The 63,753-nt window shown below is 39.9% G+C and overlaps 1 long non-coding RNA gene across 1 annotated transcript; it reads left to right on the top strand.

The window, feature by feature from the left end:
* The first annotated feature begins 30,049 nt into the window (after positions 1 to 30,049).
* Positions 30,050 to 59,561, top strand: LOC144293677 (uncharacterized). Its single transcript, XR_013360910.1, has 4 exons — positions 30,050 to 30,074; positions 53,761 to 53,872; positions 56,333 to 56,397; positions 56,557 to 59,561. It is a non-coding gene; the product is annotated as an uncharacterized LOC144293677 (long non-coding RNA).
* Positions 59,562 to 63,753: the final 4,192 nt, after the last annotated feature.

Genomic DNA, 63,753 nt, shown 5'->3' with positions numbered 1-63,753 from the left:
CCCTGAATCCCGTTTTAGGATCAGATCCGTTTTGGGGTTAGAGTTCTTTAGAAGTCTAGAGGCTTCGCTCTTCCCGATTGGTTAACCTTTTCTGCTGGAGGCGGTCCTAAAATGCTTCATTTCTTTGGCCTGTTCTGGTAGTTTCATAAATGATTTCACCAGCATGTAATTGCATCTCTCGAGCCAAAGTCCAGTATTTCTCACAGGTAGGGTGGGAAAGTGAAAGAACCCTGCCCGCGGCAGCTGGCCTTGAGAAATAGATGCAAAATGTCACAAAAAGTACATATTTACTTTCCACGATAGCTGGAATGAGCTGCCTTCTTACAAAGGAGACAAAGATTTAATTTAGAGATCACCACTGTTAGTTAAAATGCTATCAAACACTTGTCACACTGTCCGCTTAATTGGGAAAAGCTTGCTATATGAAATGCTGTCCTTGTGAAAATGTAGCAAATTCCTAACAATGTGGTGTTTCTTATTGTGATCTTTTACTCAGACTACTAGGAATCATTAAGTGCATTTGATTGAACATGGTGCTAGTTCCAGAAGGCATATTTGACTTCGTAACAATGGATTTTGACGGTTTGAGAAGAAGCCTTTAGGAGTATCCTAGCCAGAGGTTTTTAAACTTGACTACCTGTCAGAATCACCTGGAGGTTAAAACAGGTATTGCTGGGCCCTTCTTCTAGTTTCTTATTTAGTGTGTCTCGGCAGGCATAAGCTCCTGTTTTCATTTCCAGCCAGGTTTCCAGATGAGGTTGATCCTGCTGATGCAGGGATCATCACACTTTGAAAGCCAATAAACTAGTCCAAACTCCAATCGAGTGAGTACTAACTGTATCAGGAGCCACCTAGATAGGGAGGGAGGGACTCAGGCCCACGGCACACATTGCAGAGTGCTGCCTACCCCAAAGTCATAAAAGAATCTTGATTGAAATTTATAGCTCAAGAGGGCAGAGACCATTGACAATCAGGCTGTTCAAAACTGGCACGTGGCCCACTACAGACACACGGCAGGCAGGTAGAGTGTTGGAGCATTTTCAGTTAATTTATGTGAACAGTTCGCCTGTGGTTTTCGGTGTTAACTTCAGAAGTTGACTAAAATGAGAAGAACAGGGGCACAGCCTAAGTAATCAGGAGTAACTTTTCTTCCCCTCAAAAATTGTAAAAAAGAACGTCTTGATACTTGTCTTCTCTTTGCTTCAAGGTTAAGAAGCAAGGATCTTAACATATCCCAGCAAGGATTCTAAAAAAGAAAAAAAAAAAAAAGGAAAAAAAAAAAAACTATAGAGAATTTAAGTCTGCAGGTCGTGGTAAGCACATGTATGTGTCACATGTATGTATGTAAATACATATGCTCAAGGCTCTTAGCTGGACTTCCCAGGAATCCGTTCACGTTCGGTGTCCTGTGGGCACATTGTTGTTCATTCTGAGACCATGCGCACGATAAACCTGCCACCACGCACCTTGTTCCCTTATGCACCCTGATCTTTCGGAAGGAGTGTTCATCTGCTTTGTAAATTGGAGGGCACAGTAATTTCGTAGCCTTCCTTTGGTTTTAAACAGAAAACTCTGAGGAAATGTTTTCTTAGAAGAGGAAATTATGTGCTTTTTTGATCCACCTGACTAAAACAACATTTTTTTTTTTTAATGAATTGTCTGACAAAATTATGCGTGGCTAAGTTTATCAGAGATTGGAATATGTTTGGTTGGTTTACCTGTGGTAACTCTGCAAGTGTAACAAACACACTTTTTTTTTTTTTTTTTTTTTTTTAATAGAGAAGAGAAGGATTACTGATGCCTTCAGCATACAGGTGGCCCAAAATGGCCCTAGATGATTTCTTGGTCAAGAAGATGTTTGCAGTGGAAGTTCGTAAACGTAGCTGCAACTGATTTATCCCTTATTCAGTAAGCATTTGTTGAGCACCTACTATTGGCTGTGGTGTAAGGACTAAAGCTCAAGTAGGAGGAAGCCAGGCAAAGGAGCAACAGTATTGTCCTTTAATCGCTGTAAACTGTGAAAATAGTAAATATTAAACAAAAGGAATATATGGAAATAGTCAGCTACATGTGCCATCAATTTTAACATAATACTGCAGGTCTGTCTGGCAGGCAGATAGAGAAGGTAAACTTGCTGAGAATTGGAACTTCACTTTGAACGGTATGTGGATATTGCAAATAAAAATGGATCCCATGAGGTTTGAGTAACTAATAGTTGTTCTGTTTCATGTGAAACTCTGCAATTTTGTGCATCGTTTCCAACTTCCTTTTGGAGGTTAGCTAAAATGGAACATTTAGAAATAGGAGACCAGGTTGCTTCCATACTTTCATGTCAAGGGGAAGAGGGGAAAATGGAGGGAAAGACAGGAGATCTGTAGCCACTGTTTAAAAAAACAACAACAAAGAACTTTAAATGAAGAAACGAAAAAGGAAAATACAATTTAGATACTTTACAAAAAGAAGCAGTTGTTGGCAAACAATCTTTTTTGGGGGGGTTCTTCACGTGAAGAAGATTCAGGGTAAGATGTCTCTCTTGTAGGAGATAATCTTCTAAAAAATGAGTGTGCCAAAGAATTAAGCTGACACTTTAAGTTTGTGAAGCTTACAGCAATTTCTACAAAAGCTCTGGTTCTCACGCCTTTCGTACTTATTGGAGGAAGGCTCTGAGAAGGAGGTGTTGGGCAACAAGCTGTACGAGGTAACAATAACAGCGGTTATTGTAAAACCATGGAAACTGAAGGGAGATGTAACTATTAACCTCCTGCAGTTTGCAAGATGATTTCCAGTGACTGTTCTATGTAGACTATCTCCCGAATTACCAACACACTTTTTGAACGTGGAGAGTATGAGAACTACAGAGATAGCTGAATAGTTCATCTGAAGGTACTTCGCCACCTATTTTTTTAATCTGACGATAGAACCATTTATGAGATGCAAATTTATTACTTATAGTTTTATAGCTAAAGCAAAGGTCTTAATATTTTACATCTATCTGACCGTTTATAAAAAGCATTCAAAATTTGGTTTTAGCCATGAATTCAGAATATTTTCATGTTATTTAATGTTATGCATATTGATATTAATATAATAGTTTTAACATTCTCTTTAAAGACTAACATTATATCTCATTCAAGGAAAGAGCCTCTGTGGAGATCTGTACTAGCCCAATTCTATATGAACGTGTATGCCAACAAAATATATTTTAAAATATATTTTAGATAGTTTTGCATTCTGCATTGCAAGTGGGTAAGAGGATTGCGAAAGCATATTCTTGAGTTTGATCTCAACGTCATTTATCGTCTAGTAGAGAAAAGGCTTGGGTTTGGAGTTCTTTACTCTGAGTTTGGTTAATTAGCTTTATTTCGTCATAGTACTTGTTAGTTTTCTTTTTGTGTATCATTTCATTCATCCACATATGGTTTACGCAAATGGTTTTCTCTGTTACAAATGTAATTTGTATTAATTGATGAAAAAAAATCTAAGAACTGATTACCTAATGACTATATAAAAGTGTTTTCTGTGTAATAGAAACAGATCCAACTAGTTAGAGAGAGCTGCCCACTAAACAGGCATTGTCTTCAGGTTCGCGCATAGTCTCTGTGCTTTATTTTAAAAACTAATGAAGGATGTTTTAAAAAAAAATGAGTTCGATCACAGGAATATTCATTTTAAGGTACTTAGGGCTGCCTAAAAATATCTCCAGGCCCTCCCTTCTTCCTCACTACTCTTCAGCAGAGGTCCAAAAATGAGAAATAGCCCACGTGCATTCTCTTTTCTGAAGCGAATCATCTACCTTGAAAGGCAGGGACAACAAACAGGAACCTACTGCAAAGAACAAAACTGTTTTTTTCCTGAATTTTTGTACAAACCAGGACTATTTTGTTATCAAGGAGGCACAAAGAGTGGGAAGGGCAATAAAATATCTTCCTGAGTCATCCAGGTAGCGTTCGGCGGGCTGTTGGGGACCCCGGTTGCTCAGGCAGGAGAGGGCGATGGAGCTGGAGGGGCCCGGAGGGCAGGGCGCCAGGTGGATGGGTCCCTCAGCCCACACCCCTACTCCTGCCTTCCTCCAGCCCGCAGCATTTCCTTGCGTGCAGATTCGTGATTCACTGTGACTCAGGATTAATTGAGGCTTATTTCTGCCACCAGCCAAGGGTGAGGAAGCCTATGGGATGGCGGGATCGTGCTACTGTCACAGAGTTGACTCTAACTCGGGGTTCCTCAGCCTCAGGACTATTACCATTCTGGGCTCGATGATAGCTCTTTGTGGGGGGCTGCTGTCCTGTGCATCGGAGAAGGTTTAGCGGCATCCCTGGCCTCTACCCACTAGATAGATGCCAGTCGAAGAAGCCCCTCAACCCAGACAATCAAAAAGATCTGCAGACGTTGCCAGATCATTCCCTGGGCCAGGGGCCCAACAGCCCCGGGTTGGGAACCATCGCTCTGCACTGGACCACGAAGAGATGGAGGAGGCAGGCTTAAACCCAGAGGAGAGATAGGCTGAACCTGTAGTAAACCTGAGACTTTCCTTACTCCAAGAGACTCCTGTAAGGTCCAAGATTTAAACAAACAGATTTCCTTATTCCAGAGCATTACAGCGAATGCTCTTCTATTGCAATAGCAGTGTTCTCTGCCGTGCTTGGGATGAAGCACTCTGATCAGCTCATCAAATCCACACGTAAGAGAAAAGCGCAATATTCAGGGATTGAGAGCTATTGGGGATTTCGGTGACCTTGGAAGGAGGACTATGATTTCAAAGGAAGGTGTGCTCTGGTCGGGGTGAGGAACTTGGCGAGTCATTCGGGCACGGCCACGCTGGTGACTAAGTAGAGGGACCTAGATGTGTGGGAGGGATCCTGAAAGGGAAGTGAAGGGCAACGGTGCTTTAGTTCTGTTTGGGGTCCCTCGAGCCTCCACTGGGAGACATCTGGGAGGTTTTCAGCCTTACTCAGCTTCCTCCACTTCACCTCACAATCTCTTCCCTGTTTATCCAGGCCCCTGTTCGACATCTGGACTCCTCACTTTGGGGGAGAAAGGATGTGTTTTATGCATCCTGTCCCTCTTTATTTTTTGCCTTTTTACAATTCCTCCCTCCCTCCCTCCCTCCCTCCCTTTCCTTCCTTCCTTTTTCTTAGCTACCTTCAGAACAAATGGACTGAATTTGTCCAAGGGGGACTCCTGCTGGTTAACTGCACACACCTGCCTGTGCCCAGACCCCTTAGCCGGGCTGGCAAGAAGGGGACTGCAGAGGCGGCGGTGAGGGCTTTGTAATGAAGTGCCTCTGGAATCTGGTGTCTCAAGCCAGCACAGATGCTGGCTGCCAACCCCTGAAACACAGCATTAAGTATCTTGTCAGCAAGTTCATTAATGTGGAATTAACTCAGTGACCATGGATATTTGATTTTTTTTTTTTCTGAACCAGACATGGTTGTTTTCGTTCTTAAGTTTTAGATGGAATAGATATTTTAAAACCTGTGCAATACAGTCCCTAAAAACTTTAAGCAACTAGACAATTAGACACCCGAGGGGTGGGACCATGGTGATTCTACATTTCATAGCCAGGCACATTTGGAAATCTAACATTCCTAGTGAAGTAGGAGATATAGCAGTTTTGTAACTGAGCGAGAACAATCTCCAAGCCCATCAAAAGGCTCTAATCAGCCAGAAGAGGCTCTCTAAGAAAGGTAGGCGGTAAATGAAATAATTCTGCACAATAAAAAGTACTGTTTGGTGAGAGTGGATGAGTGATTTGGGTGCTTCTTGAACTGGCTTCTCAAATTTGAGAATAATCTTGTGTTAACAGTGAATGGTGTTAATAGAAATATTTCATTCTCTGTAGTATCTTTGTATTAAATCGAAAATGGTAACATCCCATTTAATTGGCGACGTGGTCATAATTAAGATAGAGAAAACAGATTTGGTTTATCTAAATTTCCTGTTTTCCTTATATTCGTTTTCCTCTTTTATGATCTGTGCTGTTCTGCAACATTTTTTTTTCTTATCTCTAGTGTTGACTGGCTTTGGGGAGCATTATGTTTTCTTTCTAATTAAAAAGTTTAGAATGAGAGAAATATTCAGTTATGAATCACTGTAGCCATTAGCCAAGAAAATATATGTGTTCATAAATTTAAACACATAAATTAATTGTGTAGGATGTTTTTGCAATGTCATTATTTGTGTTTACTTTTCATAGCTGAGAATGATTTTCCAATGCAACGTTTTCCATGGAAATGAAATTCTCCCTTTTCTTTGATTAATTACCATTTGACTAATATTTGAAAAAAGAAACAGGTGGTAATTATTTTCTTAAAGTGCTATCTATCATGAAGGCTCTCTATTTTACATTTTGTAGCAGATTACTAACAATTGTTCTTTTTAACCTTTTCCTCAGAGGAATAGCGTTTATGAATAGAAAAAAAGCATGTATGTGAGTTACCCAAAAGTCATACGGTAGTTGTTTGGATTTATCATGGTGGTGGTGATTTGGGCAAAATATCTGCCCTCTTAATTACAAGTACTAAAATTGATTTGTACTAGCCTATAGGGAAGCATCAAAAACGCATGCACAGTGGGGCTATAGTGCCATTTTGCTGTTAACCATTTTGGATACTGTATAGAGTAATAACACACTAGAAATAAATAAACAAAATGTTGGCCTCCTAGAAAGTTATTTCTGTTTAGTCATTTTAGCATGCAATTTAGAAAAAAAAAAAACTATGATGAAAATGTATCAGCGTGGTAACACAGTGCCATACAGTGAGAATCGCCAATCGTCACGTTACAAAAATTTTCTGACCATCTAAATTCTTTTTTTTTTTTTGTCCCCTTACTTCCCAAGTCGGGCCCATTTCGACTATTAAAAAAACGCAGTCTTTCATTTGCCAGGGAATACGAAGAGACTTGGCTGTCTGCAATTAATTCCAAATATATTTTAAACTATCACAGATCAGAACCTCAGGAGACGACAGGAAACTGATTTTTACGTGTCTACTATGAGAATACAAACTTTGCGTAGAGTCTGGTGTCACTAAGCAGTAGGAGACCAGGAATACGGTAGAGAAAGTGAGGAATTTCATGACTGTTGTCAATATCAGTGCCACCGAAATTTCATTTCCTTATTCAATTTGTGAAACAAGTATTTTCTTGGCTATTCTTTATGTGCATTTTAGAGCAAAAATAAAATCTCTGTAAGTTTGTTATTTTTAAAAATTGAGCTTTCAGAGTAGTTTCCTCTTGGTATTATTCTTTAAAATATAGTTGACCTGAATAGAGTTAAAGCTTTTGCCCAAAATACTAAATTATGGTTCCTATAGCAACCATAATTTACTCTCTTATATAACTCCCTGCTTCATGCCATGGTTAATATATGCAATATAACTCTAATTAACTTTCATCTTTCTTTAGATTAAGTGTGTGGTTTCCAGGAATAGAAAGTGGAGGAAGGTGGAGATTGATGCTGTGTTTGTAGAATCTGCAGATTGGGAACAGGAGGATTGCTAAGTAATAGAAGAAGGATTTACTTAGGATTTCAATCATAATATTTTATATTTTGAATCAGGAAAAAAATAATTATATCAAAATGCACATTTAAATTCATAATGTAGGGATCCCTGGGTGGCGCAGTGGTTTGGCGCCTGCCTTTGGCCCAGGGCGCGATCCTGGAGACCCAGGATCGAATCCCACGTCGGGCTCCCAGTGCATGGAGCCTGCTTCTCCCTCTGCCTATGTCTCTGCCTCTCTCTCTCTCTCTCTCTCTCTGTGTGACTATCATAAATAACTAAAAATTAAAAATAAATAAATAAATAAATTAATTAATTAATTCATACTGTATAAAACGCACAGATGAAGTTTCTTAAACTGGTATTACAGATCTTGAATTTGGAGTCTCAAAAAATAATTATCAGACAATGTAGTTGGAAGACTGCATTATAGAAGATGGTGAGGTCAAATATATATTTTAAGTTGTTATCCTTATTTTATTTTAGCTATCTGTAAACCATGAAGAATGCGTTCATCATTAACTATTGAGCACCAAGTAAGCATTGTACCAAGAATAAGAATCCAGCTGTGCCTTTAATGTATGTAATAGGTTTATACATTGAATTTTATTACTAGTTCTCTCTATGAGAAGTTAAGTCTATAAGGGCAAGACTCATCCTTTATCCCCACCACCTGGAAGAGAGGCTGGCATGAATCAACACTCCGTTGAATGAATGAACGAATGAATGAATGAACGAACAGCTAGCACAAGGGGAAAGGAAGCAAGTTTGATGAGAACCCTAAAAATAGGTTACAATTACCAGAAGGGTTAGAATATTCCAAAGTTCTGCATCAACTGTAGGCAAACATTATAGAATGAAACCTGTGGCCTGTTCTTTTAATCATTTAATCATAAAAATTTATAGTTTGGAATAGCAATGCTATTATAGTGTTAATGGGACTTAAATTTTCTGAAAAGTTGTCAGGAACAAAATCAAAAGACTTCCAGGCAGAACTTTTGGGAAATTGGCATTTTTTTTTTTTTTTTTATAAACTTGTCCCTGCTTTTCATTGGTTTTCCAAATACGGGTTATGCTTTGGTTTAGGCAATGGATATGATTATGAAAAAAATTACATAAAATGTACTCATGTTTTTTTGAGATTTATTTATTTATCTGAGAGACAGGGAGGGAGAGGGACAAGCAGACTCTGCGCTGAGCACAGAGCCCTACAGGCAGTTTAATCTTACATCCTTGGGACCATGACCTGAGCTGGAACAGAGTCAGATGCTGGGCAGACCCAACCAGGTGCCGCAGATTTAATTACATTTAAAGTAAAATTAAGAAACTCACTTTTTAATGACCCTGTCTCTAACCAGTAGCTAACAATTAGAATTTCTGTTATCACACACTGGATTTTTCTCACCTTAGACATTTGTTTCTTTTAATTTTTTTTTTTAAATTTTTATTTATTTATGATAGTCACAGAGAGAGAGAGAGAGGCGCACAGACACAGGCAGAGGGAGAAGCAGGCTCCATGCACCGGGAGCCCGATGTGGGATTCGATCCCGGGTCTCCAGGATCGCGCCCTGGGCCAAAGGCAGGCGCCAAGCCGCTGCGCCACCCAGGGATCCCCTAGACATTTGTTTCTTAAATTACTGTATGTTTTTTTAATTTGAGCACCCGGAATTCTGTTTTTCAGAATGGCAGACTCTTATTAAACTTAATAGTATTGGGGCACCTGGGTGGCACAGGTGGCTAAGTGCCAGACTCTTGATTCCGGCTCAGGTCATGATCTCTGAGACCAGGCCCCACATTGGGCTCCATGCTCAGCAGGGAGTTTGCTTGAGATTCTCTCTCTCTCTCTCTCTCTCTCTCTTTCTCTCTCTCTCTCCACCCCCCCTTTCTCTCAAATAAATACATCTTTTTTTTTTTTTTTTTTTAAAGCAACACTTAGTACCCCAGTCACATTTGCCTGGATTGTTCCTAATCTATGACTCGACTTCTCATATCTCTGTCTTCCTAAGCCTATGTGTTGAATGAAACTCAGATCTCTTTGGATTTAGAGTATTTTTCAATAACCGGTACTAAATAGAACTGCTCTCTAAACCATTGTTTCAAAACTTTTTAAGAAACCTGTAAAGTGATTCACTTGAGAGAGAGAGCCTAGAAATATGTAAACTAGCAGAAAACAAATTGAATTTTCATATTACAACGTGTTAAAAAAAATCTCATTTATTACACTTCAGATTTTCACCATGTTTCTTTGTTTTTGGGTGTCTGTGAAGCTGGGGAGATCTCAGCCCGGTGGAGAACTTCAAATCTCATTGTTCTCCCAGCCCTTTGATCCTCCTCTGAAGCCCCTTAAAACAGTTTACCCCAGCAAAAAATAGTTTCTTTATGGAGAGAAATATGCCGCTTAGAAAAAGAATAATAAAAAAGGATACACTATGTTGTGTCTATCAAAGATGTGGTCGTAAATGCTCCTATTTTAAAAAATAGCTCACGTGTAACTATTATACGTATTATAAACATGTAGGTCTATCAACTCTGTACTTGTCTTAGGCCTCTTGTGAAATTTTTAAAAAGGTTCAAACTTAACAGATTTAATTCCTTGCTTTCAGCAAACACTGTAAGCTTTCTGTTGGCCCCACAAGAGTTCATCCACGTGCCCAATGAGGTTCGCTCTGAGACAGTGTTTCTCAAAGTGAGATCCCTAGACCAGCAGCATCAGCATTACCTTCTTAAAAAATGCAGGTCCCACCTCAGACCTGCTCTATCTGAAACTCTAAGGTTGGGTCTCTCTAATCTGTGTTTTCATGCACCTCCATATGCTTTTATTCATGGTATTCATGGTAAACCACTGCTAAAGTTCGAGAACCACTGCTCTGTGGGAGGGAAAACCTGCTATGCATGGTGCCTGCTTTATAGAAAAGGTAAGACCTACACACAAGTGAAAGTAGTAATAGGGCAGCAATAATAAAAGGATAACTTTCACCATAAAATAGTCATAGGTAAAGTGTAATTGGGATTTTGGGGGAGAGAAGACTACTTTACTATGGAGATAATATCCCCATTCATTCATTCATTCATTCATTCATTCATTCATTTATGGAGGCATTCTAGGTTCCAGGGCTAAGAAAGACCCAATCTTTGACCTGACTCATGGAGTCTTTGATGTAAGCTCATTAATAGGTCATTCTACTCACTAATTACCTCACAGCTAGAAAAATTTTTGAAATCACATGATCTAACAGTCTTCAGATTTGAGTATATCAGAGTCCTTTGGCTGTCTTGTTAAAACACATATTGCTGAAGCCCACACCCAGACTTGCTATGTAGTCAGGATAGAAGACCTGGGAAGTAGCGTTTCTAACAAATTCCCAGGCGATTCTGATACTGTTTGTCCAGGTTTTCAACTTGAGAATCACTGTTATAACCAATCACTTTAAGTTAAAGGTGGTGATACTCATGCCCAGAAATGCGATGTGACCAACAAAGTTAGCTAATGGCTAACACGAAAATAAAACCCGGTTGTCACCTGCCAATAATTCGACATAACCTCCACTGCAGACTGCTTCCAGGACAGCCTGAAAAGAGGATGCCTGGGTGACCTTGCAGTGATTCTTTTTTTTTTTTTTTTTTTTTTATGATAGTCACAGAGAGAGAGAGAGAGAGAGGCAGAGACATAGGCAGAGGGAGAAGCAGGCTCCATGCACCAGGAGCCTGACGTGGGATTCGATCCCGGGTCTCCAGGATCGCGCCCTGGGCCAAAGGCAGGCGCCAAACCTCTGCACCACCCAGGGATCCCACCTTGCAGTGATTCTAAGACAAACTTCAGGAGTGAAGAAGGATGGGTAACTTGGAGCTATTTCATCCAGCTCTTGTTTATATTGTATTTTAATTTTTTTTTAACAATAAATTTATTTTTTATTGGTGTTCAGTTTGCCAACATACAGAATAACACCCAGTGCTCATCCCATCAAGCGTCCCCCTCAGTGCCCGCCACCCAGTCACCCGCACCCCGCGCCCTCCTCCCCTTCCACCACCCCTAGTTCGTTTCCCAGAGTTAGGAGTCTTCATGTTCTGTCTCCCTTTCTGATATTTCCTACCCATTTCTTCTCCCTTCCCTTCTATTCCCTTCCACTATTATTTATATTCCCCAAATGAATGAGACCATATAATGTTTGTCCTTCTCCGACTGACTTACTTCACTCAGCATAATACCCCCCAGTTCCATCCATGTCAAAGCAAATGTGGGTATTTGTCATTTCTAATGGCTGAGTTTAATTTCTTATCCCAAATCCAGCATTATATTTACACTTGCGGTCCCAATTTTGACCCACCAACCATTCTGTTTTGTGTATAAAGATCTGATCTGCATACAGGAGCAACATTTCAGTCACAGTGTCATTTTTAAAAAAAAGCAATTCTAAATAAATAAATAAATAAATAAATAAACAAACAAACAAATAAAGCAATTCTAAAATGTGCTAATTTTATCTTCCTAATGATAGGTTCTCAGCAAAGATCTTCTATTACAAAAGCACTTTTTTATCGAGTCCTGTATTGGGCTCCCTGCATGGAGCTTGCTTCTCCCTCTGCCTGTGTCTCTGCCTCTCTCTCTTTGTGTGTCTATCATGAATAAATAAATAAAATCTTTAAACGCACACACACACACACACACTTTCCCTGTTAGTACCTCTTTGACAGATGACCAGTTGTGGCGCTGACAAAACTTACCACGTTGGCTGAGAGTGAAGAATTAAAATCTGTACTGGGAGACAATTCATGGAGATCACAGGCTGCGAGTTCTTGGACTGCTGATAATTCACTTCTGTTTCAGAAGTGTGAGTGCTTTATCCATAAATCCGTGATTAAGTTCTCTAATTCTGTAAATTAGAGAAAATATATTAATCTCCTTTTGAATGGTGATAAGGATAGATTTCCCCCAAATTTAATTAATCTACTTTGCATTCTTGAATGATTACATGAAAAACTCAGACCCCTCAGCACAAATCATGTAATTGCATTGTAAGTGATAATGTGGAAAAAGTGAATGTGGATGAAGAGACCATATTTTGAATTGTAATATAACTTCCTCCGAAAATTTCCAAAATCTATTTTTAATTGCTTGCATTTTAAATGAAGTGTTGGGGCAAAACTGTTTTGATTACCTGGAGGTGAGCACTGAGGAAGGGCTAGAAATGAGGAAGAGGAATAGCAGCCAGATGGTATTTTAGACTCAGTGGATGAATCCTTCGTGGCTATTAGAGGGATGATGTGCTTAATCCCATTGTGATTAATGGCCTATCAACAGATGACAGCATATTTTAGACACTCGTTTCACACAGACATAAACATGCACACACACTAATTTCCTACCACTGAATCGATATTATCACATAAAGGACACAGGAAATATCTCTGGCTCCATGTCTCTTCTTCCCCGTAGTTAATCTCTCCTATTTTGTCAAATAGGGTATAAAAAATGTTCAGACTCCAACGCAGTTAAATCTTAGACACTTTCACTTGTCACAGTCATCATCCAGTCTCCCAAATTAAAGAACAGCTGTTCAGATTCTCTTGGGTAGGACATGATGAGCCTTATTTCCTACTTCCTGTGGAGCTCAGTTTGAACTATTTCTGATTCTCTAGAACTTCAAGTAATCATCCACTCTTTAAAAGAAGACAAAAATTCAGTATTACTTTTCGTGAGTAATTTGGATGACCATTTATTGCTTTCATGCTGAGAAGAACAACTGGTTTATTTTGTCCCTAAATATAGCATTCTTAGAATCACATGAAAAAGTTTCTTTAGTGTACCTATAGTGTGTGGTTAGAAATAGCGCAAAGTTGTTTCTCCCTCTGTGAAATAAAGCCAAATTATTGTGTGATCTCTTTCTTAAAATAGAGTTTTAATGCCTTCAATAAACCTGCTCCATAGAAAGCTAGCTGTTTTCTAGTGCAATTGACTCGGTTTCCTGAAATTGGTTTCTTGGGCTCCAGAAGAAAAGGAAAGGAAAAGAAAGGAACAGAATGGGACGGTAGATTTGAGAGAGAAGAGGTAGTTTAAACTAAGGATGTAACAGGTCTCTAATTTTTGTTTTGTTTTATTTTTCTCCTACCTGTTTCTCCTAAGGGTGGAGGTTTAGGGGAAATTACAGTTTTAAAGTACCTTTCAGCTCCGATTTCCTAGCACTTAACTATATAAACACTAGATCACTAGATCAACGTAATCTCATTATTGATAAGCCTAAGAATCAGATGTTTCTAATATCAGTGGACCAAACTGTTTTAACCATTGTGGCTCAAAGTTTCATACGCATGCAGATCACTCTTCCCACCATCGGATTTTATGAACAAGCAGAATCTAATTGAGTAGGTCTGAGATTCTGTGATTCTGACAAATTCCGTGATGATGCTTATGCTCCTGGCATGAACCTCACTGAGCATCTGGAGTGTGTACAGTGCGGTGTACAAGAGAGTTTTATAACTAGGTATCTTATTTCCCATCTCTTTTGATTCACATACAAACAATTTCTCAAGATAAAATAATGTCTCTGGAGGTCAAGGGTTTTTCTGTAGTGAAACAGATTATGAGAAAAAGCATTAAAGAGAATTGTTTTTCACAGTAAAGAATTTGGACTTAGAGGGACATATATACCTTTTCTCAATAATGGGAACAAGATACTGAAATTGAAAACCTGGCATCTCTTTTAAATTAAGAAGTTTGAAAATGTGTCTAATTCCTAATGATTCATTTTGACTATCCTGAATTCTTCAGTTCTCATTTAGAAATGAATGTCAGTACTTAGAAATTTAGTGTCACTCAAAATCAGGTTCCATTTTATGAATATTAGCAAGTGATTTTCAGGCTAAATTTAATTTTAGAATGTTATGTTTTAAGTGTCTGGATATCAACTAAATACACCATGATTCAATGCCAGTTGAATTGTTACAATACTCTTGTTTTCCCTTAATAAAATATACATTTGAAGAAATATTAGCAGCTCAGGAAATTTGGCACACCAGTGAAGGAATGGTATATTCTCTATCCGGTTTAATAATTAAATTCTTGAAAAAAAAAATAAAAAATAAAAAAATAAAAAATAAAAAAATAATTAAATTCTTGGCCCAAAAACTTATAGATGAGATTAAGTCATTTAGGTTATGCTCTTCATATATTATGGTGATTTACACAAAGATAATAAGCACCAATGAAATGTTATAGTTCTTTTAAAATTGCAGATAGAATTTTGATCATTACTAATATAATTTAAGCCAGTAGAGCTATGGTGGTTTTCATTAATAATTTACATAAACTTCAAATTTAGAGTCTAAGTTTGAAATGCTATGTAATTAAGGAAGTTATATTAAGAAATAACTATTTTCCATAACAGTTTAATCTTGCATAGTAATATGTAAGTAACACACTGCTCATTATATTCCCATGGAAAGAGGTTTCCTTTTTGGTACAATACTAAAAAAAAAAAAAAAAAAAAAAAAATCTCATTAGTGTATAACATAGGTTTTGCATTCAAATGGAAGATACATATTAAAAGCTTTTGATTGTTTCATTATTTAGAGTCTAATTACTTGAATGTTTATGGTTGAATTAAACCTCTCCTAACATAGGTATATGTATATTTAAATGTTGTGTAAATCTATTTCATTTCTCCTGATATACATAATTCTCAGCTTTTTATTGAATGGAAAGTTATTTTGCAGGCTATTTACATTTTGAGCAGCCCCTGTGCTGCCTTTCCTAACATCTAGGTCATGGATTTCTGGCTGATTTACAGACATGTTTATTTCTCAACTGCAATGATCAGCTGCAGTGGTTTATTTAGCAACCACTATGTGCCAGGCATTTTACATATATAATCTTCTGTAAGCCTCAGAATAATCCTACTTGTGGATAACATTCTTCTTTTTCAAACCCAGAGAAGTTAAGTAACTTATGAGGCTGTCCGGGTAAAAAGACACTGAGCTGGTTTTCTAAGTATCTGTTCTCTGTCTTCAAAGATTATGTTCTTAATCTCTTGTGCCTCCCATACTGCTGCCCCTGAAACGCCAACTCATTTTAAATATTTACCTACAAAGAATACAAATGTGATTCATATTATTACTTCTGCAGGAAAAAAAAATAGGTTCTATTACATTCTAATATCAGATTGTTGGTATGTTAGGATTATTGTACTTTTGAATTTACCATTTATTGTTTTATTCTGTTAATTAAGGATATTTCCTTTCCCCTCCCCCTATTATAAGATCATCATAATAATTGTTTTAAAACTTCTATTCCCCTCCCCAGAAAATTCTAATCCCGTGTTGGTAGTTCATTTGAGGCAACATGAGTACTGCCTCTGAGTTTCTGCCCTGGATATAATTACTAACATTTCTTCATGATTTTTGTTATAAGAGTAATGAATGTTCAGTGTAAAAATAATTCATTCCAACTGTAATTTATAAGTAAATAGATTCACTGGAAGTCTAATTTCTCCAAGGAAACTATTAGGTTACAACTAACTTTTCTTTTCTTTTCTTTTCTTTTCTTTTCTTTTCTTTTCTTTTCTTTTCTTTTCTTTTCTTTCTTCTTTTCTTTTCTTTCTTTTTTTTTTTTTTTACAACTAACCTTTTCATATTTGTTCCCATAGCTTCCTCTTCAATACCTTCTAAGGAGAAGTGCATTGTCTTGTTCATTTATATAAAACCAAGTGTGGGCACAGAGTGGCAAGGAAAAATGATATGGATTATATCTGATTTTACATAATATTTTCCTGTTGATTCTTCCATTCTGTTCATCTCCATTTAAAATCTAACTCTAACTTGTCACACAATACCCCAATGAACAAAGCCTTTTGTAAAACCCTGCCATCATGTTTGGGTAATAGTTGAAAAATGGTGAATCAATTAATTTACTTATAAATGAATCTACAAATAAATTAGTTTTAAGTAAATTTCTAAATAAATTAGTTTTAACTCTAACATATATTTTGAAGCAAACAAATCACTTGTCCAGGAAGGCATTTCTCTAATTTTTTTTTTCCCCCAAGAAACTTTTCCCCACACTCCAGAAACTCTTATTCAAGTAATTGTGGCTAATAGTGAGGCTAGAATATTTCCCTGGAAGTTCTGTCTGCTTTGCAGAAATAAAACAACCACTTATCCTCGTGTGGCTGTGAAGGAGAAAAAGGGGAATGCAATCTAGTAAACCGTGTTCAGCCAATTACATTTGTTTACTCACTATCAAACACGTTACTCTGATACGCTTTTGTTCTTTATTCCCCTATTAGTTTCTTAAACAATTGGTGTCATCTTCCTCATTGAAGGAAAATAATATTTGTCCTATGTTCACTTAGGCAAGATGCCGAAATTCTGGCTCTTTGTTTAAGGTTGCTTCACTCTTTAGGGATTTCTTTTGCATTTATTAGAAGGATTTTTAGTTTTAAGAACTTTTTGACCCGTAGGATCAATGGAGTCACTGTTAGTTTGCAACAATTATTTCAGGGTGACAGAAGTATCCAATTGTAAAGGCTTCAAGCACAAACTTTTTCCAAGAATGAGATTTTGGGTGCCTATCTGTCGTTAACAAGAGTACTTCTTTGGCCAGAGTCAAAAGGTAAAAGTCCAATTTTTTTTTTTTTTTATTTAAATATCCTGGGTGGGTGTTTGTAAATGTGATTGGGACTCTAAATTTTATTAAAGGAAGCTTTTCGCTTATTCTTCTGTTGAATCAAACTGTAATGTGTGTATTTTAATTAGTGCATAGCATCAGTTTATGCTTTAGGTTTAAAAGAGTAACAGGAAGTGGCTTATAAAATATTGATACTAAGAACTCAATCCACTCAAGCATTTCAGATTTTTAAATAATAGCTGCCAAAGTCAGATAATTTTTAAAGATTGCTGTGCAAATGGTAGACAGAATCTGAAACAGGACGATGAGATGAGATGTATGTTGCAATCCCAAATACTGGGAAGCACAACTGAATGTATTTTCTTAGTTTGCATGAAAACATTGTTTTTAACAGCTTTCAACTACAAGTCTGAAGTGCAGGTGTATTTAACACCAATAGTGGGGTCTAGCGTTTAGAACTGAATAATCACAGGAAAATCTTATTTTACAAAATCTAAACTACGATTCTCCACTGAAGTGTTCTAATACATGAATGTATCCTACGTAATTATTTACCATTAGTAATTGCATTATGAAAGTTTGAGGAATGGTTAACCTTGTTTTCCTTACAAAGCTGGTAATAGTCAAAGCTCGCCTTTCTTATTCTCATTCACTTGCTATTCTGATGGACTCTCTTGGGAGGAATGGAGTTAGAAGGAGCATTCCAGAAACTGAGCTTGGGGGAGTGTGTCAGCTGGGGGAGCCTCATTACTCCGCAGAGTTTCTGCAGAAAAAGGGCAGAGGACTAAGACCACAGTAAAAGTTGCTTTTTAATTCAAAATATCCTATTGTGCAGAAAACAATGGGAAGTGGGATAAATCTTACACAGCGAAAAGAAATGCTTACCTTTCCTTTTAATTTCATTACCAAAAATAGACTTGAGCCATCCATATGTGGCTCAGATGAATAAAGGATTGACCTTGAGTAAAAAGAAAAGCCTCAATTTTTTATATATTTTAGGCAAAAATCAACAAAATTTCAGAAGGATGAAGGTGATTTTTAGATGTGCTTGAAGCGTGCTGCTAAAGATAACAAGAAATAGTATCCTTAAGTTCTGAATTCCTTCCTTTCAAATATAGAATTTGAAAATTTGGGGGGAATTGCATTACAGAAATAGAAAAAAAAATGGTCTGGAGCAAAAGACAAAGAAATGGGGCTTTTTATTGTGTGCTTGTGAGGATACGTGTCCATGAACCCACAAGTACAGCAACTGAATTAGATTTCTGGAAAAATGGAATGTATGGTAAGGTGTTAAAATAGTATAGTGACATGACCTGTTGCTTTCTTTTGTGAGAAATGAAATGTAATTCCAGGCTAATTGAGGGGGTTTAGAGCATTATCTTGAACTGTTTTACTGCTGGAGTCTTTATTAGCTTCTCCTCCTTTTGTTTCTCAAATACTCAGATTCATCAAGTGCCAAAGGGCACAGCACCTCACTTTGACTCCACAGGGAGCGCCCCAGCAGATAGATGTCAAATGGGGAAAACACAAACCGATCCTAACAACTGGTAGTAGGGTTTTCAGAAAAGAAGCACGCGTTATTTAATTACAGAAGATGATTTATTCATAAGCATTAGGAATATGAAATAAATTCAATTTATGAAGATTGGTTTCCTTCTCTGTGCTGTTATGTGCAATAAGATATAAGGTTAAGTGGCTTATCCTCAGTGACTTGACCTTTCTCTTTATTTTCATTATCTTAACGATTTGATTTCATTAAAGAAACATTAAACAAGGCATTTTATGGTGAATAACTCAGGCCTGGCACTTCAGAATTCATCTCTGTGGCTATTAGTTGCAAATATATTAAGCTGTACGTCAATAACTCCTACAGCATTTAAAATTTTCGTTCAAAAATTCTTAAAGGATTGCTTCCTAGCAGAGTCATTTGTGCTTTACAAATTACGGAATTTTATCAATACATTTTATTTTTGTAGTGCCAGAGGGTAAAGGGTTTAGGAAATCTGATTTATTATCTATATCTTGTATTAATCTCTAAGAGCAAGAAAACTCATAACAGATGATCTTTGTCTTCTAATGCTATGAAACAAAAGATGTATTAGGAGAGCAGGTGGTATTACAGTCTGTTTTTGTTTTAAAATGATTTCCTACCTAATAATTTATTTGAGCCTCGCTCCTAAGGAAATTTATTTAACCTGGATATACGCTAAAGTTTATAATACCCACTTTGATTCATTTTTTTTTCTCTGAATATTTCCTTTTAAAAAATTTACATATTAAAAGAATAAAATCTGGCTAGAATCTAGGACTGAAATATATAACCGTTAACATTTTATTAATTACTTACGTTGTATTACTTCCCAGGTTTGCATAGATTCAGGGACCAATCCATCTGCAAATTGGCAGATGATAGTAACAAGAAGAAAAGGTTGATTTGGAACTTACAAAGCTGTGATGTTAATTAAAAAAAAAAAACTAAAATATTAATGAAACTAATCTAATTTTAAAAATTGAATCAGTGTCTGTAGTACCATCAAGTTTATGTATTGCATTTTCAAGTTTCATTAATTTTTAAGCCCCTGCTATTTAAATTAGCCTTGAAAAAATAATTTGACTGCATAATTTTTGTTTATTTACTTGTTTGGCCTTGGCCATATCTGCACTGACAGTTTGCAAATGACCTCTCTTTTTAAAATACGTAATTTTACCAACATGGAATAAGGAAACAATTACAGAGGATTCACTTATCTATACTATTTAAATGTTCTACTATAACATTTCAGCTGTGACTTGATGATGTTCTGTTGTATTTAATTTGAAGAGGAACTTTTACCACATGGATTTAAGATTTAATAGTTGTGTTTTTCCAAAATTTTTCATTCATTGGACTATGACTCATGATCATGAAAGAGTTCATATATTTAAGTATCAATACTTTATGTCAGCTCTGCAGAAAAGAAATTAGGGATTGGGTTTGTTCTGAGCTGAACTGTATCCCCTAAAATTCATATGTTGAAGCTCTAATTCCCAGTACCTCCAAATATGACTGTATTTGGAGATAAAGCCTCGAGAAGGGTAATTTAGTTAAAATGAGGTCATTAGGATGGGCCTTAACATAACTTGACTGGTGTCCTTAGGAAAAGAGGAAATGAGGACCCAGGGACTCATAGAGGGAAGAGCCTGTGAAGACAGAGATGACTAACTACATGCCAAGGAGAGAGGTCTCCAAGAAACCAATGCTGCTGACACCTTGATCTGGGACTTCTAGCCTCCAGAAATGGGAGAAAATAAATCTCTGTTATTTAAGCCCCACACCCCCCCACCCAGTCCATGGTATTTTGTTGTGGCAGCCCAAAGAAACTCATGCAGAATTTTAAGACCATCTTTAAGAACCCGCCTTCCCCCCCGCCCCGCAAAAAAAAATATGAGTCGCAATTGGAGCTGGAGTTACCAAGTTTAAACCATATAATTTCCATGTGTGGCTTTCACCTACACAACCATCCAATATGAAAGTACAAGAATTTGAAACTCAGATTTAGGTAAGAAGCATCGAGGAGGAATGTGAACTTACTGAAAATGTATCTAGTGCAACCGAGTCACAACACATATATAAATTGAAAGCTGAGACTGGTGTGATAATAATAAAATAATCACCAATGCATATAGCCTTTGCCGGATGCCAGGTACTCCTCTGAACAGTTCACCTTTATCAAGTCTTGAACCATCACAAGTCTATGAGACTTGATATGATAATGATCCTCGTTTTACGGATGAAGGAGCCGAAGCCAAACAAAGAATTTAAATGACTTGCCAAGGCCATTTAAATAGTAAAGAGCAAACAGGATTTATCCCAAATATGCTAGTTCTAGGGCCTGTGTCTTAGGTTTCTGTTAGCTGCTCTTATAATGACCTCTGGGAGCTGCAATGAGGTGCCGTGACCCAGACCAAGTGACTTGCAAAGAGGGACACGTGCACCGTAGCTGTGTGTGCACTTGTGTCAGAGAAGTTCTCAGCAGGCCTGTGTCTCCAAGGAAAAGCGTGAGCAATGGGTGCGGCAAGTGACAAGTGTCCGGTGCTACGGGGCACTTGGGAAAGATTTCATTTATGAGTGATACAGCCCCATTTACTTCTTAGTGTGGAGGGGGAGTTCGAGTGGGTCACGCTAGAGGTAGGGAGATGAATTACAAGTCGCTGAAGGTGGCCTGAACTGGTGATCAAGTCACCAAAAATAGAAGCAATGATGCTGAGGATTGCTGAGGATGGCTCTCAAGCTGGCCAGAGAAAAAGCATTGACTGAATCCTTCCCAGTCCCACTACGACATGTGCAAAACCAAGAGTGATCCCTAATGTAAATTAGGGACTTTGGATGCTAATGATGGGTCCACGTACATTCATAGGTTGCAGCAAATGTACCACTTTGGGCCCAGATGTTCACAGCGGGGGAGGCGGCCTATGTAGCCACTGGCAGGGGATACATATGGGAACCCCCTGCACCTGCTGCTCAGTTTTGCTATAAACCTAAAACCTCCCTAAACATTTTTTATATATGACCAAATCATTGTTTTCTTATTGATTCACTGATTCAATGGTTCCACAGATATTTAATGACTGCCTACTAGGTGCCAGGTACTGTTCTAAAGCTGGAAGATAAAGCAGGAAATAAAACCCATCCAGTCCCCATCTGCAGGGAGATTATAAGGAAAGCAGACACCAGCAGATGCATATGTGGCGTCGACAGCACTAAGTACCAAGAAGAAAAATTAAGCATCTTTAAGGGATGGAAAGTGATGTGGGTGGTGAGGAATGTTTTAGAGGATTTTCAGGTATCTTGTCCTTTAGATATCTTTAATAAAACAGGTTTCCAGGGAAGGCCTCTCTGAGGAGGTGAACTTTGACAGACATTGGGGAGAAAAGTATGAGAGGCCGAGCCACGCAGAGATCTGAGGACAGAGAGATTTAGGCAGGAGAGCAAAGGCCCTGAGGCGAGGACAGGCTTGCTGCCCGTGAAGAACAGCAGGGAGGCTCATGAGCCTGCAGCTCTGTGAGTCACCGGAGAGCATGGCCATGAGAGGAAGTCCAGATCACATGGACCCTGGTCAGAGGGATGAAGATATTGATTTTATTTTGATTGTGATAGGAAACCACTGGATTATGAGTGGTTATGAGCTCAGAAGAAAAAAAAAAATATGTGACCTCATTTAGACAACAGGGGACAAGAATAAAAGCAGGCTGGCTCTTGGATCCTGATGAAGCATCCAAAGTCCCTAATTTACATTAGGGATCACTCTTGGTTTTGCACATGTCGTAGTGGGACTGGGAAGGATTCAGTCAATGCTTTTTCTCTGGCCAGCTTGAGAATAAATTGAATAAATTGGAATAAATTGAAGGTGATGGGAAGTGAGTTGAGCCCAAGATGTACCTTTAAGGTAGAGCCAAAGGGATTTGCTGATGAAATGGACGAGGGACAATAAAGTCTGGGTGCAAAACTTTAGAGTTTGGTTCTAACTCTAAGGTCAAGATGCTTATTTAGACATTCAAATGGAGATGGAGATGTTGAGGAGGAAGTTGGCTATCTGGAGTTCAGGGAAAAAGAGGTCAGGCCTGGACACAGAGAGTTGAGAGTCACATTTGCATCGATCACCCAGGCTGGGTATGTGTGTGAAGACCTGAGGCCTGAACTCTGGGTGTCTCCAACATTTAGGGGAGGACACGTCCAACAAAAGAGGCTCAGATGGAGGCAAGAGGAGGTAAGAGGAAACCCACGTTATGTACACAAATCATATAGCAGGTCGCCTACTGAAAAAAAAAAAACACATTAAAATTATTAAAACAAGAGACTGGGATATGCCAGGTTTTGGTGCGTCAGGGAATTACTTTATACCTGAAAGTATGCTCCCAAACCTTCCTTCTCTCCCTTATTCTATTCTAGGGTTTATTTAAATTGCCGGTTTTTGTTTTTTGTTTTTTTTCTTCTGCTACCAGAGAAATTATCAAAACCTGAACTGTTTGGGGGCACCTGGGTGGCCTCTGTTGGTTAAGCATCTGCCTTCGGCTCAGGTCATGATCTCAGGGTCCTGGGATAAAGCCCTGCATGGGGTCCCCTGCTCAAAAGGGAGCCTGATTCTCTCTCTTCCCCACTCCTCCTTCTCCCCCTTCTCCTCCCTGCTCGTGCTCTCTCTCACTATCTCTCTGTCTCCCAAATAAATACAATCTTAAATAAAATATAAAATAAAATAAAATAAAATAAAATAAAATAAAATAAAATAAAATAAAATAATAAAATAATAAAATAATAAAATGAAATGAAATGAAATGAAATGAAATGAAATGAAATGAAATGAAATAAAATAAACCACCTTAAAAAAAAAGACAAAAACAAAAAGCTGAACTGTGTGGAAGTTTAACCACGGGTGAGAAATGCCAACCCAAAGAATTTATGCCTATGTGAATATGCCAAGTTGTGAATAAGTAATTGTATAAAAATGAAATGTGTCTTGACTCATTGGGCGCGACTTACCATTCATTTTTTTTTTCCTATTCTGAAACTTTTATGAATGGTTGCACATCAGAATCACTTAGAGAGCTTCAGAAAAATACCAGTGACCACCCCAAACCAATTAAATCAGAATTTCTGAAGCACCAACATTTTCTACATTTTTATCAAACTCCCCCAGGAGATTCTCATCTGCAACAAGGATTGAGAATCGCTCGTCTCCATCTATGCATATTTTATATAGCTGTCATTATTATAATAAGTACAATGCTTTCTGATCCTTTTTGCCTAATAAAATATCACAAATATTTCGTGTTTCCATAATCTTTAAATTTAAGACTTGTATAATATAATATTGATACACTATTATATACTTATTCATTGTCCTATGGTTAAGACTTAGGGTGTTGCATTTAATATTTTGAGGCCATATGTAAGACTGTAATTTACAATTATTTACCTGCCATACTGTATTCTTAAGCAAAATACTAGGACATAGTATGAAGGTCCTTATATACATATTGCTTTACAAGCCTTTAAAATAATTTACAATCCCCTGAAGTATTTGGGGAATCAGGTTCATCACAATCTCATCTAAATTGAGTATAAAGCTTTTTTTCTCTAAGTTGCTAGAGTAAGGGACAGTGTTAATGCGGGTGCCCTTCCTTGCAAGCACAAGAAGCCAACTTGAAGCTCCTTAAAACAAAAAAGAGAATTGTTTTCTTGCGTGACCAAGCAAGTTCAGAGGTCACTTGAATTTGAGCAGGTCCTCAAATCATGGTACAGGATTCAATTTCTCCTTCTCCAGAGAATCATCATTGTGTGCTTATCGATTGGCTTAACTCTTGGGTAGGGTCATATATCCTGCTACTATATAGATTTGTTCATAATTCCAGCCAGTGATTGGGATTCCTTCTGATAGGCTCAGTCTGAACGAGTCATTATGGCTACTGCTACTAGAATTTGGAATTCTCACATGCCTCTCTGGGATTCAGAGGTTACCACACCAGAAGGACATGGAACCCGAGTGGCAGGGAAGAGGAGCTCTCTCTAGAGAGACTCCAGGCAATCAACAAACATGTCTGCAACATAGATTCAATACGATGTTTAACTTTTCTTTTAATGTGCACTCGTGTTGATGGTCATACCCTCTTTTAACACAATGTTTAGGATGTTGATACAGCAATACCTACATCATTATTTTTAAATATTCACTTATGTAAATAGAATGCTATGGAATATTTATTAAAAATATTAAAATTAATAATTAAAAAGAAGTGATTTGAAGAATAAGACCTTTGATTTTTAAGAAATATATATGTATTTCTTAATATATATATTCCTTTGCTTGACATCTGTAGGTCAGGGCTTGGCTCAAATGCTTATTTGTGAAATTCCAAGCGGGAGACTATCCTCCTGTTGTTGTATGTGACAGTTATTCAGAACATACTGTGCTTCCACTAGTCATGTCTCTGTTGAGTTTTTTTTTGGGGGGGGGGAATATTCAGCAGCTCTCCAGAATGCTCCTTTTTAATTTTTTGGTGGTTTATTACAAAGATAAGCCATAACTTTTAACAGCTTACCACCATAATTGTAAAGTTTGCAAACCAAGCCTGCAGTCATATATAACTGAAGTTTGCCTTAGGATTGCTAAGAGTTATTAATCATTTACTCAAAGTGATAGAGTATAACACTCAGGCCTAAAATATTCTCATCTGAAGGAAGAATGAGAAAGCAATATAACAATTTCCCTCCAGAACCCGCTTATCACTTATATGATTTAAGGTAGAGAAGCAAAAAAAGATGGAGTTTATGTTCATTTCTGAAAGCAGCACTGATATATTAGAATCCAAAACGTGATAAGGTAAAGATTATGTCAAATTTTATCCATCGTGATACTGAAACATTTGGTTACGTTAAAAAACATTGTATACTGTTTTATATTTGCTTCTTTTTGTTTTCATCTATTAAAATTAATGTGATCTCTAATAGCAGCATGTCACATTCCTATGATACATAAGGTGCATTTTAATGTGCTATATTAACAAGAATACTGCCTAGGAAAGGTTTTTTGGGTTTTTTTTTGATGTTTTTCTTTAGTGTTGACAAATTGAAGTCACTGGATAAGAGAAATGGTGGAAACATAGCAAGGTAGAAAAACATTTATAATTATGACAATGTATGATATTTTGGGATAATGAATCTATATTAATTTTTTATATAGGCAAAAAGAAACTGATAAAATGTATCTGCGACAGATAAACATACAACAAAATAAAATGTATAGATGTATATTCTTAAAAATAGGTGTTCTGCCACTTGGTTGGCTCAATTGGAAGAGTGCATAACTCTTGATCTCAGGGTTGTGAGTTAGAGCCCCACCATTGGTGTAGAGATCATAAAAAAATAAATTTATAAAAAATAGATGTTCCTAGTAATTTGGAGTTTAATTTTATTCTGACTCATAAAGTTTACTTTTAATTCATTATATATTAAAAGTAGTCCAGAGACTAAAAGAAATATTAATTTACCTAATGAAGACATTCTTCACACTTAGAATTTGGAAAAATGTTTTTGCAACAATCAATAGTTGTATTGATTAGACACAAACTTCTCATTACATGCCAATTTCTGGAATTTCAAATCATTAGGCCTTTTCACACAACTCATCCTTGCAAATGTCCCAACAGTAGATGATTTCTACATTTCTATAATTTTTTCTTTGATTTTATTTTTAAGTAAAATCTACACCCAACATGGGGCTCAAACTCACAACCCTGAGATCAAGAGTCACATGCTCCATCGACTGAGCCCACCAGGCACCCCTATATTTCCATAATTCTAATATGGGTTCAATCTTGCAAATTGAATTTTCCTTAATTTATTCCTAAAATAAGAGCTAATACTTACTATTTCTGTATGCCACTATTCTTCTAAACAATTTGGCACTGTATCAAATTACAGATAAGGAAACCATGTCAAGGGATGTTAAATGTCTTGCCTACAAACACACGGGTAGTAAAGGAAGGCATTCTGGCTAGGGGTGCAACATTACACAGCTTCTCATGATGCTTCACATACCCCGAAGAGCAGAACTTCTCTCTCCTTTGAAAGAGTTAACGTGTCCACCTACAGTGATATCACAGAGGTAAAAGAGCTATAGGGGTAGATGAAGCTTTTTTCTAGGACACGAAACAAAGAACTTAGAAGGAGATGCCAGGAACCAGTGAAATTTTGGCTGAATTTTCCCATAAAACAGGACAAACCTTAGAGATTCGTCAATGACTGTGTCTTTCAGAAAGTCAACATTAAAATTAATTTTGGTTATTTTTTAGTGACTCAGTGATGGGAAACCTTACAAAAGACTTCAAAAACTTCTCCTATAATGGCTCTTACTGTGTTGAAGAATCCCACGGATGTTATCAAATTAAAAATTGATATTCTCTCTCTCTCTCTTTCTGTCTCTCTCTGGTGGTCTGAAGTACAATGACTACCAATAAGCCAATCTGGTATCATTGCTTTGATTTGTGCTAAGGCATGAAATTTTTCCCAATTTTTTTTTTTTTTTGCATCTTCAGTTTAAATGTTGACATAATGAAAAGACATATAATGTTTTAGTATTATTATATTATGAAAATAGTTTTGGGGGGGTGTGGTCCATTGAACGTCCACTCTTGATTTCAGCTCATGTCATGATCTTGCAATGGTGAAATTGGGCCCCACATTGGGCTCTATGTGCTCAGCACACAGTCTGCTTCTCTCCCTCTCTCTTTTTCTGCCCCTCCTCCCTCAACCTCTCTCAAATAAGTCAATTAACATTTTCTTTTAGATTTACTTTTGACTTCATGGGGGCCGTAAAAGGGTCTCAGAGACCTCCAAGGCTTTGCAGATTCACTTTGAGAACCACTGACCTAAGGGAATATTGTTTATAATGTATACATCACAGATATTTAATATTAATCATTTTAAGACAACATTATAATGTGCCTACTTTTGCTCACCGCCATAGAGGTCACTATCTATGTTCAAAACCATATGCATCTCTGGAAAAAGCACTTCAAATCACTATCCACTTATGCATCAGAAGTCTTTTCTTCATATGAAGTAAAGTTTTAAAAAATATTCCTTATCTGTATGATCTTGGGCCAGTTGACCATCACTCTGTGGTTTAGTGAGGCAGTTGGCCTAAATTAGTGATTGGCCATCAGGGAAACACTGCGTCCCAACGGGCTGTGGAAACATGGATGGTGGTGTTCCGTTCTGCTGCATCTGTTGTTGCAGTTGGGAAGGGGCTTCACTGGCATCCGGGACACCCGGCAGGGTCAGGGTTGCTAAATGACATCCCAGCCAGTAAGTCCTACTCCAAATGTCAATAACGATAGTACCATCTTTGTAGTTTTCTATACTCAGATGACAAATGCCATCTTCCTCCAGAAAGGAGTACATGTCAAGGAACAGTAAGCGCTCTGTTAAAGGAGAAGGGAAAGAAAACATAGTGCTAGAGGGGTATTGGCTGGAGGGCCCGGGAGGTCTGTCCTTGACTGTAGAAGAGTTAAGAATGGAGGGAGGAGAGACCGGCAGCATCTGTGAGAACACCAGGTCTTCCCTGTCACTCACCTTCTCTATCTCCTACCCCAAGCTCTGGTTAGTATATCATTAGGACAAAATCCATTTTTAAATTTTTATTTATAATGTGACATTATAACTGTATAAGATACTGTACTTATCTTTTTTTTTTAAGACTTTTTTTATCCATTCATGAGAGATACATACACAGAGAGACAGACACACAGGCAGAGGGAGAAGGAGGCTCCCTGTGGGGAGCAGATGTGGGATCCGATCCTGGGACCCCGGGGTCACGCCCTGAGCCCAAGGCAGAGACACTCAACCGCTGAGCCACCCAGGGGCCCTGTACTTATATTTCTTTATCATGCAATAGGACGCAGTGTGAACAAAGTTCTGAAACAGTTAAATTTTTTTTTTGTTTTTTTCCATACACTGAGAGAGCAAATCAGAATGAGAGAGATTTCCTGTTTTCAGATTTATTGAATATTAAGCTACCTAATCCTGATTGTTTTAAAATAGGAAACTGATACTCCAAAAACGGGAATAGATTTAGTCACAGGCACATACTTAGTGGCCAAATGAAAGGAGATAACTGGAGTTTAAAGGAGTATGGCTGGACCGGGTAGTTGGAATTTATTTGCATTTTAAGATTTGAGTCACATAATACTTTTTAATTATTGCAAACTTGTATAAGTGAAGCTCATGTTTTGTTGCTGTTGTTTTTTAGTTTCAGTATCTTATAAAGCCCAGCTTTATAAGCCGAAGTGACTATCAGAAGGAATTACTAAGTAAAACAAGAGGTGTTAATATTTTTTGCAGTTTTATCATTTAACTCTTAGATCTTTTTCTTTCTTCCTTCCTTCCTTCCTTTCTGTTTCTTTCTTTTTCTTTCTTTCTTTCTTTCTTTCTTTCTTTCTTTCTTTCTTTCTTTCTTTCTTTCTTTCTTCTTTCTTTCTCTTTCTTTCATTCATTCTTTCTTTCTCTTCTTTCTTTCTCTTTCTTTCTTTCTTTCTTTCTTTCTTTTCTTCTTTCTTTCCTTCTTTCTTTCTTCTTTTTTTCCTTTCTTCTCTCTCTTTCATGAGTTAGTTGGGAGCATAAACTCCTGCCTCTTTCCTGCTCCAATATTTTGTGTTTTGAGACTCCTAAGACACTACCTACCATACTAATTACCCACTTTATTTCTATTTCTTGGGCACCTGGGTGGCTCAGTGACTGAGTATCTGCCTTTGGCTCAGGGCATGATCCCAAGGTCCTGGGATGAAGCCCTACATCAGCCTTCCTGCATGGGGCCTGCTTCTCCCTCTGCTTGTGTCTCTGCCTCTCTGTGTCTCTCATGAATAAATAAATAAAATCTTAAAAAATTCTATTTCTTTGGTTGCCTTAGTAAAATAAGTGATTGAGGAAAAAGAGTATTCAAGAAGAAACTTTTGCCTAATTATCATTTCTATGTATCTAGTATTTGCTACTTTATCATGCCCCTTTTACTCCTCACTTTATTAGTTATGAGAAATTAATAAATTCAGTTTGTTTTTGAAATCAGAACAAGTAGATTCTAATCCTAACTCTGCTTTCAGCAGGTGGGTGACATGGGCAACTGTCTTAAGCTCCCTAGGACTCTGTTTTTTCATTTGCAAAATAAGGAATGATGTATATTAGACAATTATTGTGAGGGTTATTTTCAACTTGTAAATTGCAATGCTTTATGACTGGCAGAAAGTGGACACTTAATACAAATTGTTCTCCTTTCTTTAGCTCTTCTTTAAAAAAAATAAAACTAATGAAGAAATACAATACTAATGAAGAGAGATCCCAGAGTTTTAAAAAAAAGAAAGAAAGAAAGAAAGAAAGAAAGAAAGAAAGAAAGAAAGAAAGAAAGAAGACAACACTTATGGGATATGTAAGTACTTATTTTAGATTCTTTTTACTTTGCTTCACCCTAGTTCTGATTCAGGGTTCAAGTCCTAGTGAGGTCTTATTTTAAATTTTGGTATAGGCCCTCATAGATTTGAAGTCTGGGTCTGGGTAATAATTAACGATGTTGTTCCTCTTCTGAAGGGGAAAAACTGCGGATAGAGAGTTTTATTGAAAGAGGAGATGGAGTTAAGGAAGCTCCGTAACTATCTGGGACTTAACACAGCATCTGACATACAGCAGGACTCTTGGGAAATACACCTGCTGAATGATGTGTGTGTTCCGCCCCTGCTGTTCATTGCACAGGCCCCTCTGGCTGTGTTCAGGGGCAGGTGAGAGCCTCTTTTTAGGGTTTGGCTCAGCACTGGACATTTATTAATGTATTTTTATGTGACTATAAAAATTATAAACATTGTATAACGATTAGAACACACAAGCAAGCGAGAACAAATAAGAGTTAAAAAAAATAATCCACAGTCACAGTTCTCAGCATTATAACTGCTTTAACATAGGCATGTTTTATAAATAAAAATAGGACCTGAAGTTTAACATCATGTCCCTGACTACTTTGAGGACAAATATATGAGAGCTGGCTACATTAAATCAACACTTTGAAAATCAGGTTTTAGCATTAGTGAGGCAAAATGAAGTTTTTTGTTGTTGTTGTTGTTGTTGTTTTTAAAGATTTTATTTATTCATGAGAGACACAGAGAGAGGCAGAGACACAGGCAGAGGGAGAAGCAGGGTCCCCACAAGGAGCCCAATGTGGGACTCGATCCTGGGACCCCGGGATCATGCCCCGAGCCAAAGGAAGATGCTCAACCACTGAGCCACCCAGGCATCCCTAAAATGAAGTTTAACAAAAAATTGAAAATGAAAACTTGGGGCAATTTTAAGGCATATAGAATTCTTAAGAGTCCTAAGTTTTCAAAGGATTTCCTATTGTTTTTAATAAATGGTAACATCTAGGGACACCTGGGTGGCTTAGCGGTTGAACGTCTGCTCAGGGTGTGACCCTGGAGACTCAGGATCGAGTCCTGCATCGGGCTCCCCGCAAGGAGCCTCCCTCTCCCTCTGCCTGTGTCTCTGCCTCTCTCTCTGTGTCTCTCATGAATAAAGTCTTAAAAAAAAAAAACAAAACCGTAACATCTAACAGTATCTTATTTATAATTTCTTCAAATCCATATTAATGCTTTCTATTAAACTATTATCATCATGAATTATGAAGCTGCTAATATTTCAAGCCTATTTATCTGGAGGTTTCAGCTTTCCATCATTTCAAAGCCTGAATTGAAGGCTAGAATTCCTCCACCATAGAAAGGAAACAAAAGGCAGCAGAAGGGACAGCGGGCCTTCCCTTGCTTGGCTCCCAGCTCTTAGCACAAACCTGCTGTCTACACGAGTGGCGTCAACTCCTCCTTTCACCTGCTTGCAAATGTGGAGACAGGCAGGACCACAACAGGTGGACTTGGTGTTGACTCCAGGCATCTCACTTCAAAGGTGATTGGGATCTACCAGCTGTCTCAGGGATGTGTGAAGGCTTGGCTTTGCTCAAGAGCCCTGTGGCCAATAATAGGTTGAATGTGGGAGCACTGATTTGAAAGGTGGTGAGGATTTCCCAGGGCAGTGAGAGTTTGAGCTCGGAATCCAGCTCCTCTCAACCTGCATCTGTAACCATCCTTTTAAACCCTATTGTCAAGTTTTCAGTATCGCATAGAGGTTTTCTAACAATAGTTAATTATGAGAAGGAAAATTCTTACCTCTGACCTTTGAGCAACGAGCATTTACCTTTAAAATGTGGTTCCGCTGTGGTAAAGTCCATCTGGTTGAATCAACTAAATACTTGCACCTCTTCACAGATGACTTCTGGAACAGGTTGGACGTTTGTTGGCGTTCAGTGCCTATAGACATGCAAGGTTCAAAGAAGAGGGAGAAGCTGAGTTAGCCCTTATTGCACCAATTTGGTGATTTAAAATTCGCTTGGAGGGTCTCTAAAAATTTCCATGCAGTTCGGTAGCTCAGTCTATCTAAGACTCTAACTCAGCATGAACCTTCACGTTAAATTTTCATTTTTTTTTCCTGACACCAATGTTTATTATCTTTATAATTAAATCCAGCTTTGATTTACCATCTAAACCAGGCAATCGAGCCAGACAACATAGGAACCTTTCTCTTCCCTTATTCTGAAAAGCATCTATGGTGACTCCTCACTTTGCTCCGTCTGTTCAAACGCCACGACTGACTCATCCTGTCCCTTATCCCACGAGAATATATCCAAAGTGATTAACGGCAGAAGGAGTTGAGGTTCACGATGAGAGAGAGGATTGACCCTTGGAATAGCACTTCTTAAAAATGATCATATTTCTAGGTTTCTTTTTAAAATTAAAGACTCAAGTAAAGCACGAGAATTCTGGCCTTGCTTTTTGGTTCATCTGCACAAAGATGTTACGAAGAGTTGTTGTGCACTCATCCTGTGTGTGAAACAGCCCTCCCAAAGGAACTCCAGACTATTATTGTTCTCCCCTGTTTCTCCAGTAATTGATTCAGGAAGCTTTCTTGAAGAATGGGGTTTTCCACTTTATTATCACTACTGCCGACTGTGTTACACATGGATTGTCAAAAATTTGAATGCAATAAAATGAATAGTGATACATCTACAATGAATATAATTTAGTCCTTCACGATGTAGGATTTACAGTCGTGCAGACCTCCATTAGGAACGTCAGTGATAATTAGGTTGTAGCTATAAAAAACATAGGAAATGGACTGAAACAGCCTTCATTTTTTTTTCCAAAAAAAGATTGTATTTATTTATTTGAGATAGAGTGTGGGAGAGAGAGCATGATCAGGGGTCTCTGGGATCCCAGGACTCTGGGATCATGATCTGGGCCACCCAGGCACCCCCAGCCTTCACCCTTTAATCATCTGCAAGTGGTTTGAAAAAAGGAACGCTTTTATTGCTTGTTTACTTGCCCCTTATATAAGGGAAGGCAGTAAGGAAGTGGGGAGTTGGGAGACGTGATTTGAGAGCAATGAGTGTGTGGGGGGGTGTAGCTTTTTCTTTTGTGAACGTATTATGAATATATAAGAAACAGTGATACGAGCCAGCCTCCACAAGGCCCCACTATAAATGTGATCAAAGGCAGGGCCAGAGAGCAGGACACCGAGTCATGTTATAGGGTCTCAGAGGTGAGACAGTGCCAATTTGTTCTCTCCTCTCCTAGGGACCTTAGGTCCAACGTGAGTGGGAGGTTCTCAATCTTTGTCACCAGGTCATGACATGACCGGTCAACTTGATCTCTCTGGTCACTTCCTTCCACCCCACAGGGATTCCCTGCATCCCTTGGAATGCCGTGCCTGCGAGACTATGGAAAGACAGACACATTGCAGGGCTACAGTGTGCAGAGCCCCATGTCCTCTTGAGTCACCCCAACTTCCCTCTCTCTCGCTCTCCTCTTGGCAATGTCATGGCTGGCAGTGAGCCCGCGGGGTAGTGTTCTCTTCTCCAGACCACCGGGCATAGAGGGCAGGTGGGGGCAGGGGGAGCCAACCTTATAGCTTCTGGGCCTGCTTTCCTCTGGTTTAATTCCTCCTCATTTCGGTTTCAAAATGCAGTTGGGGTGTATCCACTGTGTTCCCGGAGTCACCAATTTTTTTTTTGAGCAGGTAAATCAGGTAATTCTCTTCAGGAGCTGCAGCTCCCCACCAATCGAGTCCTCTGGAAGGCTCCATTTCCTCCCGAAAGCCCAATGAAAGGTACTGCTCACAGTGAGTCCGGTTAATAAATAGCTCCTCCAGCTGAGACCATTTGTCTGAGGTCTAGTTCCATCCATTACAATTGGATTCTGAAATATTTTCCTGCAATCTCCTTGAGCACTGGAAGAAAAAAAAAAAAAAAAGCTCTGTAGTTTCAGCAAGAGGAGGAAGCCTCCCTCCAAATGAGCAAGACTCAGCAGGTCTGGCACAGCTAACCTTGATCCGTCCTAGCTGGTGTCTTGTTGCTGCTTCTTGCCCAGCCTCCTTTCTGTTTTTTAACCTGGTCTCCTCTTTTATGTTCACTTATTTCGTTACTTGAAAGAAAATAGCAGGACCTGGAAACTCCAGTCCAGTCATGCTCTTGGACTCCTGTCTTGCCCTGCGGTCTCTTTTGATCTAAATTTCCTTCTCACTATTACAAATGTGGTATCTGAGAAGCCTGGGGACTCTGAAATAAACCTGGAGACTGTAGGAAGAGGTGTTTGTAAGTGTGTGAAGCCAGGTAGGCCTCCCCTATCGCAGGTTGGCCACAACTGCAGATGTCGCAGCCTCTGTCCCCAAAGAGAGGTGTTAGGGCCACGCAGAAAAGTGCGAGTTCCTACATTGCATTGCCACATATGGTGACTTACAACATGCTCAGCGCTGATTTCACACTTGCAAAGCAATTGAAGGATTGTCCATTCTTGGATATTTAATTGCCTCACGGCTGGAGAAGAGGGATTGCCACAAGCTGGTTTCACAATGAAAAGGCCACTGCCGGGATGCTCTGGGTTCGGCTGGCTTGCTTTTCTTGGGCAAAGACAACACGCCGTCGGGCCTGCCTCTGTAACACTATGTTTGGCAGACTGCTCTTTCATCTGTATTTTTTGCTTTCCCCACTGGCTCTTAAAACAAAAAACCCTCAAATATTAAAAGAGATGGTACTTAAATTGTCAATTGACCACACAGTGTTCAGGTAAGGAGGGCATATGTAGCATTCTACTTCATACACTTACGCAATTGTATACGTTTCATTTGTGTGCTGTTAGTTGAATTTTTATAAGATGGGTGGCTATCTTTTCCTTAAATCTCTTTAATTCATTCAGTAAAAACATTAGCACCTGTAATACTATGCCAGACGCTAGAGTTTTAAATTTCATATCTTATGATTGTATTTTTTCATATTGTTGATTTCATCCTGCGTATTTCAAATCATTTTGAGTTTGTGTTTAAATATTATTTTCAAGCTAGACAAGTTTGACTTTCTTGAAGAATTCCAAAATAGAATTTATATTCTTTATTTGCAGTGTTCCGTGGAATCATGATTTTCAGCCCACTTAAAATACTGTTTCTAATCAAATTGATTTGTTTTGCAGAATTTGATGTGGCAATTAAAACGTTTCTTTGATACAAACTTCAGTACATTTTGTTGCTATGGATTCATTTCTCACATTTACTTCCTAAGCCTAAAAAAAAAAAAAAAAAATCAAGCCGAGAGTATTTCCATTCTAATGAAACCTAATGCTTTTCAAGTTCGGATTCTTTTTCCTACTTAAACCAGGAGATGAGTTGTAAAAGGACATGATTGACCTCTATGATGTCAACTTCAAAAATCAGTCAGGCCAAGCACTTCCCCACTAAAAGGAACAAGGACTTCTGGAGAATGGCTTATTTCTGGACTGCAGCAGTGAAAGTACATGATGAGCAGGAGATTTTTTTTTTTTTTATTGACAGAAATAGAGAATTTCTTGAAAAAATGATGAGAACATGTCGAAAGTACACAAAGGCAGTTTGAATGAGTTCCCACAGGCCACATCTAGGACAATCTGGACATGAAAAAGAGAGAAGGGAAGAGGTGCATTAAGGGAATATAATTGAATAAAATGAGAATTCATGGGTCCAAACTGATAATAAGTAAATAAGGAATTTTTAAAAAGCTGTTCCTTATTGCCTGGTAAACAGAGACTAATAGACAAAACGTAGTTTAGGGAGCCCTGGGTGGCTCAGTGGTTTGGCACCGGCCTTCAGCCTAGGCCGTGACCCTGGGGTCCCAGGATTGAGTCTCACATCGGGCTCCCTGCATGGAGCCTGCTTCTCCCTCTGTCTGTGTCTCTGCCTCTCTCTGTGTCTCTCATGAATAAATAAATAAATAAAATCTTTAAAAAAAAAAACATAGTTTAAAAATTGCCATTTTGCAACCATCCCAGTAAAATTGACTCAAGCTAAGATGATAAATGAGTTATGTCTAGGGGAAGGAAGTTTGATGAGGAACAACATATTTACATAGTCTCAAAATATCTCTTCACAAGTTATTTAATAATTAAAAAAGAAAAAATAGTGTAGAGTGGAGAAACAGGATAATAATCTTAAGCTGATTGACATTCACATGACCGATAGGAGGCAAAGTTATATCCAGCGCCTCCAAAATGAAACCATGAGAAAGACACATAACTCTTGTGCCAATCCAACCAAAAATGGCTAGTCTGATTCAATCATGAGGAAGCCAAATCTTAATCACATATTCAATGACAGAGCTGGCCTGTGTTCATCAGAAATGCCAATGGCATGAAAGACAAAGGAAGACTGAGGAACATTTCCAAATAATATGAGAATAAAGAGGCATGACAACTAAACTCAGTGTATTATTCTAGACAATATCCTGAGTCAGAAGAAAAGAAAAAAAAAAAAAACACGTATTCAGGATATTATTGAAACAATTGATGAAATTGAAATGTGGACTTTCAAATGTCATATCAATGTCAAGAGGCTTAAATATGATAATTGTACTATGATTCTATTAAAAAATATAGGAAATATATGTTCTTAGGAAATACAAACTCAAGTATTGAGAGATAAAAGGCCATGACGTGTGTGACCTACTCTCACATGGGTCAGAAAAAATATGTATATTTTTAAAGTGTGTAATGTATATAATGTAGATAGATGAGAGAGATTAAGAAAATGTTAAAAGTTGGTAAAGTTTGGTAATGAGTAATCTGGGGTTTTTGGTACTATTTTTGTGACTCTTCTGTAAGTTTGAAATAATTTCTAACACAAAAGGGAAAAGCACAAGAGAGAGACAATGAACCAACTCATTTTTATAGAATGCTTACTATAGTCCCATTACTCCAAAAAACAGAGGAACTGTGAAACATCAAACTCCCCATTGGAATTTTTTTAAATGTATGTGAGAAAAGTACATTACATTAGCACAGAAACTATTAAACAAGTGAATCTTATATAATAAAATAGTTATGATTGTACACAAGGCACATTTATTTACACCATGGACATTCTCTGATCGTAGGAAACTACAGGGTTCTAAGTTCTTCCTAAAGTCATGTGGAATAAAATTTATTATCTGGATTTATATTGTTGTTGTTGGGCCATTTATCCATCTCTGTAGCAGAAAAGCATTGCCCTAGGACTCAGGACGCTTAATTTTGGGGCCAGTTCTGTTATTTAAGAGCTGTTTGGCTTTATCAAGTCAATCGTGCGTGGGCTCAGTTTCCTCACCTGTGAGAGGAGGAAGGCGAACTCCAGGTTCTCTGAGCCCCTTTCTCCTTTAAAGGCCTATGATTCTAATAGGATGGAAACTACGAGAGCTGCACAGAGCAGAGAGCTGATGACAGTAGCGGGATATATTGAATATCCTTTGATAATTTGCAGTTAGAATGCATAAGCAAGTGGTCAGACTTCTAGAGAAGCTACACAATTTGATGATTAAAAACATTTTTATGTCCCCAAGTGCTCCCATACCCTTTATTTCCTACGATATTCATGGCAAAGCTGTTGTGAGATACACGGGGCGTGTTTCATCGATCTAATTTTTCAGAAAACAAAACAGGCCCTCAGAGGTGACCTTTAGATCAGTAAATAATATTAATATTTCTTTCTTGGTCTATCAACTTCAGAAATTTGGATTCACAACCACATAAAATGAGAAAAATTAATGCCCCCAGATGCTTCCTTTCATCTCTGCTCCGTTTACATGGCCCATCGTTTCACATCGTCAATGTTTGTATCACCGAATCCCTCCAAATGGCTGATTATTCCCTGCTTTGCCAATAGGTTGAGTCAAAACAATTTTTTTAAGTAAAAAGTTTTTGCACTTTTATAATAGCATGTATATTATTACCCAAGGCAGACAGTAGCCTGATTGGCCATATAAAGAAGGAGATCTGGAGAAATGGCTGTTTTTTTGTTGTTGTTGTTGTTGTTTTTTGTTTTTTTTAGTTTAAATAAATTGAATTATTTAAAAAAACAAGTAAGACAATTACAAGCCAATCTTAAGAGAAAGCACGTCGCATTACTGTTAGAATGTGTACCCCAACATGATCGAGAACATGTTTGGATTAATATTTGAGGGTTATGTAATTAAAATCATATTATTTAGAAATTCTCCAGAGAAATTACAGACTACTGAGAATATATTCATACCTTTGTGCCACTTTGGAAAAAAAAAACTGTCCTAAATTATCCGTTTTTGATTTACAAAGCATGAGTATGCTTTGTAAAATTCCTTAGCATAAATCTCCAATTCCCAAAATATATTCTATAGAATTAACATTAACAGGTAATTTGGGGTGGGGGGAGAGATGGGGTTTTATGCTCATATTTAGTAACACTGTATTAAAAAAATAGTTTTTTTTAGTATGGGAATTCTAAGATCCTCTAATATGCCAGGGCACAATTTGTCTCATCTGTTTTTGGAACATTTGGTTTTTTTTCACCCCTTCAGAGTAGCTCACAGGGCTAGTAGTTTATATATTGTCAAATAAACATTCCTATCTAATATACTTGGGAGGGGGAGACAAGGTCAATATACAAAATAAATCACATTTCTAAATGCCAGCAATGAGCATTTGGAATAAAAAAATGTTTAAAAACAATCACAAGCATAGTGGATATATCTGGCGTATAGAGGATGCTCAATATTTATTGAATACATAAGTCTGCAATTTGTCTTTCAAATGTATTCTATTTTTGTTTTTTGATAAATTTACATTTCAAAATAAAAAAAAACTGGAAGAAGCTCTAACCCTGTCTTAATAAATCTGTACTCCTTGATGAAGAATATTCCCAGTGTTAAGGTTAAATTGAGTCTTCTTTTTCAATTTATTAAATATCACATAATATTATAGTTTGTTTTATATTTAGACCATGATTTCTTCATACATCTTGTTAGTTGTCTGAAATTTCTAATTAACTTTCTTTTTCTTGTGGACAGAATTCTAATATGTTTCATCTTGTTAATGATCATCTACTTTATTAATAAGAATATTTCCTACAGGAATATTTTCTACTTGAGGACTTACTCTTCGGTACCTTCTGATTTCCTGTTACTATTTGGACTGTTGATTTTCTAAGCTTGCTGAACAGCTTTCATCTAATAATCATTTTTCATAAATTTCCAAGTTAAGTCCACTTTTTTTTCTTGCTTGCCATGACCTTATTTTCCTTAGATCGCTTTTTCTTTTGCTCTAGTATACATCGCCTGATATTTTTTCCTCCAGAAAGTATGCATGGGAGATAAAATTTTCTAAGCTCTTGCATGTCAGAAAATGTCTTTTGGGCTGGAAAAATAATTTAGATAGGTATGTAATTCTAGTTTCAAAAGAATTTTTCCTCAGAACTTTTAAAGCACTTTCTATTATCGTCCAGCAACTGATTTTTCTGGGGAGGAAGGAGGACTGACACCAGTCTGATTCTCATTTCTTTGTAGATAACTTGTTTCTTCGCTCTGGAGGTTTTTGGCTCTTACTTCTTGACATGGTTAAGTTTTAGCAAAGGCGCCAACATGTGGATGCCTGATTTTTCATGTGTCATTTGGCGATCCTTTTAAGTGAAATCATTCATTTAGTCACCAAAATAGGAAGGCGATCTGGTCTATCCCAGGCACCCACAACAGAACCCCAGCCCTTCACAGGCAAGTTATCCAACTCCTTTAGAGAAAACGGTTTTGGTTTGGGTTTACTTGGGGGTACACATCGCCCCTGCGTGTGGATGTGCAAAGAGAGAATGGTGTGAAGATGGACTCGATAGTTTTTCTGTAGACATTAAGCCAATACCCTTGATTCCTGCTCCACTTTCTTCTGGAATTCTTGCCAATTCCCAGCTTGAACTTCCAACTTTCTTCCGTGTCATTTCTTAGTTGTAAATTCCTTGGCTTCGATTTATGATGAAATCGAACTTATCGAGCCGTGTTTCTGGAAGTGCTGGAGGTGCTTCTCACCACTTGGCCAATCCGCACAGCAACCTCATGAAGGGAGTCCTATCATTATCTACATTTTACAATGAGGAAACAGATTTGTTCAAAATCATACAGATCATGATTGACAGAGCTGATGTTTAAATCCAGACAATCTGTGATTCCATCCCCCACACATCTTGGAGAAATATACAGATATCCTTGATTCCCTGATCCTGGGATTTCTTACAAAAGTATTTCCTTTCACATATATATATTTTTTAAATAGGTATTTCAGTGGAATGTGAGATGTGAAGGCCCAGGAGGAAAGGCTGGTGTTTCGCCTGCAACTTTTAACTGAATTCTCTCCATGCCTTCTGAATTCTGAATATACAAACACTGCTGGCCAATCTGGGTCAATCTCCCAGTTGCTTCTGCTGGGAGCGTACGAAGCGCCACCATGGTGGACAATGAGTAGCCGGACGTTCACTTTGAGAGGTTAACACTGCTGTGGTCACTCTTTCCCGGTGCTCCACCTACCCTCCACTGCCACCACTGGAACACTCTCTTGTTGATGGAACCTAAAGATGCTGATGGATTTCCTCACTCTTGGCCCTGCTCCTTGCCCTGACTGGCCTAGCCTAGGGCTGGTAGGAGGAAGGAGGCTGGCCACCCAGGGCAAGTGGCACTGGGGCTGAAGGGAGGACCCAGGGAGGGATGGCATTTGTGTGGGAAACTAGGCTTGGCTCCTGCTCCCTGCTTATCACCGAATGTCCCTAATGGGTTATGCGTTGTTCTAGGTATTTGATGTCTCTCATTCTATCTCATTTTGATAATGACCCTGCAGCAAAGGTGTGATTATGCCCGCTTTAGAGATGAGGACACTAAGGCTGAGAGAGAGGAAGAAATTTGCACAAGGTTACACAGGTAGTATGCTCATGGAGCAATTCCATCTGCTGTGCTTTCTTTCAACTCCCGAGTATTTGGACTGAAACTGGTGTTTGTGCATGCTCACCCTTCCTGCTTCTCTCTCAGTACACTCACACACACACACACACACACACACACACAAACTAATTCAACCAATACTGATTGAGCATTTATGTACCGGGTGTTTGGTAGAGTCAAGCGATTGATATGCTCCCTTCCAAGAGTCACATCACACATCTCAAGCACACCATGATGTAACTGTTCAAGGGATGGCGGCAACTGGTGTGGGACCTATGCTCAGTAGGGTGGCTGTTTGTAGATCAGGCCTGGAAATGCTAGAGAAGAGTCTGTCTCCTCGGCTACTGGGTCTGCAATTCTTCTTTTTTAATTTTTTAATTTATTTTTAAAATATTTATTCACAAGAGACACAGAGAGATAGAGGTAGAGACATAGGAAGAGAGAGAACAGGGAGTCCGATGTGGGACTCAATCCCAAGACTCCAAGATCATGCCCTGGGCCGAAGGCAGACACTTAACTGCTGAGCCACCCAGGCATTCCTGGGTCTGCAATTCTGACCCAAGGTTAATCTCCTCAAGGTGAGATATTTTGCCAAATTAAGAAGCACATCACCTTGTTAGGAGTCCAACTCACCTTAGTGTGAGTTAAATTACGGGATCTCTTCAAAATGATAGCACGATGGATCACAGACCTGTCACGAACTACCTCTATTCCTGTAGGTATGTCCCTTTACATGCGGGGTTTGGCCTCCCATCAAAATGACGAGTTTATTTCTCTAAACTTTGAAACTGGACTTGGTCAGGTCATCTCTTTGACCAAGAGGACATTAAAAAGCGTGGTACAGGGGCACCCGGGTGGCTCACTGGGTGAAGCATCTGCCTTCAGCTCAGGTCATGGTCTCAGGGTCCTGGGATTGAGTCCCATGATGGGCTCTCTGCATAGTGGGGAGTCTGTTTCTCCCCCTCCATCTGCCTCTCCCTCACCCTCAGCTTGTGCTTCTGCCGCTGCTCGCTCTCTCTCAAATAAATAAATAAATAAATAAATAAATAAATAAATAATAAATAAATAAATAAATAAATCATATATATATATATATATATATTTTTTTTTTTAAAGGAAAACCAGGTGCAGAGGACTGAAAAGTACTGCCATCAGGGTCTGCCTCCTGCTACCATGCAAACCAGCCTCTTGAGGATGAGACCCCTTGTGAAGAAAGGCCTTTGGCATCCCGGCTGTTTTTGCTGTAGCCCCAGAGCCTCGGGCATAGAGGGAGGCCTTTTCTCCTCACTGAGCCCCAGATGAACTGGCTTAGTGTGGAAGAACTAGCCAGATCATTTATAGATAGAATTGGGACAGAAATGGTCGTTGTTTCAAGTCACTAAGCTTTGTGCTGTTTCTCTATGAAGCAACGGCTAATATATATTATATATAGTTGTATATCGTACTGCATATATAGTCATATATTATAGTTATGTATAGTCACACACACACATATAATATATATATTAGTTGAGGTGGTTGTGGAAGGGGGTGAAACAGTAGGAGAAAGAGGGCAAAAGGCCCTGATTATATTTTTGCAACCTGAGGATACAGGCAGAATGGATAGAGGCAGAGGAGCTCTTGAGGACGGTGATGTACAAAAAAGGAAGAAGGGAATAACATTAAAAACAAACTTCAGGGGCGCCTGGGTGGCTCAGTGGTTGACCGTCTGTCTACCTTTGGCTCAGGGCATGACCCCACGGTCCTGGGATCGAGTCCCGCATCGGGGTCCCCGCAGGGAGCCTGCTTCTCCCTCTGCCTGTGTCTCGGCCTCTGTGTCTCTCATGAATAAATAAATAAAATCTAAAAAAGCCAACCAAACCAACTTCACTCTTCCTCACGATTGATCTCTTTATAGCTCCAAGAAGAGACATGAAGAATGTCAGCACTTTTCTTCAGTGTTAGGGTTTTGCTGTAATTTGAACAATCCAAAAGTAACGGGACACTTTTGTTTGCTTCTTATTTAATAGTCCAGCAGAGATAAATAATTTCTCAATAGATTCATTGAGTTTCATCTTGACCCAGAACTCGGAGTCTAAACACAGCCTTTATCTGACACTGAAACACCAGAAGGGGAAGCCGACTGGATTTGTTCTCCATCAGACTTAGGCCACCTTGTTTTAGGATCCCACCATGTTAAAGAACACCAGGCCCTAACGTTCTGATGCAGTAGGACACTCCCGTTTGGGTGACATGCTTTTTCTTTCTTCTGCCCTTGAATAGGATTCATCCTTTCTCTTCTGCAGTGAACGTAAATAATCTGCTTTGCATTCTGGTCATACCTTGTTTCATTAACTTATTCTTTAATTTATTATTTTTGTGTAGTGACGGTTCGTCCGTGCTTTCAGGGATCTTACTGTCTATGTAGAAGAGAAGGGAGGCCGGGGGGCTCAGTGGTTGAGCGTCTGCCTTCAGCCCAGGGCGTGATCCTGGAGACCCGGGATCGAGTCATGCATCGGGCTCCCTGCATGGAGCCTGCTTCTCCCTCTGCCTACGTCTCTGCCTCTCTCTCTCTCTCTCTCTCTCTCTCTGTGTCTCTCATGAATTAATAAAATCTTTAAAAATTGCACTAAGTAGAAAAGAAAAAAATATTCATTCATTTTTAAAGTACATGTAACATGGAGTATTTACAAAACGTGGTGTGAGCTCCAAGAAAGGGGAGAGAGAACTGCTTCGACTCATGCACCCGTATCCTCCCTGGTCTTCCTGCTTCTACACTTGACTCCCTAAAATCTAATGTGCTCTCAACAGCCACAAGGATCTATTAAAATGCATTAGATCAAATAAACTCTCGGCTTTAAATTTTCACTTTAAACTACTGACTGGTCACACAAAGCCAGTGGCTCTGGTGGCTGCCTTTCTCTCTGACTACGCCTCAGTCCTGCTGGCTCCTTGCAGCATCTTGGGAGCCCAGGCTTGCTCTGGAGCTTAGTGTCCATCTCTGCCTGACTGGCTCCTTCTTGTCATTCAGAGCTCAGCCTAGCTGGCTGCATCCCTGACACCTGATATAAGTGACCACCCTGTCACCTGACGTCATAGGACTGCATAACGCTAACTGGTATGTAGGTGCTTCCCTCCTGCCCTCTCCCCTCCTCCTCCTTTCCTTCCTTCCCTTCCTTCCCTTGTTCTTTTCCTTTTTTTTTTTTTTAATATTTTATTTATTTGAGAGAGAAAGAGAGAACAAGAGCAGGGGAGAGGGGCAGAGGGAGAGGGAGAAGCAGACTTTGGTGTGGCTGGAGGACAGGGAGTGAACTGAGCTTGGACAGAGTAGGAATATAAAAGGAGGTAAACTGAGAGGTTTTAGGTATATACCCACATCCCAATAAATGTTTTTGTTGTTGTTGTTGTTGTTGTTGTTTTTTCCAACCCGAGATCTAGCTTCTTCATGGACACATGGCAATGAAATACTTCTGGCACTTTCTGACATTGCTGCCCCACAGGAAAAGAGGGAAGTGGTCTTGAAAAAGATAACGGACAAATTTGCTCTGCTGTAACGACTCATTGCAGAGTTTTGACATTGGACTTTTGGGAGGATATTTTTTTTTTAACGGCTTAATGAATGAGTTGGAAATAGATTCCTGAACGTGGCCAAATATGGGAAACATGTAGAGTATCATTTTGTTGTCATTTATCCATTGGCCTCTTACAACAAATCACGGTTGTGAAGCAGCAGTTTTGTGTGCAACATCGTGATAGTTTTCGTTCACTTATGATATCGTAGGTGTGAGTTTTATTTATTATTTTTTTATTATTATTTATTTTATTATTTATTTATTTATAATTTTGGGAGACAGGGAGGGGTTTTCATCGACTGTGACAGTCACCTCGTCTGTAAGTCGGGAATAACGAAAATGCTTATCTCAAAGGGTGGTTGTGAGCCTAAGATGACTCTAAAGGAATCAGGTGCTCAGAGCCGTGCCGGGCGTCAGCTGCTGGCCTGTCCCAATCCTCATCATGATTATTGGTGGCCCTCGTGAGGCGAGACACGGTGTGACTTTATTGCAAGACTTTTACACGGGGTTCAAAAATCTACCGTAAATGCGTGTACATTTGATTTGGCTGGAGAGACACATTCTGCTATTTTGCCGTCGTGGAGATTGCTTGTAACGATGATGAATGTCACTTTCTGCCTTTATTTATGGTATTTCTTTATGTATTTATGCATTTATTTTAAAGATTTGTTGATTTATTTTAGAGGGGGAGGGGCGGCCGGAGAGGGAGAGAAAGGATCTCAAACACACTCCCCACTGAGCAAGGGGAGCAGGGCCTGGGGCTCCACCTCTGTGACCTTGGGATCCGGACCCTGAGATCCTGACCTGAGAGGAGATCAAGAGTCCGAGGCTGAGCCACCCAGGAACCCCTGTCACGAGTTTTTGAAACACGGGGTACATGAAACCCACTCAGGTGAACCGTGCCAAACTCTTGTTTTTTATCTTTGAAAACAATACAGAGGCAAGGGCGCACAAGGAGACGCAGGGCATCCCAACAAACAGCAGCTTGGGCAGCCCGGCCTTCACCCAGGGCCTGATCCTGGAGACCCGGGATCGAGTCCCACCTCAGGCTCCCTGCATGGGGCCTGCTTCTCCCTCTGCTTGTGTCTGCCTCTTACTCTCTCTCTCTCTCTGTGTCTCTCATCAGTAAATAAATAAAATCTTTATTTAAAAAAAAAAAAGGAAACAGCAGCCTGGGGGGTGGAGAGAGCAGGCCTTCCCTGCAGCGGGGGTGCCAGGGCCCCACCTCTGGGATCCATCAGGGGCACCCACTGCGGGGCCCGGTCTCCGCCCTCCCCAGCCCTTCTCGCCGAGGCCCCAGGCTGGCTGCGGCCTGTGGTTCTGCAACCCAGCTGGTCGGGAGGGCAGGAAGGAAGGGTGGACCTGCCTGAGATTTCCTGTCTCGCTGTGAGTCACTGATACCGAGCACTTCTTGCACTTCGCTGCCTACTATCCGCAGAGCAGGAATGCACCCAAGAGGCAAACCCCAACCCTCTCTCCAGTCCTGGTGATAACTGCCCTCCCCACCACAAGCAGGCAAGCTCCGCACAGCCTGGGGCTGGCTCTCCTGGGGGAGGCGAGCAACCAAAGGGGGGCTCTTCACCACCCCTTGTAGGAAGGAGATAGTGAAGCCTGCAAGAAGGAACATCCTTCTGTATCCCTTAGGTGCAACGAAAAAGGCCACTCAGGTTTGGAACCCGGAGGCGTAAGTTCCCATTCTGACTTGGCTGGCAAAGCTCGTAAGCCTGTCTCACACTTACTTCCCTTCCATCCCCTGCCTGCCAGCGTTGCAAACAAACTGAAGTTGAATACGGGGGTTCTGAAATTCCTGGACGTACATGCCTTGTAAATAAAAATTGAACCATGATTTTTGCTTGCGAAGCATGTTGAAAGGGCTTAGTCTTGGTGGAGAAAGTCTATCAAGAGGGAGCGGAAATGGTTGTGCTTATACAACTTCTAAAGCCAGCCGGGAGGATTAATAATGATAATAACAATAATGATAATAAATCATAGCTACTAAGCACTTGTTTTACGCTGATATTATGTATTGCACATGATTACTAATCCTCACAACTCCCCCTCTAAACGCCCCCCGCCCCAGTCTACCAGCTGTCTTGAAATGGGATGATGTATGCCACAGTGCTTTGAAAATATTAGTCATTAAATCAAATTATTTTTTTATAGAAGTGTAACTGTAATTAACATTAATAAACATTCCAGGAACAGTATTTTCCTTAGTTTACGAAGAGCATGAGCTTTGGAGTTACACGCAGCAAGATGCAAACACCATTTTTGTCGCATCGTATCTGTAGGACTATTTGCGAAGTGTCTCTGAGCCTCCATCTCCTCCCTTGTAGAATAAGTGCAAGTAACGACTACCTCAAGAATTATTTTAAAACTTCCACAACTCTGTGTTTGACACGTAGTAAGTTCACGCCAAATATGGACTCCCCTTTCTTGCCCACTTTTCCTAAAAATGACAGAACCAAGACAAAGAGCTTTAGAATCATTAGTTAAGTATTTCATCATTTTTCCAAGGGCCTGTAGAAAATACAGAGGAGGAAGCACAGGTTCAAGAATGAGGAGGCACATAATATTATAGATGGAAGAGTCCGCTGCCTGTGAGGAAGAGTCTGCTTCTTCTCATAAAATGTTTGTATCAGAGACTTCGGAAAGAGTTGTGACGGGGGACGCCTGGGTGGCTTAGTGGTTGTGCATCTGCCTTTGACTCAGGGCCTGATCCCAGGGTTGGGGATCAAGTCCCACATCAGGCTCCTGCATGGAGCCTGCTTCTTCCTCTGCCTGTGTCTCTGCCTCTCTCTCTCTCATGAATAAATAAATAAAATCTTAAAAAAAAAAAAAAAAAGAGTTGTGACGGAAAAGCACTCATTAAAAATGCATTTTCTTGGCTGGGTGACTCAGTCAGTTAGGGGTCTGCCCTCAGCTCAGATCATGATCCTCGGGTCCTGCTCAGTGGGGAGCCCGCTTTTCCCTCTCCCTCTGATGCTCCTCCTGCTTGTGCTCACTCCCTTGACCTCTTCTGCTCTCTGTCTTCCTCAAGTAAATAAATAAAATCTTTAAAAAATAAAGGGGATCCCTGGGTGGCCTGGTGGGTTAGTGCCTGCCTTCAGCCGAGGGTGTGATCCTGGAGACCCAGGATTGAGTCCCACGTCGGGCTCCCTGCATGGAGCCTGCTTCTCCCGTGGCCTCTCGCTCTCTCTGTGTCTCTCATGAATAAATAAACAAAATCTTAATAAATAAATAAATAAATAAATAAATAAATAAATAAATAAAATAAAATAAAATAAAATAAAAATGTGTTTTCTTTTCCCATACATTGTCCGATCATAACACCATAACTTGATTCTAGGGCTTGGGTTGGGAGGTTGCAATGAACTCAGTGGTGATACCAATGAATCTGAATTGCTAGTCATCAAGTGGCCAGAAACCTGGCCTCTCGTACTGGGACTTCATTAGAGCGGAGAGATTAAGTTATCCAGTGGTCACCACGGTGCATTAGAGAATTAGATACTTGCAGAATTTTCCTTTGCTCACACCATCAAAGCTTTTCTTTCAGCCATGAAAGCTGGGTCAGTTCTCAAAGTGCTAATTATTTCGTTAAATAAAACAGCCCCCTTTCTCAATCTCTCCCTACTTAGGCTTGAGAGCAGGAAATGAGAGCAGTACCTTTTTTTTTTTCCTTTTTTCTTTTCTTTTTCTTTTTTTTTTTTTTGGTATCAGTGCTGGTTAACTTTCAATACACTTGACGACACTCTCTGCTTTTCGTGGGAAATTTTATGAATGTTGAGTTTGTTGGTGGGCTTAGAAGACTTGACGACTGTCTCAGCAAACGTAGCGGCACCACCTGGTACCCTGAAGCTTTCAGGTGAGCCCCGTGTAGACTGGAGCCCTGGGCTGTTGTGTTGGGCCTGAAGTCCTAGTGAGTAGCATTCTTTCCCACCGCTTTGGGAGCTTGAAATACTGGGTTCGATTCATACCCTCAACAACTAAAAACAACCTACACTTTTGCAAAGGAAAGCCACAAAGACTAGAGCAAACATTCTTAAGTAATAATAAACTTCCTGCTATAAGGTCTTTTTATTTCACTGCGTCTCCTAACAAAATATTCTCTGTACCCACAACCTCTGCCCCTGACGTGGCTCCAAATGTGGGCGCTAAATGGAACCTTGTCTGACAAATCGAGTACGTGGTCCTGATAATTATCTTGTATTTTATGGTTTCAGGGGCTGAGAGAGTTGCATCCTCTTATGGGAGTTGACATTTATTGAGTGAATATTTGATAAAGAGTTTAAAAGGCCACATCCAGGAGTATGAGTCCACATCTCTGGAAAAGATAGAGGAGGGTACAGTAAAATGAGTGAAATGTAGTGTCTTCCTCTTCAAGGAGCAGCTTATAAGATCTTAACTAATGACAACAGTGTTGGGTGTAGCTTTTATTATTCATGGATATCCTGAGGATAGAGCACAGAAGTATTTTAATGCTACTGATATTGCTGAGCTTAACGTGAGTTTTCAATCATGGAAAGGGGATTTTTGACTTGGTCAGCTCCTTACGGCAGAATTATTCCGAGACTAAAAAACAAGCTGTGCATTTTTAAAAATATATCTTGGTTATTTGATATCCCTGATCCACACAATGTAAGACCCACATCTAAGGAATAGAAATTTGGGGAGTGAGTCACATGGAAAAACACTTGAGCGTTCTTAAGGGTGAAGGAATTTAACAGTGAGGATGTAAAATGTGCAAACTCAACCTTGCCTCACCTCTAAGAAATACTCCTTTCCCCCTCTTCCTCTTAATCTTTTTTTTAAAGATTATATTTATCTATGAGAGAGAGAGAATGTGCAGGGAGCAGCAGGCAGAGGCAGAGGGAGAAGCAGACCCCCTGCTCAGCAGGGAGCTGGATGCGGGACTCGATCCCTTGACCCCAGGATCATGACCTGAGCCAAAGGCAGACGCTTAACCGACGGAGCCACCCAGGCGCCCCTTCCTCTTAATCTTCTATGTGTTATAAAAACTAAATCTAGACAGGTTTGTCATTTTTGAAATAACTACATTTTGCCCAAGAAGCCACAAAGGGTGATTATGGAGAGTAAAACCGTCTTCTTCTTTCAGGTTCCAGATACACAGAGCTGGCACTTCTCCTGAAGGAGTTCAGGTGGCAGCAGGGCCTGCGCCATCAAAGGCCTGGTGGCAGTTAGAGAGCTGGAGCTCCCTCTTCGACCCTGAACCCGCCGTCTCTCTCTCCTACTATTAACCCTCTACTTCTACCATTGAATCCAAAAGCCCATCGCCCCTGTCAGAGTGAGCCTGCACTCTGCTTACCAGCAACGCTCCAGCTTGGAGCTTGGCTTCCTGACCCCACAGGTATAGTGTGGGTCCAAGCCAGCCATCTAGGACAGAGCCACGTGGCAGTGCAGGGGTTCTCACACTTCTGTGTGCATCAGGACCACCTAGAGAGCTCGTGCAAGCAGCCTATGGGGCCGCAGCCATGGGGTTTCTGACCCATTAGGTCTGGGGTGGGGCCTGACCAGTGGCACCTCTAACAAGGTCTCAGGTGATGCCGATGCTGCCCATCTGGGGAGCACCCTTGAGAACCACTGCTATGGAGCAAAGAGGCTGCAATCAAACGCTCTGGAGCCTTGCCTTCACCTCATTTCATAACATCCCTCCACTAAAACACTCCTGTGTGGCCTCCGTGCCTTATTTCTTCACTTGTAAAACAAAAAGCATTGAGCTGCTAAATTCTTGCTCCGTATTTCTCGATTTTTCTGGCCACCTCACCTGGAGATTTATGGCACTGTCCCATTAGTAAAAAGAAAAAAAAAAAAAAACAGACTCATCCCACTAGTCATTTCAAATTGTGAACCTTTCATCTGACAACCTATCCTAGTTCTGCTGGAAGTGTTGGGTGGAGGGAGAGTATAGGAAAAGCACCTCAGTTCTTTCTGAATATGAAAAAAAAAAAAAAAAAACACTTCACAATTAAATTCTTAAATCAGAGCCTCTCAAATGATGCACGTGAAAGGTCACAGGCGTACTGAGATCCTGGCTTCCTGGGACCTGAGGCATCAGAGCCCCACGAGGGGGGCCCATCCTTTACCCTATACAAATATTGTGACTTTTCTGTGTGCCGTGGTAGGACAGGGTTTGGGAAGCACGTTAGGGTAAGTAAAATGACTTTGCTCCTTCTTCTGTTCTGTTAGATCTGACATTCTTCATATCGAATGAATCAAGGAGTAAGGGTAGCTTTTATGAAAAAGCCTGGTCGTAGTTTGCTAATTAAAAAAAAAAAAAAAAAGGTTAGCTGAGACACTGCCATCATTCTTGATGCATTTTACCTTGATATAGGAAGTTGACAGGGTATGGAAGAGATGATGTGATTTCCCAGAAGCCACCGGGGCTGGAGCTCTCCAGTCCGGGGCTGCATCTTTTTTGTTACATCCTCCAGCTACACACTGGGCTTTGCATGGATACGTAACAAAAACTCAAAACGGCATGATGAACAAGAAGTAGAGGCTCCTGGACAAGTGTGTGCATGCGCAGTGGCTGTAATTTAAGGATGGAGTGTGTGTGTGTGGGGGGGGGGGTGGCACCTGGGTGGCTCAGTTGGTTAAGTGTCTGCCTTGGGCTCAGGTCATGATCCTGGGGTCCTGGGATGAGCCCTGCATGGGGCTCCTTCCTCCGGGGGAGTCTGCTTCTCACTCTCCCTATGCCCCTCCCTGCTGCTCATGTGCTCTCTCTCTCTCTCTCTCTCAATAAATGGATAAAATCTTTTTAAAAAATTATAAATAAAAAAAAAAAAGATGGAGAGTAGGGAAGAATGGTGAAAAGTCTTTGAGCGGGTATTTCAAATTTCCTGCAAGTGTAGGCAAACCTACCACCTGGATCTGCATCTTTCCTGGAAGGAACTCTCAGAGAACTCTAGAAGCTAGATATATTCCATCGTATCCTCAGGGACTAGAGTAGTGCTTGGAGCAAGACGGGTGCGAAGAACACGGCTTTGAACGGCTTGGTAAAGGCTTGACAAGGAAGCTCTGCTGTCTGGAAACCTGTATTATTTACACACCCCAGAGAAGGACCCCTAGAGTGCGAAATGGCATGGAGTAGAAGGAAGTATTTTACTCTATAAACCGAGCCAACTTATTATTCCAACCAGTTCTCCTACCTCATCAACTTGTTACAACTCCTCTTCTAGGTGGTTTAATTCCTGATTATTTTTCAAGAAACAGTGTTCTGTTATCTTGACTGCTAATTAGTCCTTAGATGTTTGCCACTCTCCTTTTATAAAGTGAATTTCCACAGCCTTTCTGCTGGCTTTAGCAAGTATCGTCCATCTTATGGCTTACAAAAGTTTAGGCTGCCCCATGAGCTCCTAAGAGAGCTGTTCTCCATCACCCATTGCCTCCTCCATCACGAAAACTATGCCAAAGCTCTATAATATTTCATGGGCGGCCCGGGTGGCTCAGCGGTTTAGCGCCACCTTCGGCCCAGGGTATGATCCTGGAGACCCGGGATCGAGTCCCATGTCGGGCTCCCTGCATGGGGCCTGCTTCTCCCTCTGCCTGTGTCTCTGCCTCTCTCTCTCTCTCTTTGTGTGTCCCTCATGAATAAATAAAAAAAAATCTTCAAAAAATACATTTCATATCAGAGCCAAAATGTCTCTCACACACCACGAATAAAATTAATTCATAGAAAACTTACCATTCTGCTGGTAGTGCCAAGCTGATTTTCACCTCTCGTTAGTCAGTCCATCACTCTGAGCAGAGGAAAAGGAGGTGACAACATTTTGCTTGTCCTTAGTCCTTGCAAAAAAAAAAAAAAAAGACAAAAATCCAGAAGAGACTGAAGGCTGCTTGAGCTCTGACTTGAAGGGGAAAAAAAAAAAAAAAAAAAATTGCTTGCCTGGAACTCAATTCCGTTTTATACTTTTTCCTTCAAATTTGATTTCTCAGGTTATTACTCATTGCTGACAATTCTAATGGTTGACACCGGTTGGGCAAGATTTTGAATTGGCCAACCATGTATTCTTTTCATTTACAGTTGCTTCAGGCTCAAAAGGAAGAGATCACTGTTGTTTAATAGGTGGATCCCCCAGATGCACTTTCTAACAGACAGGGGGTTCCTTTCCTCTATTGTCCACGTCTGCTTTCCGTAAGCTGGGCCCCTCCTAGCACTGAGAGAGACGACCGTCAACTCATAATTTGGGGGTTTCTACGCTGCAGATCCTGGTTCTCTCAGGAGGGTCCCCAATGTCACTCTCTTGGGTATTAAAAACAAGTGTAATGCACACCAGACTGCTCGTAGCTAAGGGACAGCACCCCTGTCGGCACCATCACCCCCAAAGCTTCACCTGGGGGTCCTCCTCTTCCAACTGCTTCATGTCCATCCACACCTGTTAACAGGACGTCCAGCTCCGAGAGGGCAGCGCTCCCGGGAGGCAGCTTCTGCATCCTCCCCAGTGTCCCACGGAGTATCATGTGGATATTCAATAAGCAGTTGTTGCGTGACGTTGAATGGCATCGAATATCTGCATTTTCCTGGCACTAATCAAGGAAGCCTCTGAACTTAGCCTGCTCCCCACAGTGGGAGGATTATCCTCAGCAAAGATACACAAACATTACCGGGAGGGAGAAGCGAAGGCCACGGCAAAGGAGTGCAATGAAGGGTTAGGGGAGAAATAACTCCCCTTTAATCCAGTCCTGCCTCTGCTGCAGACAGGCGATGTTTGGTAGATGTTTGGTACCAGTTACAACACTCACGTGGTGTGATGTGACCCGCACATGTACCCACAGGAGACACAACAGGGTTTCTGTTGTTGCTGTTGACCTGGAAGTTGCAATAAAAAGTTCTGTGGGTATTTCCATATTCTTTCTTGGACTTTTGGATCCGGAAGCCTGTGGATAGATGCTGAAAAGTATTTCAGAGACAAGTATTTCTCCAAGCCCATGGCCAGTTCCTAATATCGACCCCGACACTAGTTTTTACGCATATTCTTCCCCTATTGTAAACCCTGTGAGTGTCAGGTGCAGGGAGTGAGCACCCAGAGGTTTTCTGTCCACTTCGGCCTACCAGGGGCCTTCCTGGAGTACTGGGTGCTTGCTCCAGTTCCCCCTTGTGATGCCTTGACGGGCTGCTGGTCTCTAGTTTTTATTTATTTATTTTTTTATAAAGGCTGAGAATCTTCCCTGTAGTAGTTTTTGTTTGTTTGTTTGTTTTTCTAAGATTCTATTTATTTATTTGACAGAGAGCAAGGCAGCATTAGAGGAGGGAGAGGGAGAAGCAGGCTCCCCGCCGAGCATGGAGCCCCACTTGGGGGCTTGATCCCAGGACCCCCGGGACCATGACTGGAGCTGAAGGTAAATGCTTAACCGACTGCCCCACCAAGGTGCCGGTTTTTAAAAGCTAACTTTGAGCCTCTTGTTTTTTTCTATCTCTATTATATTATCTTTTACTTTATACATTTTTTCCCCCATCCCTCCCAGCGTATTAGTGGAAAAAATGAGCAAATTGTGGATTTTCAATATAAGATTGCTGAATCATGTTAAAGTGAGTTTAAAATTTAAAAGAAATTTGAAACTGCTACACTTCATTTCTAGCATGCCAGCTTTGCATGGTATTTGTGGAATAACAGGACAACTGAATCATTATCATAAAATAAATATTATAAAATATCATAGAAACTGTTAAGCAAAATAGCAGTTGAACCCAAAGTGACCATTGCATACAGACACAGCCAGGCCCTGCTGTTTCCTCTAACATATTTGTCTTACACTTTTTACGTAAAGATACATCTGTAAAAGCATCAGCCACATTTAAAAGGAGAGTGTCTGGAATTTTTTTGTCGTCTAAAAGTGCTTAAGTAGCGCCATAGGGGGTCCTTTATTTCTGTTACCTTGGTTTTTGGAAAAGTAACCTCAATTCTTTAAATAAGTTTATGGAAATTACATGGTGTGCACTATACGTGGGCCCCAGAGATAACCTTACTTAGCAACATACACAGTCTGCTGTGTGATCCCGCCTGTAGAATTGGTCTAGTAACACTCTCATGTTCCTCGCACCACCCCGTCTCCATTTGAAGGGGTCCTCTAGAATAGTGAATTTTTATTCTTTTTTTTTTAAGATTTTATTTATTTATTCACGAGAGACACACAGAGGGAGAGAGAGGCAGAGACACAGGCAGAGGGAAAAGTAGGCTCCCTACAGGGATCCGGGGGATCCGGTCCCCAGGATCAGGCCCCTAGGCCGAAGGTGACACTAAACCACTGAGCCACCCGGGCTGCCCGTGAATTTTTATTCTTTATTTCAAAGGCCACCACTCATCATTGGCAAAACCAGAATATTTTATGATTGTGACTAGAAATTTGGGACTATTTAGCAAAACTGAGCAGGGAGGATTTTGCTGTGTTCCCAGATCTGATTAACTCCCATTTTTCATATAGGGTAACGCTTAACACAGTGTTTCCCAAAGCGTAATGTAAGAATCATCGAAGATATGTGTCAATTATGCAGATTCCCAGGCCTTACGCAGGCCAACAGGATCAGAGCCTCTGGTTGCAGGACATGGACACCTACCTTGAGACAAGTACCCCAAATGGTTATCACACTCACCAAATTTTAAAACCACTTAGGCTTACGCTTAATAATTTAAGAATATATGACTCATATTTTGAAAAAAAAGTAAATTTCAATAAGCCTCTCATTACTCTTCTTTGTCATTTCCTACTCTCTCTTCCCTGTCCTCCTGATAAGTCTCATAGAATTTTAGGCTACGAGTGATTAGAATTCTTTGGTTATGAACAATAGGATCTAATTCTGAATGAGGGAGGCTAAAACAAAATTTACCGCACTTTATAGAGGTAACTCATAAATCTAAAGACCCACTGTTTGGAACAGATAGGTCCTAGAGTGGCTCTGGATATGTAGAGCTTGGCCTAGCATGGCCATCTGTCCCTATCTTGGCCAGAGGTGAGTGCGTGACTTAGGGACAACCTCCAGAACTCCATCCAGTGGCCAAGGGGTAGATCTCCAAAACAAAATGGCAGTACCATTGCAAGAAGAGTAGAGGAAGATTTCTATGTCGTCAAAAACAGCGGGTTCGATGCTAAAGCCATAAAGCTTTAGAATGCTGAACGCAACGTCCTCATTTTATTCTGGAGTCAACCAATTCCTGAGTGTTAACCATGAATACTTATACACCTGGTATTCTGTGTCTGGTGCTATGTTGGGTTTTAGAGAATTAACAGAGGAGTTACTAGAGGCCGAGGGCACCAAATGAACAGTAAATGGGCTCATTGAGGTAGAATATGTTTATAACAGAACTTCTCTAATCAGAAGAGCCTGTGGAAATGGACTATTACTTCCATTAACTAAGGACAATCTGGTAAATGGTGCTTGTGGGGTGTTCATATGGGGCCTGTCTTGGGGGATGGTTCTGGAGGCTTGCAATTTATATAGCGATTGGACTAGATGGCTACTGAGTAAATAAAATGACCTGATTATAAGGTTTTCTCCCACTCGAGTAGGCAAGAAGTGTCTTCAAAATTATGTTAAATTATATTACATTAGATTATTTCTTGGAATAGACTCTAGCATTTCAAGCTACTTTTTTTTTTTTTTTTTTTTTTTTTTAGCACATAATAGGTGCTACCTACCAGAGATTAAAAAAAAAAAAAAAAGTTCCTGCATTCAGGGAACTCATACTCATTTTCGGGGAGTTCCTTTCTTCAGAGGTAATGGAGAAGCAAACTATTAGCCTGGTTTTATATTAACTTATCAGAGATTCCATGATCTCTCCTTTTCTGCTTGTCTTTGCACAGGTTGTCCTGCCAGGAATGCTCCATCCCCTGTTGAGCCACCGAATAAACATCAACTCATCCTTCAGGTTTGAGATCAAAAGATTGAGATTTCCCAAGCTTGCCTCGGAAACTTAAAACTTCCCTGTGACATTTTATGCCAATACTTCCATCCTGCAATTGCTTACCTGCCTTGCTCCCATTAGACTCTTACTAACTCTTACTACCCTATCTGTTGTATCTTCCAGGAACCTGGAACCTTCTTAGACACGTGGCTTCAATCACCGTGTATATTCTGAGAATGCTCAAAGCTAGGTCTCCACCTCAGAAGTGTTTATTGATTCCTAGATTTATACAGTCTGCTGCACACAAGGAATTTCCACATCTGATCTCACCAATTACTCCTTCACCTGTTTCCTCCTCTTGGAATTCTCAATCTGGGTGAAAGGCTCTTCCTTCTACCTAGTTTTCCAAGACAGAAACCTGGAATCTCCTGGACTCCCCCGTTTTTTCCTCCTTTTTCCATGTAAAGGCAGAATTCAAGCTTTGTACTTATTTCCACCCAAATTTCTTTCTACTCTGCCTGCCTGCCTGTCTGCATTCCCCCTGCCACTGCCTTAGCTCAGGCCAGCATTTCTTTCTTTCTTTCTTTCTTTCTTTCTTTCTTTCTTTCTTTCTTTCTTTCTTTCTTTCTTTCTTTCTTTCTTTTCTTCTTTCTTTCTTTCAGATTTTACCTATTTATTCATGGGAGACACACAGAGAGAGGCAGAGACTCAGGCAGAGGGAGAAGCAGGCTCCCCATGGGGAGCCTGACGTGGGACTCGATCCTGGGACTCCAGGATCAGGCCCTGAGCTGAAGGCAGATGCTCAACTGTTGAGCTACCCAGGCATCCCAGGCCAGCATGATTTTTGTCAGGACCACAGCAGCTTCTAGATCAGAGTCACTTAGCCCTACTGTAGCCTCTTCAAATCCATCTTCCAAAAGGATAGTTCGAGTTGACTTTACAAAACAGCCTATTTCTCTTACCTCTTAAAAAAAAATATTTCTAAAGTTCTTGGAACGTTAAGGATAAAGCTCAAGTTCTGTTTTATAACATCCTCTCTGTTATCCACTCCTGCCTTTCAGAGTCTGGCTTCCAGGTACACCCAATACAGTAAGGACTGTTGATGTCCCTAACCCGCACCCACCCCTGGGGCCTTCCTATGGCAGTGAGACCCACTTTTGGCTGCCTCAGGTCTGTCTCTAGCCATTCTCCACCAGTAAGTATCAAAAGTTGATGCATAAATGAGCACCTCACCTCTGCATAACTCAGGTCTGGGTCTTGCATAACTCCCAGACATCCCCAGCGTAGCTGATTTCTATTTTTCCACAGTGGGAACAGGCTTGATAAGGTAGACTGAGTGGCTGCCTCTCTTTCCCTAGCTTGCTTTCCCATAACCACCCCATCGCCCCCAGTGTTCCCTGGGGTCTCCTCACTCATGCCCCGAATCTCTGGCCCTGCATCTGATTTGAGGGAGCTAAATAAGACACCCAATGTATATTCTTTGTTCCAGCTAAGAAAATGAATAGGACTTGTTTGTTTGTTTGTTTGGTTTATAAAGTGTTATGTTTTCCCATGTTTCCTCTACATGGGATGATTCTGGCTCCCACCTCCCTTACCTTGCTAAATTTTACTGATTTTGTAAAATTATGCCCAGGCAAAGCTTTCCTTAACCCTGACTTGTGGACTGGCCATTCCACCTCACTGTACCCGGGCAGACCTATGTCGTGGCCCTTGCCTCGATCCCTGATCTGTTGGTCTGACTCCTCGTAGACCGTGATCTCCTCGAGGGCAGAGAACAGGGTATCTTTAAATGTTCAGTCCAGCCCTCCAAATATGAGGGAAGACAGCATCGGTTAAGCTCACGAAATGTTTGTTTCAATGAACGGTTTCTATTGAACACATTTGTGAATGAATGTGCACGTGAAAAACCAAGCAGGGCAGATTGAATTCGAGGAGCAAAACCCTGTTGCTGAATGAAAATGTATACAATTAATCCCAAATAGTTTTGGCTTATTTATACCATTGTTCTTCCCAGTAAGTGTGGATAACAATAGCAATAAAACACACACTGAGCAATTGTTGTCTCCAACACTGTGGGGTCAACGTTAAAAAACATTAAAAACGTTATGCGTCTAATCGTCCCGTTGTCTATGATGGATGCTATGATATACTGTATTACATTACACCTATCATCATATTAGGTATGGTTTTTATTATTATGACTTTCGTGATTGCTATTTCCATTTTACAGAGAGTAAATAATGCTCATGCTGGATATTTTAAAGCAATTTCTTTCTACAAGCCCGAGAGTCTCAGAAAGTTCCATTATGCCTACCAAGGAGGTGCAGAATAAATTCAACTGATGGGCTGGGTTGGGAACTTCCATCTTCTTGTCCTGCTCAATACAGAGAATTAATAATTGCCGGGGGCAAGCTTCTTGCCTCACACTATTTTGTAATTCAATGTAGCCCAAGTACTATTATTTTGACTATGGGGCTAGAATTTCTTAAAACCTGTTTCAGTTATATTTTTTGAACACATTCAAAACTTGGGCTCACCAAAAAGTAGTGAAATTCATTCATTCAACAAACCCATATCGAGCCCTCTCTATCTATACCTCATGGTCTTAACTTTGGAGGATACAGATTTAACCAAGTCAGGATTCTGATCATTGGCATCCTATCCTCAATAACAATTGCCTTTTCAACTTTAGGATGGACCAACATGTACCATCTAGGTCTCTTCCCTTTTGCTATATTGAAACTAAAAATAGAGATTGACTTCATCTTTGATAATTCTGTATTTGTTTGGGGTTTTTCTGGAAAGAAACTCCAGATGCTTTATAGATATTAACATATTTATCTTGAAATGACTATTCCCTTTGTGTCAAAAACTGAGCTAAACAATTCTTTCACATAAGAATTCTTTATTGCCTTATTATTGTTAGATTTTATTTACTCTTCCAGTTTTCTCTCTGTAAGTTTTTTTGAGGAAAGGAACGGTATCTTATTTTTGTATCACCCAAACCTGACATGGCTCCATACACCTCATAAGCACTCCCCGTCTCTGCCACGGATGGAAAAAAAAAAAAAAATCTCGTATAAAATATTTAACTTAGTGCTTTTAATTGTGAAAAACTAGAACCGATTTTGCAGAATGGTTATATCTGAATTTTATCAATAAAGGCATTTTGGTTTAAGTCCTATGAACTATTCTGTACCTTCTTGAATCCCCGCCCCAGTATCTTTTCTTCCAGACATAATTTGAAGTCAGTGATAAATTCCAATTCATAAAACTAATCTCTAGTGTTACATCCTGTCTGCCTCACTCACTAGCTTTCCAACAATAATCTGAAGTAGTCAGCGTGTAGTCATCAGGAAACCTTTGCTGGCATGCTTCCAAGCCCTAGTCATCTTTTATGAGCCTTAACACTGTTAAGTCACAACAATTTAGGCTCAACCACATGAATGAAAATTCCACCATTCTTTCAGCCACTATATGCAGGTCTGCAATTCACACAGAGGTTGTATGTATTTAGAAGTCTGTTTTCACGTCAGGGTTGACCATTTGGAGAGCATTTCCTTAGGTTCCTAAATCAGCCCTCCAAGTCCTTTTTAAAACTTCATTAAAAAGTAGCTGAATCATAATGCTAATAGTTACAGTCGGGGTTACGGGCTATGGGTTGTGGGCCCTGGTGCAGGAAACCGGGGATCAGTGACAGGGTGGTCGGAAGAGGGGACACATGTCCCTGAGTGCCTGAATAGCCCAGTGTAGCGAAGCCTCCAGGCTGCAAATGTTGTGTAGCACCATATGGAGCAAAACATCTGCACCGCTTCCAGGTCACATCTACCTTCGCCCACCCAATGGCAGGATGAAGGAAGAGAGTCGGTTTCCCTACTTCTAGACTTCCAGCTTGCTTTAGATAGACATCCCTGCCAACTTTTCCTATAAAGGGCTGGAGAGGAAAGATTTTAGGCTTTTCAGGCCACACAGTCTCTGTCACGAGGACCCAACTGTGCTGGTATAGTGTGAAAGTAGCCATAGGGAATACATAAAACAAATGAGCGTAACTGTGTTACAAATAAAACTTTATCAGCAGATATTGAAATTTGAGTTTTATGTAATTTTCACATGTCAAAAATATTATCCTTCTTTGGATTTTTTTTCAACTGTTTAAAACTGTAGAAACAGTCTCAGCTGGGCGGTATAAAAACAGACTGAAGGCTGGAGTTGGCCACTGTTTGCCAACCCTCTGCAAAACAAACCTTACTAACTTCAAATTCACTAAGTCTCTGTCTGCCTCCCAGCCCATCTCCTTCAGGTGCCCTGGACTCATAGTTTGCTCCAAATCCCCTATAGGATGATGTTTTACCAAAGTAGCTCATGCTCCGATAGGTCTGACCTTTCCTTCTGGCCTTTCTCTTTTCCCGGGTAGAGCTTCCCAGCTAATTCTCAAGAAAAAATTCAGCAGCCACAGAAGCGCTGCTACTATAATTATCTTTGGAAAATACAAATCTGGACCTGTCATCCACGTTCCAGCATTTCCATATCTTTCCTTTGAGTTAAAAGGCATCATTTAATGTTTTTAATTCATTAGCCCTTTGCAATCTGGCTGCCATCTAGACATCAGAGCTTGTTCCTTAAAAGTTCCACATCCCCTTGCGCGCAGTCCCATCCACAGCGATGCCTTGGTGTATACCTCAGGAAATCACTTTTCAAAAACTTGTACCATACTTTTTATTCCATCCTACTAGACAATGTCGTAGAACTCCCTGTTCATCCACCATTTCTTCCTAACATCGTGGTTTTGGGTGGACAGAGATTATGTTTTCTATTTCTTCACAAACATCTCCATTCTACCTGCAGGCCTTAGCACAGTGTTGGCACTTTATTCCTATTAAAGACACTGCATATAACTTTCCCGGAGGTGACTTCACTTTTAGAAGTGTATATTTGTTAATGCAAGTGAATTTCTAATTGACAGAATTTTAGGCTATGGTAAAATAAAGTGAATGGATTTGGGCAGAAAATCATAGATGCCATTTTAGAATACAAGGGCCATCAAGACAGTGGGGCAGCTGCCCCCCATGTGTCCTCAGGGTCAACTTTGCCAAGGGGATCCCATGGTGTACAGCTCTTGCTTCTTTCTGGACCCACAGGCTCACTATCACATCCAACATTTTCGTGGCCACCATGGGTAAGGCTTCGGGTCTGAGGATGGAAGCAGGTGCAAAAGACACTGCCATTTGAACTACAAGTCAGCTGTAAGTTGTGTGAAAGCCAGTAGTAAGAGGCAGTACCTGGTCTAACCATCACATCTGAGGAGCAGAGAAGGGTTTAAATGAGAGTGACACAGACTCTGAAATGTGTCTCACAGGTTTAAACAACTCAATTGAATGCAAAAGACCTGCAGAGATAAACAGACAGCTTTTAGCTGCCCCTCACCCCATCTCCCACCCCAAAACACTAGTGACTCAGAGAAGGTCCTATGAGGAAGATAAAATCGTAAAAAAATCTCTGATTTGTCCCTGGAAATTTCTCAGTCTGAGTTTGAAAGAAAAATAAATAAATAAAACTAAGACAACAACAGAAAATCTCATTAGATATTTTTAAGAAGATTATTCAATTAAGAATAATTCATGATTTTGTATGTTTTTCTTTTAAATTCTGGTTAGCAATGCAATTTCACTTTCTTTTTTTTTTTTTTTTTTTCACTTTATTTTCATTTGGACAGAAATCTTTGACATTGAGAAAGAGAGATTTGATTATTTACGGATTATAGCAACTTTCCAAACCTGGTTTTATTTCAACAGAAACAATTTACTGAAGAGGACATTGTGGACTCATTTCATCTTCTATTGCAGGGATTACAAATTAATTTTTAAATGGGCCTAAACAGGTGTTTCTGAGATGGGAAGCGTGGCAACCCTAGGAAGCCAAAAAGACAATCCGATGTGGTCCTTGCTAGGGAAACATTCCCCTTTATTCCTCTGCATTATTTATACTGTGATCTATTTGGATATAATTTCTGTATTATTCAGCTCTCAACACTTTTCATTAAGTTTGATTCTCAATAAATGTTGGTTGAATATTAAGTAGACGAAGGAGACCAAGCGTTTTAATAAAATGCTGGGGAGAAAGAGAAATCTTAAATGTCAGGTGGTCTTCAGTGAACTAAAACTAAAACCAGTGAACATATTGATTCCCACGGACCACCAATATGGGAAGTTCTTATTTGAGGAAAGAGGCAGATCCGATAGCGCAGGGGAGAAGTATTAAGTTTAGAAAAAACGAGGTGAATTCTTACTTATTGAGGCCCCTTCACCTATCAGCGTGGATTTATTTATTATGCTAGTTTGATGTCCCAAGTCAAGGGAGCACAGATACGATGAAGGAAGGGAGAAGCAGGACAGTAACGGAGCAGGATACTTAGCAGGCAAGAGCAAAATGTGGAGAAGAAAAATTGCTGAAAATAATTCTGCACTTGGTAAACTTGCCTGAGGGTAAAAACACTCAAATCCCAGCCATTCTGGGTCTTTGGAACATAGGAACAAAACCTTCCCTTTTTTTTTACTATCTCTTTCCTCAATGACAATAAATGCTAGTAAGCTAATAAAATTTTTGAGAACACTTCTTGCGTTATGCAGTACATTTAAAAAACTTGGGGGGAGAAAAATCCCAAACAAATTTTGATTAGTTTAAAGTTAAAATATCCGTTTAACTTCAGATTGTCTTGGTTCTCCTTTGAGTTGACTTCTCTTAAAAGCCAAACCTAGTTTGTGTCATGTTGGGTTAGAAACTGCGTTAACACCTCCTATTTAAAAGAATCCAGAGCCTGAATGAAATTAGGACTGTAATGGGATCTAGGGCATTATCAGTAACGTTTGAATAGCTTTTCTTCAGCAGACCTGCCGCATAGTTTAAATAAATTCCTGCAGAAGGTATGGCAGGGTCTTTCTGGTTAAGTGCACTAAAATCCAGTTAAGTATTCCATGCTGAGCCTTTTTTTTTAAAAAACAAATAGAAGCAGAGAGGCCAGATTCCAGCACTAGCGCCATGGCCCACTTTTGAATTCCTGGCAACTGAAGATTGTGTGATAAGCATCTTCAGCCCAAGTTACAAATTCAAAGTTTTCTTCAATGAGAGTGAAAAACAGGCACAAGGGTTTATCTTCTATCAGATGGCACAGCTGCTATCTTCAGGGCTGCTGGAGTCCATGGAGATTAGGAGAAAGGCAGGTATTTAGATAAAGAAGAGTTTATCAGAGGGGGAGCCTTACCATTGGATATTCAATCTAGCTCTTAAAAATCCCCCAAGAACCAGTTTAATCGGCCTTTCCCGGGATTACTCTGTGGTCTGGTGAGGGCGCTGCATGTGGTAATGACGTACTGCAATATTCTG

This window comes from Canis aureus, chromosome 22 (genome assembly GCF_053574225.1).
Source record: "Canis aureus isolate CA01 chromosome 22, VMU_Caureus_v.1.0, whole genome shotgun sequence".
Classification (NCBI taxonomy): Eukaryota; Metazoa; Chordata; class Mammalia; order Carnivora; family Canidae; genus Canis; species Canis aureus.
This window is presented reverse-complemented; position numbering and strand designations above follow the sequence as displayed.